We start from the raw sequence: 72,089 nt of genomic DNA on the forward strand, positions 1-72,089 counted from the left end.
GAGAGCTAAAAGGAGTGAGAAGAAAAATTAGGCTGTGCAGCAGGACTGTAAGAAGAATAGGTGGTTGTTTTTCCAGCCATGTCTCAAGAGAGTGGGTCAAAATATTAATTTCTATAAGGCCATCAGGCTACAGAAGTATTACCTTGTTTTAAACTTATCCTCAGTATGTCTCAGAGAAGGGAAGAACTCTAGCTTTGAAGAGGGAAAACTAGAGAAATATTCTCTTTTAAGCATCTCCTCCTACCCTGTTGTACCTCTTTCTCTATCATAAAACTTTTTTCTGGGAAGACCCTGGTTTTGACAACAATCTGCCAGTTTTCCAAGATAAAAGAACCAAATTGCTGAGGGCCGTACTGAAGAGCATTGTGTAAAGCCTGAAAACAATTGTCCACTTTTAAACTGGCCTACGTTTAATTATATGGTTAGAGCTTTTAAGTGAGTGCTGGGATTTGAGATTGAATGAAGCTTGCAATTTCTGTAATAGCTTGGAGAATGTGAGCTTTGTGACCTCCTGTTTATTTAGAATTGATGTTGCATGCCTGATGCTGTCTAACTATATATAGTCTCTCACAGCAGAATACACAATGACACAAAAAGCAGAAGTTGACAGTTTTAGAAAACTTTAAGTCCTTTGCAACTATAGTAAGTATAATGCATGTGCTAATGAGTGTCTAGAGCTTTAATTTCATACTTTGGTTGCTGCAGTAGAGCTGAGTAAGTATTGTTGATGTGATGTGATCTTTGGATGCTGGTCAGCTTTTGCTAAAAAAACCCCATCCAAAATTATTAAGAAGCTGAGCTATTGACTATCCTTTCCCAGTTCTAAAGAGAACCAAAATGAACAGTTGTTTTTCAGATTAATACTAGAATAAGTGGGGTGAAGTTTGCTAAAATTAAATATTTTCTTTTAAAGTAGCCTCCAGTTGTTTGAATTATTTGCATTAGAACAACTTCCTCTGCTGAACCTTTTTATTGCTTTTACTGTCATAGGTGACCGCTGCCTTTAGAGGCTGAACTAATTTATTACTTGAATGCACCAAAGGAATAAGATTCTGGATATTACACAGGCATTGTAGCTTGAGTTTTTGCTACAGAGCTAAATTGTTATGAGAGATTGCTTCTGGTCCCTGGCTAAATATCCTATTCTGTGTAGCAAGGGGGGTTCTGTGCACATTGGGGACCTTTTACTCCCATCTGGAATGGGAGAAGGAGCTTCCAGCAGTTACATAGCAAGAAATAATTAAGTTAAAGAAAGGTTTAGATACTAAAAAATACCACTTTCCATGCTGCTTACATGCATGGATCCCAGATTGAAAGTTACCCAATTTTTTTTTTCCTGCCATCACCAAAACACACAGCAAGAAATGCCTTTCTGTAAAGAACAGAAATAATCTTCCAAACATTCATGAATATTCTCAGTATTGTTTACGTCACTTAGCTGGTGAACAAAAAAATCTGAGAGAAAAAACAACTGGAATTGGAAACTAGATGTAGGACTTCAGCTTTCTCATTGCCTGCTAAGAAGTTCAGCTACTTTCTGGCAAAGAAACTGTGAATTTGTATTTAAAACCACAGCCAACTTAAAATTTTGAAATTTAGGTTATTTGTTAGAGAACAATCTTTCTTGGAGCAAACTTGTGCATGGCAGAGTTCTCTCAGTTAGAAAAAAGTGCTTTAGCAGTTAAGTAATCAACCTTGTTTTGGATGTAGAAGTATTAATTCCAGTAGCATCTTTTGTGACTGGACCACTTGCCAATAAGATGCTCATAAGAAAATCAGTAAGCAAGCAGCAAACTTAAAATTGCAGTTGTTGTTGGTTTGCTGGAAGCAGCAGTGCTACCACTGGAAAAAAATTATCTTCTTGTGCTATATTTATAAAGAGAACAAGTTCAAAATTAGGCCTTCTAGTTTCATGATCTGATCTGTCATTGTCAGGCATAAATTCCCCACTTTTAGTGACAAATGCATAACAAAATGAATGGTACTGGCCGTGTGATTTTTCTTTTTCTGATTTGGAGTTCATTGTCTGTAAGAAAAGTATTTTCTATTTCTGGCTTTTAGAACAAGGAGAAAGTAGTAACTGCATTACATTAATATTGCTAGGATTATCATCAAAGCATCTTTTGACCTTTTTAAAATGGAAGTATTCCTTTTCATGCATAATTCCTGCTGAGGTCAGGGGGCATTTGTCTCATTCCCTTTGCCTTTTAAAACATTTTAAAAATATTATCAGAATTGTTTTCTAGTTTGTAAGACACCTGCAAAGATGGTACTAGATCCTCACTTGAGCTAAGTAGCAGGGAGATAATTTTCAGGAACAGGAAGGATTGCATTTCATTAGCAGGACCTCTGTACTGGTTTGAGTCAGAATTCCTCCACTTGACCTAGAGAGTATCCTATCTAGGAGCCAGCAGCTCTCACAACTCCTGTAACCATAGAGTCAGGGCTTCATTACCTTGAATGACTGTGCAACAATTCAGCTGTGGGGAGATTATACGGTAGAGAAACCTGACTAAGACTTTATTTGTAAGTGTCAGTGGCAGAAGCCCATGTTTTGTATTTGGGCGTGGGATCCTGTAAGCAGCTGAGAGCTGTTTCAGACTAAGTGCTAGAGGATGCACTCCAGAAAGCACAGGATGATATTTTTGCAGTTGAACAACATTCTGTGTCATTTTTGGTGTCTTGAACCAGCAAAGTAAAACATCCTTTCTTACTGTTTGATCTCCTGTTTAAAGCACAAGTAGCACAGCTCACATTTGCCACTGTTAGTTGGGAGATATATGTAGTATTTATCATGACATTGAGTCCTTTTAGAATTTAAAAATTGAAACTGCATTTGGGTCATATTTGCTCTGTGTGGAAGATGCATTGTTACAACATGGTTCAGGTTGAAGTGGGAGCAGAGGGAGCTTGGCTAGGACCACAAGTCTTCATGTGATGGAAGAGAAATACAGAAGGCTTTCTGGTGCTGGGGCCCCAAAGTATTGCATGATGCTGCAGGAGTTCCATTCAGTTCCAGACATCCATCATCAGGCTGGAAATAATGTAATGAGAGCAGCACTTCTTCCTGCACTGTGTATGCTGCTCTATTTTAGAGCAGTCTGAGGAAACATGAGGGAAAAATGATGCTGGATACTGGGAGGCCAGAAAAGTTAAGCAGAATAGGAGGGGAAAAGCAGCAAGGTGAAGTAAAAGCAGCATGTTTGATGCAGGAAGGGCACAACTTAAAATAAATGGAGAATATTTCTACACATGCAGGCATTATATGTTCTTAAACCTTGAGAACTCCACGGGCTGTATTAACCCTATTATTAAGCCATGCACACGTAAAATGTATCAAACATTTGTAGCTTACAGTTAGCATGCTACTAACTTAGCCTGCAGCAAATAAAGTCTTTTCCTCCTTTTTTGAGCTTCATCTCTTGGCTCTGATCAGCACACAGTGCAGCTCCTTTTTTTCTCTTGTTCCTGCTTTTGTCTTCTCATAATCATCTGTGTCCATGTATTTGCCCCTAGAAAACTCTCTCCCTTTCCTCCTGTGCTGCTGCACCTTACAGGGTAAACTTGGTAGCACCTTCCATGGAGATTTCCTCAATCTTTCTAGCAAAGCACAGGGCAAACTCTGTACTGTGACACTGTATGAAATCAGAATGTAGTTGTGAACACAAGTAATGTATGATTTAATGATTTGATTCTAATAGGGGTTCTTCAAAAGCTGTAAATAGGAATTTATTTATTTATTTATTTTACTTAATCCTGTCCTTAATTTTATGTTTAAGGGTTCTAATTTTACAAAACCTATTCCTTAAACTCAGTGTTGCTTTCTTTACCTTCCTGCACAACCAGGATGAACAAATTTGCTCAACCAAACAAATTGAGCAATGCTGGGCATTGCTGAGGTGTTTTTTCCTGAAGGATGTCAGGTATAGTCGGTTACAAGTTGGAATAAATCACTTTGCAGCTTCATCATTTCTCTTTCTTGAATAAACTCAAACCATGGGGAAAAAGCCATTAATCTTTTTGCCTGTGGAGGGGCAGGAAGGGGACGAGTGGGGCCAAGAAATGGATTTTCACAGGGACTATTAAGGCTGCACTGAGGTTGCCTGTAGGGATGTTCTTTCCTGCTTACAAGATGGGGCTGCTTTGTTTAATACACAGTGTGGAAGTGAATGGGAACTGATGAGGAAGAACAGGAATAATTGCTGTTGTCGTACTAAAAGAACTTGGATGACTTTTATTGAATCCTCATGGCTTCTAGTTATAGCAGCATCTTCCAGAAGTTAAATTTTTAATTTCTGAACTATTTCATTTTAATTTTTATCATTTTAGAGCACTCCATCTTAAATGCACTGGTTCAGAAATAATAGCAGGGAAAGAACCAAAAAAGCTGTACATCAGTTACTCAGACTTCTGCAAAAAAAGCCCAAACCAACATACCCTTTTATTTGATGATTTAAACAAGTAAATGAAGTCTTTATTTGCTATTTACTTGCTTTAAATAACTGAATTTATAGTTATTGGATACCTGTGATGGTAGAAATTTGGAATATAACATAAACCAGGGTATGTGTAATACTGATTTCTGACAAATATACCCTAGGAAAGCTTCATTTGATGTGAAGGATGCCCTTTTTGTAAAAATATAGATGTGGAGAAATAATGCATAGAAACAAAGTATTTTTGATAAAATTCCACAAGAGGTTATTATTAGAGCTTGCATTTGTATTGTCTTTATGTGTAATTTACAGACTGTGCCTGTGCTCATCTTGTACTGTGTTCCTGAAGATGTTCTGTCAGTGGTGACAATAATCACTCACTCATCATTCTGCTCAGAGAAGTGTCTAAACATAAGGATGGCAAAATTTCAGTGCCTGCTGTACAATTTCTCTGCCATTGTACTGTTTTGGTAATGGCACAAAAGCAGCAGTCTCTTCTCCAAGTATGCCTTAAGTCAGATCTTTGAGTTCAGTGTTGTCACTTTCTTTGGTGAGAAAGTTGTATGGATTGAAAATTCATGTCAACAAAAATTAACAATTTAGTTGTTATGTGCTATGAGTGTCATGTTTTAGGTATTAATTTAGATGGGTTTTAGAGTGCCCTATAAAAATAATATGATAATATTCGTTGTCTTTGGAATAGAGAGGGTATGCAAGAGGGAAGACAATTGAGCAACATTAATGTAAGTAAAGCAGAAGATTTTTCTTTAAAAGCTTTTTTGGTTCATTTAGTGATACTTCAAGGGATCTCTGGAGAGGTCAGCTGTGTTTTAAATTATTTTATATAAATGGGTTTTTGTATTTAATGTAATAATTAAAACCTGCCCCATGCTCTTTTATTTGTTTCCATTTTAGTATGTAAGCTCTGTGCTTTTTTGAGAAGTAATTCTGACAGGAAAAAAGTACTAAAAAGGAAATGAAGGCTGAAAGTCTGATAGTGGAACCAGTTTATCTTGCTGCTGATCATATTCTTTGACACATCCTTCAAGTATTCCTTTAGAGCAAAGCTGGTATCCTATGGCAAAGAGAATAGTGGTGGCTGTGGAATTGTATGCTGCAGAAGTTTTTCCACAGTGCCACAGCTAACATTTAGAATGAATTTTTTTTCTTTTTTTTTTTTTTTTTTTTTTTTTTTTTTTTTTTTTTTTTGGGGTGGGGGGAAGGGGGCTTCTGCAAAGAATTTTTGCAGCAGAAGTAGGTCAGTACTCTGCATTGCCAGATGGATGCTAAAATAGTACTTGAGGATGTCAGAGGTTGCACTGTGTAATTTATTCACCCTGTTTGGGGAAGCCCTGAATAAGTGATGCCCATTAGGGAACCTCTAGCATTAGCTTTAGTGAACGTGGGTGCTCGTGTTGCATAAAGAATATATCTCTTCATCCAGGAGAAGTGTCACGTGGAAATAAAAAGATATTCTGAGTCATTGCTTACCTCTTAGTCCCATTTGCAATTTCCCATTGGGACTACCTGCTGGTTGAAGAAAGCATTATTCTTAGGACTTGCTCAGCCACTCTCTGCTCTCTGTGGATGTGAGGAGAAGCATATAAGTAAGAATTTTGGATATGCATGATCCACTGCAAAAGAAATATTTTTTTACTTCAAATACTGTTACACATATTTATGTGGTTTAACAGCTAAATCAGTACCTTTTATGCTTGTTCACATTGCCATGGTATTGCTGTGATCAGAAACAAAAGTTCTTACTGATATTTTATTAAAATATTGAATTTTAGTTTGCTTGATATAAAGTTACATGATTAAAGATGACTTTTTCTTTAATCTAACATTCAGGATTAGCTGGTTACAATTTTGACTTTAATACAAATATTTTAGCTTCTGTCAGAACAAAGTTAATGTTTATTTGAATATCAATCAGTATAAGGGGGAATTAATTAAATTCATATCGTTGTAGCACAGGTCATTACTCAGAATCTAAAAGAAGGATTTATATAAACTTACTTGACTTTAATTGTCAGAAAATTAACTGGGAACCTTATTCATCTTGGCCGTATGAATGTTTAGTTAATGGTAGATTTTAAGAAAACAACCACCAACAGTATTTCTGTGTATAAAGGATTTCTGTAAATAAAAAAGGTTACTTCTGTCAATACATCTGAAACTGCAACTTTGTATTATGTATTTCTTCCATCAGAAAGCAGTATTGAGAAAGAACAGCTACATGTATCCTAAGTCAAGTTTTTCAGTTACAATAGAATGCAAAGTTCCTTTGTTCAGTTCTTTTGAAGACTGCTATAATTTCAGTAACTTTTTCAAAATAAAAGTGTTAGGCTTTTAGTGAACTATCATGGCAAATGCCAGGTTTTAATTTTGTGCAGTGTAAGAGCTCTTAGAGCCACATAGCACAGCCCATAGTATGGGATATTTCACTGATATCTGTTCTTTTCAGATTTGCTGTAGGAACATCTGGCTTTTTTATTCAACAGGAAAGAATCCAAAGAGGAGAGAAACAGCTAGACAAATATCTTACTTATGAATTCTGGTTTAATAAATGTGCTTTCTATGGGTGATTCATGGATTTTATGATTACATTAAATTATTTTTCAATAGCTCATGCTTCATTTCATCAAGATTTTCAATCAGTGCCAACTGATTAATTATCATTCTAGTAGTAGCCTTTTGTCTAATAAACAGTCATAATGAGCATGTTCAGTCTTGGCATATATAAATGTCAGTGATGTACTAATAAAATACCTCTTGAATTGGATGCTGGAGATAGTCACGCTTTACAGCTGTTTTTTAGGAGACAAAAAACCAATTTCCTACCCTTTGCTTCATCTTTCTTTTCAAAATAAAGCTGTAGTTGAGCAGTAAGACAGGGTCAAATTTCATCATCCAAGAAGAATTTCATTGTGCCGTAGTGAAATACTGGAAAGTCAATTGTCTTGCTTTGGGGTTTTATGTGACAGTTTGCACAATGCATTCTGAATTATTTTTTTTTTTAGTGTTTTTTCCTCACACTCTTAAGTGTTCATGTACATTCTCACTTTGCCAAAAACAAGATCCCTGCAAACCAAATGGGTAAAACCCTGTAAACTTATGCTAGATTAACATCTAGCCTCTTATGTGTGACATAAGACGATGACGTTAGTGCCCTTTTATGTTTAATTAAAGAATGGCAACACAGAAAGCCTTTCCAAACCAAGGATGGGTATCACCCAATCACAGCTAGATATTGCAGAAATGAGAAAACTGCCTTATGGCTTAAAAACACTCTGGTCTTATATACCTTGGAGCAGATGGTTCATTTAAGTACTGGCAGTGTAGCTTGACTAATTGCTTTAGACCTTCCATTTTTCTGCTTTATTTGGATAAGAAGTGGGCAGCCCTGCCTGTGCAGATATATGAACATATGAATTGTAAATACAAACAGAATATGGAATATTTAATCATATGAAGAGGTTTTCTTGAATTATCACAAAATGTATTAAGGAGAAACAATAATGTTTTTCTGGAACTGAACTGAGGGAACTAGTTACATTTCTAGCCTTGCAGCTGTGTCTTATATACCAAATGCTCCCTGCACTCTTACAATGGATGCTTGTGGAAGAGGAGGGTAGAGATGTAGTGATAATTCCCCAGAAGTTTCTCCCAGCTGCTTATGATTGTGACTTAGAGACTTTCTGCACCAGATTTACCATGCCTGTGTGCTTAACAACTTCTCACAGGTGTTTTTTTTCTCTAATTTGATGGATTTTTAATATGTATTTTTTTTAGAATCTGTAGAATCCTGGGGCAGAATATGCCACTTAACTGTGCATTGTGTGAAAAAACTAAATATTCTTCTTTATTCTGACCATACCAAATTTTTTTGTTTTCTTTCATTTGCAGGGACAAGATCCACTGCCTGTTGCTGCTTCAGACTAGGTAGAGTTTCACAGAGCTTTGTAATTGCCTTCTACAGCTCCCTGTCTTCTATTTAGGTAACTCTATACCATATGCATGTGCCCTTCTATGAACATATATGCATAAACACATGTACATATACATATAGCTGCTCCAGACACAAACTGTTGCCCACCTTTAGATAGTTTTCATGGTTGTCTCTGTACCTTTTTGTATGTCTAGGAAATATGTAGTCTTTTGGAGATGGAGGAAAAAACTTCTCAAGAACTTTGCTACCTAACCAGTTCTTTTTAAAGCTTCCTGCTAAACATTGCTGACTAGATCAAAAGGCTGTAACACTCCTCCTTCCATTGGGAAAATGTATCACCCTTATTCCTGCCCTGCAAAGACTTTCTTATCCTATGACAATTCAGTTTCTGTTAAGAGACTTCAGGGATGGTATGGCAGATTGATTTGAGGGAAGTCATCTCGATTCCTTCTTTACATTTCTCTCTTCCCCATAAGTGGATGTTCACTGACAGTATTTGCTGTGTGGTCAGCAGCATTGTCTCTTCTTTTGACCCCAGCTGGGTTGGCCATGCTGGTGAATTATATTAATGCAGCTGCTGCAATATTATAGTGTATTAAAAATTGAATCTCCATGTGCAAATCTCTCAACATAAAATTATTTTTTCTCTGTTTTACTATAAAACAGGGATGCAGCAAAGGTAAATGCTACTGCCCAGGGAGTTTGGTTGTTGCATTTAGAATGTAGTCTTTGATAGTGGACAATATTATTTCTGGCCATTTAATGTGGTCATAGCCCAGTCTAAAAAGTGTCAGTTTCCTATGGTTGCTGCACAGAGAATTCTGGTTAGAATCGCACCTGACGTATATTTACTTCACAGTTGACATCCTATGATCAAGTTAAAGTCACCTTTTTCATAGATCTGGAGTCACATAAGTTTCTTTGGTCTCTGTGTTGTACTGTTTTATTGTCATGGTGCTGTTTAAAGACTTAAGATCTATCACACAAACAGGATCTTGGTGCATTTACATGTCAAGGCAAGTGAGGATTACTCTCTCTTCCATCACTTGTGTTCCCTGTGCTTTTTTAATGCTAGATCTGTGCTACAGAATTTACAGTGAGAGAAATCAGGTCCAAGATTGTAAAACATTAATTCTGGTGGGAAAAAAAATATTTTTTTTTTGCACAGTTGGTAAGTGAATTACTAGCCTTTTGCTTAGCGAATATATCTGCTTACACAGTGTATCAGTCCCTCACAGCAATCCAAATAGTCTTTCAAAGGCATTTTTTTATGCAGCAGGTTTTTTAGATTTTCAGGTTCTGTGGAAAGATGCAAGTTCTGTCTGTTGCTTAAAAGGAAGCTAATGAGATAATATTATGTGAGGCTTCCTTAGATTGTTTGTTGAATATCTCCTTCTCTTTCTCTGAATGTTGAGCATAAACAAGTTTAAACATAACTGTTACCGTAGTCCTACTTTCCTTTCTTGGTTAAGCAGTGGAATTTTAGCTTGTCTGTTGGTACTGCTGTGCTGAATGGAGTTCAGTGGCAGGAAAACATCAGGGTGCCTCTTGCATGGTATAATACTCAGTACAGGAATTCTTCATATCAGCAGTCTATTCACAGCAACCACAGAAAAGGAAGAACAAATACTTCTGCCTAGAATCTAATAGGGGAAGGAAAGAAGGAAGGAGGAGGAATAAGAATGTGATAATATCTGAAACTTTTTTCAAGGAGCTTTTAGAAGAGCTACTGCTGAGAGGTAGACTATTCAAGATAAACATTTCATTTCAGGGCAAATCACCTTTCACAACAGATAAAAATATTAGGAACTCTGAAATGGATGGTAATGTTGGTTCTTAGATGAATTTCTGCTGTACTCTGTATTTCTTATCACTTTTATATATTGATAAAAATACACTCAGTGTTGGTAGCTGTGAAGCATTTAAGTATGATAAATACACTGCCTAACATCTAATAAGGATGATATCTAGCAGATAATTTCGCAATATTAAAATGTATAACAGGATTATAAAACATGAAGTTACTGTTTTACATGGGACAGTAATAGTATGTCTTAATTGTGGCATGTACATGATCAGAAATGACAAATAAATGCCTGGTGATAAACATTATTCTTAAGCTTTTGAATTCAGTGGCTTTGTCTGAAGACCATATTAGTTGTGTGCCACATTGAAACTGTGTGGTTTGCATCATCTTTTAAGATCTGGGATGCTTGTTTGAGCTTGCATGAATGGTTTTGGGATCCAAATTAGTTTGATGGAAAACTGAAGATGTTCTTTATTACGCATCTCAATCAAGCAGGATGCTGATTATAGTGAAGTATTTTTAAAAATAATAAAGGAGCTGGAAGTAGGAATGAAAAATGTAATGTCATTTTAGTATAAATTGTTGTTAAATGAGTATTCAAAGCTATTGACATAAGCCTAATACACAGCTTATGCTGATAAAAATGCCCTTTACTGAGACTGCACATGATTCTGATGATAAATATCTGCATCTGCTTGGGAATGCCTTTTAGATAGAACCATTCTGGAAGACTTCAGCTGCATGGGCGCATTTATATGCAGACATTTTTAGGGCTGAGCTGGGAAAACAATGTAATGTAAGACTCTGAAAATACTGGGGATCTTGAAGAGTCCTGTCATGTGTCTTTTACAATGTCAAAGGTCTTATTTTTATTTCTAGCTGTTTCTATTAAAGATAACTCTGGTAGCTGTGCCTGTGTTTTGCATGTTATCAACCCAGAATTAAGCTATGTAGTATTGCTACTAAACCTGGGCTACTAGGTGAATACTTAGTTTAAGCACCTTTAATGGTTATTCCTTGTTGCTTTAGAAGTGATTAATTTACGGTGCAAAAGACATTTCCTCTTCCATAAATGTTGTACTTCTTCATGTGCATCATGGTTTTACTGCCTCTGGTAGCTGTATTGTTATAAGTAAAGCAGATATGCAGGTGAGCAGCTATAGATACCATAAATGACAAAAAAAATTTACCTGATACATTCATAAATTATATTGGTACTGGAGAATGGACCACGGGTGTATTTTACCATAAACTAACATTGTCTCACTGGTTTGTAATGAGCTGATTAGTAATGCAAAATAATTGCAGGCAGAATTACTGTTACACTCCTGTGGAAAACAGTGAAATCAATACAAATTCTCCCTCTCAGGATATAGTCAGATTAATTCTTTTTTCTTTTCTATATTAAAATCGTGAAATTCGTTTTCCCTAATTTGTTCCTTCTCAGTTAGAAGGACATTAAACCAGAAAGTAAAGTAGACTTAAATGAAACAATGATACTTCGTGATTTTATGATCTAACTTGTGGACTGTATTACATAAATTCTCATCTCCTTGAAGGTAGTTAAACTCTAAGTTACATCAAGTATGATATACATGTAAAAATTATTATTAAAATGCTGCAATTGCATACTTCTTAGATGTAAACCAGAATTATATCCTCCTAATTAAGCTTTTGCCTTCTGGAGCAGGAATAGGAATAATAATAAAAAAACCTCTGAGGTGCTTAAGAGGCATTTGCTAGACAGAATCAATTGAAAATTGACTTTAAAGTCCTGTCTCAGACACATTTTAATGCATGTCTGAGTGCTTTTAAACCCCATTGACCAGCTTATAAATGATTAAAATACTTTTCTTGTGGCATGAAGAAGTTCTTTCTCTCGTTATGTTCTTTCGACAGTTCACAGTTTGCAAATACCAGGTAACTTTCATGTCAGCTGTGCTGCAATAAACTGAAGAGTAGAGTTTTGCTAATATTAGTGTTTATACATGCAGAGCAGTACTGGCTGATCACCTCAGGTCAAGTGGTGCTTGTGTGGTACATAACCAGCTCAGATATGCAACAGACATAGTTAGAGATTTTACTCCCTCAAATCATTAATGGTCTCTGAAATCACCAACCATAAGAAATGTATCTACCTCCAAATCAATAAAATTCCATATTGGTATAGTGAGAAGGAGGGGGGCAGTACATGCAGAAGACAGATCCACTCTATTCTAAACTTTAGCAAGTTGGAATCAGTGTTACAATCAGAAGAAACAATTCAGTAAAGATTTTGATATTAAGACTGCTTGTCAAGAGCTAGAATGCTTTGTCCAGACATGAGTTATAAGGTAATGAGTTAATTATAAAATAATTTTCATAGTGTTCTAAGCCACCCAGTCATGCTCTCTAGCTATTTAAATCTAATATCTTCCAAGATTTTCTTCCCCAACCATAGTAAGAGTTTTTTCAGTGAGTGATTTTGTTTTCTGTTAACCTGAGGCATAATGGTTTAACTTAAGTGAATAATTTATTTCATTTTTTTTGAACCTTTGTTGCCATTTTATAATTATTTGAGTTCCATTTGAAATGGGAATGTAATTTCAAAGTGTCAGTCAAAAAAACTGTTTTAAGAAACTTAATAGGCGATATTACAGATTGTGTGTACACTAGGGAGAAGACTGAAAAAGCAAGCAACGAGTCAAGAGAGATTTTTCATGTCAATGAATATTAAGAAAGCATAAATTATTTGGTCTGAAAGTTTTGGTACCCATATAGATTTCCCCATTGAATTATGCCAGATGTGGGTAATTTACCTTAAAGGAATCGCTTTGCGAACAGAGATCATTACATTTGCCTCTTATGTTTCTTCACAAAATTGAATCCCTCCCTTGCTGACATGATATGGAGAGCCAGGGGTAGTGTAGATCTCTCTAGTGGTTTGTGTACTGTCTCCTATCACCTTATGGGTGCTGTCCAGGTTATGTTGGGATAGGCGCTAGCAGGGAATTTGGCAAGTAATGTTTGTCTGGAAACAGGCCGTCACAAGACAAATGGGCCCAGTTGTCTTCCTTGGGTGCTTGAATAACTTGATGCCTCATTTGTAGATGTTGGTTGTGTCTGAAACCACACTTAGGATGATTTCCCCTTAGGCTTGGTTCACAGTTACCTTTTATTTACCTAATTTCATTATTTGTTGTCATTGCCCTTCCCTTTCCCTTCTGCTGCAGTTTTCAGGCCAAGTACATTTTATGAAAAATACCATTGTCTATCAGACTATGTGCAAGTCTTAGGGAAAAAAATCAGTTTACAAAAAAAGGAATTAGAGAACAATTCCGTAAACAGTAACTGTAACACTATCACTACCACAGACTGTTAAGAGCTTCATTTATGAGTGCAATTAAGCATATGGATAGCTCAGGTTTTGTCATCGCCCCAGAATGGAACAATGTTTCTGAGGCAGATTCAGTCTAAATCTCAAATAACAAAATTGGTCTAAGATGTAACCCTTTAATATGCTTGGAAATGGAAAGTTGTCAGAGTGATGCTTTGTTTGGCAACATTTGCTGATGAAAGGATGCAATTTAATGCAGCAGGCAGAATGATCACTGGAAAATACACCTGCTTGATGCAGAATGTTAAATGCCTCAAATTTATCAAAAGTAACTGGGTAGGAGCGAGGCAGAGGGAGCAGTGTTCTGCTTTCAGTTAAATTACTTCGAGGAGAAAAGCAACAACAAAAGAGAATAATTTTGTTTACAGGATAAGACAAGACTGTTCAGAAACATTAAAGACAAAAATAATGAATGAAGGAATTACACCAAAATTTCTTCATACTCTGTACATTATAAGACATTTGTTATTACAGGTCCCAAGAGGAATGTGTGGTTCCATCCCCATTTACACCCCTGCAACTGCTTGACAGCTATGGGTAATTTTTGCTTCTGCTTAAAACAGACAAAAATCCAACACTGTTTGAGGAAGAAGGATATAAAGCAATATCATCCACATGCCATCTTCAAATATAACTAAATAAGCAGTTTTCCTACTCATTAACTTAATTTAATGGTTTCTTTTTCTCTGTTTCCAGAGTTTCTGAGCTTTGAATGTGTCTCACGTTGACATTATTGTGGGGGGGGGAGCAGAAGAGGAGTCACTAGGAATAGCATATTTGGTCATAATTTTTCTGTTTTCTCCTTGCTTCTCAGGCAATAATCATATTTAGCAACTTCTGTAACTGTAGACCAGATTGTGTCAGGGAACAAACATCTATGGGGGTGGGTCTCATAAAATGTTGCTGCTTGCTGAAGGAGAAAATGAGTATAATCAGCAATAAGACTGTCAAACAGTGTCATACCCAAAGAGCTGTGGGTTCAGTGGGTACGTTATCATCATTGGATCTCTAAAGGCCCAAGTTCTGTACAATACATTCCCTGATTAGTAACTGCATTTGTGCAATTATCTCATTTCTGCTCTGGTTGCTTTTATTTTTTTCTTGTCATTGGTCTGTTTTCAATTCAAATAGAAAACCATTCTCCTCAAGTTTGCATTTCTGCCAGATACGTATTTGAAAATGGACACATTTTATGTATCAGTTGGACCAGTAAACCAAGTGGGTTTTAAAAAAGCATGCTAGCAGCTTAGTAGTCAATAATTTAATTTGTCATAGGAATTTTGTTTATAAAACTGGAATAAAATAATAATTTTTAAAGAAGGCAGCTTGGTTTCATGTTTCAGAGTATTACTGTTGAAGCCTGGAGGTGATGAAACGCCCCTTATTCCGGTGTGACCACTGATGCATTGAATGCCATTTGAAGTCAGCAGAGCTACAGATGCTTAGGTGCTGGTGAGCTCATTGGAGTAGTTTAGCACATTAATCAGTGGCTAATCACAGTGCCCAGATACACACACACATATTCAGTATGCAGGGATATTTTGAAGTAGTTAAAGGGGAGGTTTTTGCACTTACATATGAGAATTACCTTGCTTTCTTCTTTTGTACAAGTGAAATGCATCTGGCTCTGTGTGGTGAGATTGACGTGTGCTTATGTTTTGATACTTAGGTTATTGCTTATAATTTGGAGCTTTTTCCCCCAAATTTAAAATGTTTGTACTTTTTAGTTTTAAAGTTATTATAGCATTGAAATGTTTCATTGTCAAGGCAACGAATGAAGTTGATCTGTGGCAATAATATGTACAGTTTTGTTTGCATCAATGAAATAATTGCTTGGAATAGAAATGCACTAAAGTGAAAAATAAGGGAAGAACATAATGCTTGTCATTGAATTTGAAAGTCATTACACTTTTTGAAGTACTTCCTTCATGAACCTTGTGAAAACTTGTCTACACAGGGGTTATTTTAGAATAGCTAATTAACAGAGTGTATTCAAAGTAAGATGTGCCAAGTGTGGAACTATTCTAGAGTAGCTTTTAGACTATGGCTCTTCATCCAGCCTCAATCAGAATGAATTCTAAGCTGCAGAGGAGGCAAAAGTTAAAATTAAGTGGGTTTTTCTGTTCTTAATTCAAGATGTCTGAAAGTCAGTTATTTACTTAGTAATTTTTAATTGAACTTAGGAAACTAATTTGCCCTCTGCATTGGCCATGAAAACTGTTGAAACTATAGGCAGGATCTGGTCCTTTCAAAGTTTCAACAAAGCTACTTTCTTCAATTTTAAGGGTCTTGTTAATGGATTTGTGATTGTGCAGAGCTACACTGATCCCCTTCCTCTCTTTGAATAGCCCTGCTCTGCAAGTGGCTGCATTAATAGAACAACTTGAGGGGGAAAAATGCTGCTCGGTTTCTGTAAATTGCAGGATCTGGTATTTAGACAGGGCTAAAGTAAATGAGAAAAAGAAAATAGTAGCTATTCCTCTTTCATGTTTCTTATCTAGCTGAGCTGAATAAAAACGAGGCTTTTCAGTTGTACATGGTGCTGATGAAAAGTGAAATCTCACCATTTTATGTGTGAACATTTTTGCACACCTTCATAGTAGGGATTTTCCCTAATGCCTTTTGCATTAACAGCTGTGACAGGAATTCTGCTTCCAGCAGCTTCAAGTATTTAAATCAATAATAGAAATAATTTAAAAATACTAATCCACTGCTGCTATGTGAACATTCCATGCCTGGCCTACCGACTGTGTATGCAAACAGATAATGGTGGGCATCAATAATTTTTAATGTTGAATTTCTCTGTATCTAAAACTTTGGTAAATAGCTCTCCAGATAATTTTTCAGAGGGCAAAAGTACAGTCAGACACATGGTGTGTAACCATATGCTAACAGAAGTGATTCATTATCATTGATGAAAGGAATTCAACCAGTATGAATTGGCAGTTGATAATTTGACATATGCAGCGAGGCTCTGAATAGGCACAGCATTTCTTGTGTGTGAATTCTTTTCATTATACCAGAGAAATATGGGCAGCTGAAATTAAGTAGGTGTGGCACTGTTGTCAGAAACTGTAGATGGAGTATAGTGATTTCCTCATCTCTAGTAATTAGAAATTAGCGTTAGGATATGATAATTGACTTGAAAATGGGTTTAACTTGAGAGTCGAATGGGGAGCATATAAAAAGGTCGAAAAAATACATCAGCAACACTAAACTTATATCTGGTAGAAACAGTTTATATCTACTACAGGTAGTGGAGACATCAGTTTGCACTTGACTGAGAGCTGGTTTGTTGTAGTAACATCTTAATTTTCAGCATGGATGATAGGTACTCAGAGTAATGAACACTATGGGCTTAGTGGCATTAGATAACTTGAGCTGGAGATTTGCTAGGCACACGTGCATGGTCTAGTAGAGCATACTGGAGGGAGTTTTTCCAAGCCAATAAGCAGGTTGAGTGGAAAAAGCTTGTGCTCTTAGTGTAAATGTGCTGTGTCCCACTGATGTTCTGTGGCAATGTGTGTGGTAGGGCACCAGGGAGGTATAATGTGGGTATGTACTCCAGTAACTTGGGTTTTCTTAGCTGCTTCTGGACATAGAAAGGGAGAGTTTCATGAGCATTAAAATAGCTTTGCCAGTATATTCCTTCACTGGAAATCGAACAAGCAGGCTGTCAGCCAAAATTTCTAAGCCAAGGTGGTGAGTCTTGTTTTGAAAGGAATTTTATGTGAAACTTTCTGAGTTGGCAAAGATAAGTGTAACTACCCCCCTACCCATTTTTAAGTATCTTCACTCCCACCTCTAAAGCTGATTGGTTCTTAGTGGGCTTAATCAGCTGCTCTTTATGCTTCAGTGATGGCTCTGTTAATGTGTAATGTACATAGAGTCTCTGTTCTTCAGGTGAAAGGTGCCATGTAGCCTCCCCCTCCTACGTGCTTTCTGCCTATTATTTATGATTTTAGCTTTGAAAAATAGTTTATTCCCTAATTTGACTTTAAGTGTATTCAGTCCACACTTTGATCTAAAAGATTAAGATGGCTGAGGTTTTAGATGTGGTCTCTAGATGAAGATCACAGGGACTTGACAAGGGCATGGGGAATCAGAAATAATTAGGGAGAATATCAATGTACAGTACAAAAACGTGAGCTTCTCTGCAGCAATCACCTCCCAGTAGGGAAATGAAAATGAATCTAAGTCCATGTATTCCCAGTGAATCTCTGCCATATTAAAACCCTCAATGGGACTTACAAATTTATAATCAGACTTAAACTACAGGGATTTTGAGGCATTAGTTTATCATTCCATCCAAAACACAGTCCAGACTTTTTATCACTGTGAAAAATCATAGCGTTTTCAAATAGACTAGGAAGTAAAGTCATGATTTTTGTACTTATGTACAAAGTATATTTTTGTACTTATGGGAGAAAGCAGGAATCAGTTCCCTTCAAAAGTAAGTCTGTATCATCTGCTTTTTATATCTGTTATCTAGTCATGCATGGCTTTCCTCTGTTCAAGGAATTAGTCAAGCATAAAGTAAGTAGATCACTGACAATTTAAGTTTTTTTCTAAAAAGATCTGTTGTCAGTTGACTGGAGACAATTTATTCTGGGAACTTCTTTTTATTTGTAAGTATGTGAAACCCCACATGGAGTACTGTGTCTAGTTCTGAGACCCCCCAGCAGAAGAAGGACATGGACCTGTTTGAGCAAATCCAGAGGAAGTCTACAAAGACAATCATCAGGCTGGAGCATGTCTCCTGTGAAGACAGGCTGAGAGAGCTGGGGTTGTTCAGCCTGGTGAAGAATAAGGTGACTTGATAGCAGCCTTCCGGTACTTACAGGGGCTACAGAAAAGCTGAAGAGGAACTTTTTACAAGGGCATGGAGTGATAGGACTATTTTAAATGGAAATATTAGATATTAGAAAGATTTAGGAAAGAACATTAGATTAGGAAGAGCTTCTTTACTGTGTGGGTGGTGAGACTGGAACAGGTTGCCCCAAAAAATTGTGGCTGCCCCCTCCCTGGAAGTGTTCAAGGCCAGGTTGGATGTGGCTCAGAGAAACCTGGTCTAGTGGGAGGTGTCTCTGCCCATAGCAGGGTGGTTAGAAGTGGATGATCCTTATGGTCACTTCCAACCCAAGCCATTCTATGATTCTATGTCTAGAAGGCGTCATTGACTTTGAAGTCCACAATTGTATGGAGTTTTTTTGTTTTGTTTTGTTTTCACAAAAATACAAGCTAAATGGAAGAATGTGCTGCATACATTTGTTGTTACTGCAATATCCTATGTTTTCCTTGAAATAGCATCACTGGGAAGACCCTGGAGATAAAATACAGATGACAGAGGAGGAAGATGCTAAGAAAAAGCAGTATTAGTCTGTGGTATTGGTGTTCTGAAGAGCTCTGTGGGTTCCCAGCTGCTTACAGGTGGGCAGAGGCAGCTGAGCAGTGACTGTGCCTGTGTCACTGCTGACCCAGGCTCATTGTGCTGGTACCTGCTATTCCTGAACTGCTCAGACAGGTGTGTGGAACACTTGAACAGTAGAGAGCTAGAGAGCTGGCTTGTAACTACCCCTGTTGGATAAAATATCTAATCACAGCACTGGCATATACATGCATCTTTAAGCATGTTTCAGCAGATCTGCTCATCCCTGCCTTTTCATTTCATATTTTGACAGTGCCTGGGAACACAGAGCTCTAATACTTTGAAACTTCATGCTACTTGCAGAATTCAAACTGTTTCCCTGTTATGTTTTCAGAGCCATGGGAAGATGTTCAGTGACATCACCCAGGATTCCTCCTGGAGTATCTTCAAAACCAGAAGGTCTGGGAAGATACTTCTCCTGAATTTTTATGACTCAGCTTAAATTGGGATTCTGCATTATTCTTCCACTATTCCTGAGCTAACAAGCTTAGCTGACAGTTTAAAACATGTTTTGAATTAGACATCACTGCCTACTTAGACATCACTGTACTGTTAGTAATTCCTCATAAGATGATGCTGTTACCTGTGGACTTCTTGTAGGTCCTGGCTCTGCTAGATGGAAGTTCAGCAATTTGTGCTGGTTTAGGGTATCTTGATGCAAGTTAAGTTGTATTCATCTGCCATGGTTGAACAGTTACTACTGCTAAGTTCCTATTTCTTTCAGAAACAGTAAGATAAAAAAATATCTCCATAAGGGGTTAATTTTGCCTGTCAGCTTCTGTGTAAAAGTAATCTTTGGTTGGTGACTTGAAAGTCATTATAGAGAACAGATATATGGATTTACTCAAGCTGAGGAAGTTGCCTGCAGTTCTTAGGGCAGTACATATGATAGAAAACAAGTAAAATTAAGGAACTGTTTTGAAGGGGTACCTCTATAGTTGTTCTGCCATTTCTTAACATTTTATAAATAAAGTAACCCTAAGGAAAAATTGTGACATACCTGTTCTTCAGATTGGTTCTGCAGTGTTTTAGTATCTGGGTCAACCTACAAAGCTACTGCCGTGTCACAATTGGTATGCATGAGTAGGCTGTTGGTTCATGCTTTGTGTTGTCAGCTAAACCATAAAATTAACAATGATGCTCAGTATCTGCAAACATCTGCATAGCCTTTTAAGAAATTGCCTGTCCAAAGCTATTGAGAATTTGGCTTTTACAGCAAGAGTTTGCACCTCATTGGACCTTCCTCATTCTCAAGGCTCACTTGTTCCTAGAGACCTCTCTCTCTTAGCAGTTAACCTTTGAGTTTGGCTTTTTTGTTGCTGACTTCCTTATTTATTGAAATGTTGTCAAAATATGTTGTTTGAGTGGAGTGTTGCTTAAAACTTGGTGTAAGAAAAATATTTCTCTTGTGGTGTTTTGTTGTTGGGGTTTCTTCAGAAACTCTTGCCTGCTTACTTCATTGTTTTTCCTTCTTTTAGAAAGCTACAAGTATAGCTGTGTCTCCTAAGTAGTGTACATCTTTAATACCTGTATCTTGGTTGGAACTGGGTAATTTGCCCTAGCATGCTGCCCTGTTTTGTATTCTCTATAAACTTTCTATGTATCCAGTCTGAAATACCTGGCCTTTCCTGAAATTCTCTGAAGATGTTTTCTGGTTATATGTTTTGGCAGTTCCTGTCTCACCCAGTCGAATTGTCACCCTTTTAATCTATCAAATAATCTCATTCCCCTTAGCTGGGCAACTAAATCTAGGTAAATATGAATTATGGTTCTCAAGTGCATGCTAAATTATGACATAAATACAAGTGTATCATTAATGACAACCACTTGAACAGTATTTCATAGGTAGTTTCAGTAAAAAATGCATAAATAAAATAGAGCCCGAAATACAAACTTAAGATATTGAATACAACACTTGAAGGTTTTCAGAAGGCTCTGTTTTAATATATACACACAGACAAGAAAGCTGGATTTAATGATGGAAAAGATTCTGCATTTATGTTTGTGTATCAAGATATACACAGCGTATATGATATGTAGAAACATAGACACATACAGGAGAGGATGCAAGTTGCATTATGGAAAAACACTGAAAACAGTGCTGTTATCAGAGCTATCCCCTCCAAAACATTTTCTAGTAGATAGTGAAAAAACTTACTAAGAACTATGTTGTAACTTTATAACTGGTTTAATGGTATAATAACTGGATATTAACTACTAATAATCTGAGTATTTATATTCACATTGTGATTCAAATTTGGTACCCTATTTTACTGTGGGGATTTTTTTCCCATACACTGTTTCTTGGGACTAACAGCTAGCTAGCTCCTTAACACTCTGATTTTATTTGACCTGAATAATATTCATTCATCGGTTTTCTTTTTTAAAGCACAAGTATCTTGCAGCAAGGTTTCAAAATGGATTAACTTCCTAATCTTTCACTCCAGGAGACTTATGTTTGAATCTGTCATAGGTGAGAGTGAAAGTCAATATGTTATTTCAGCAGCCTAGTTGGTAAGGATTCGTAAATAAGATGGTGCTGTGATCCAAGTGCTTCTTTTCAGAAGTTTTGTTATATGTAGTTGTTAAAAAAAAACAACAAAAAAACCTCCCAAAAAACACCAAGATAAATTAAAACATTTTTTTTTTTCACTAGCTATCAAAATAAAAGCATATGTGGGTGTCCCAGGTTGTTTTGAGAGGAAAGATATTCAGACCTTTATATTTCAATCTCAGTTCTGATTTTGTTTCTACATAGAAGGTACCATGTATGGTTTGCTTTTAGATGAAGTGATCAACAGGGTTATGAATAAGCTACAAAGTGTAGAAAATTCATAGAAAGCAGAAGGAATTGGATATTCTAGCATGTTGTGATATATTGCTGTTGGCCATCAGACTGAAATTTAGGGGGTTCATTTCTTTTTTACCAATATGTTCATTGGTAGCCATTAAGAGAATTGTTTATGGAAGTTATGGGTGGGCCAGTGTAGGTGAAAGATGCAAATAAGTCTGTCTGAATTCAAGAATTTGACACTGTTGTAAAAGTCATAGAGGTTATTTTGTTTCTCTGGTGACTCAGTCAAGGAGAATCAGGTAACACATGGGGATGATTCATAGCAGAACCCTTGAAGGACTGAGCTGAGAAAGGGCGTGCTATGAATGCTTCCCATGGGGTCATGGCCTCCCTCAGGTGCACCCACCTGCTCTGACATGGGGTCCAGGAGCTGCAGGAGGGTGACTGCTCCGCTGTAGGCATCCATGGGGTGCAAGGGAGCAACTGCCCACAGTCCTGCCCACAGACTGCCCGCAGTCTTCCCCATGGGCTGCAGGGGAATCTCCGCTTTGGTGCCTGCAGCAGCTTTTCCCCCTCCTTCTTCACTGACCTTGCTGTCTGCAGCTATTTCTCTCACATATTCTCACTCCTCTCTCCCACTGCAGTTGCTGTGTCTGTAGTAGGTTTTCCCCCTTTTAAAATCTGTTAGCACAGAGGCACTGCCACTGTTACTGATTGGCTTTGCCTTGCCCCTCAGTGGGTCCCTTCCGGAGCTGCGTGCAGTTGGGTCTCTCAGTCAGCAGGGAGGCTTCTGGCACCTTCTCACAGAAGCTCCCCCATAGCCCCCTCTATGAAATCATTGCCACGCAGACCCGATACTGACATCACATTGACATCAATGACATCACATTCCGGGTCAGTCTTTGTGAAAGTTCAGCCTTGGATCCCAGGTGTGTGGACAGGACGAGGAGCACCGTGGCAGTGAGGCAGTGGCTGTGCTGAGGTGAGCGCGCCCTGACAGCCCGGTGGTGCCATGGGCCTCAGGGGAGTTGGGTGTGAGTGAGGTGATGGGTCAGGCCAGGGTCACTCAGGGAACCAGGGCAGGAGGTGGCACTGCCAGGCTGTGCCCCTGAGGGGCTCTGCAGAGTACTGTCTGCCCTTGGCAGGTGCTTTTGGCTGCATAATGAGGGTGGGGCCTTTACTCTGTGTGTGGCTGCTGTTTTCATTCTTAGTGAGCCAGTTGGTTGCTGTAATGTCAGAATTATTCATCATTGGGAAGCTGTGGAGGTAAGAGATGTGTTTTGAAATGTTTCATGTTTCATTATAATCAAGTCTTCATAGAGTTTGCTTTGCCAGTCACTGAGCCTTTGCAAAAGTTACTAATTTGTGCAGTTCCCACCCAGAGAGATGCAGCTCTGCTGTGCTGGTGTTGCTTACCTCAGGGAGGTTATCTGGGATGGAGTCAGTGACAAACTCCTTGCTCCCTCCCTTGCCTCACTGTCCTACTGCTTGCAACACTCTTTCTATTGCTTTTGTATGGGGTGATTTTAAGAATGTGATGGTAAGCTAGCTAACACTATCATTGGGGTAAAATGTAAAATAAATTGAGTGTTCTCGATAGGGCTCAATTATTTCATTAGTGTGCTTGCAGGCTCCTGAAGCGCACTTGGCCGTTCAGGCATTAAGTGAGGAAAAGGAGAGTGCTTTCCAAGGTTCCTGCTTGCTTAAAAAAACAAACCAAAGCACACAAAAAACACAACACAAAACCCCCTCTAAACCACAAACAAACATTTTTCCCATTTCTTCAAATCAATAATTAACTTAGCATCATCAGTGCATATACTTATATTTGTTCAGATCACATATCTTTCACTATCATGGCAAGAGAATAGTGCTGAAGTGGGGTAAACAGGAATCATCTAACAGAGCATGAGTGACGTGACAAAGAAGATTTTAAAAAGAAAATGCAGGGAGCATGGAAATTAAACAGCTGCATCTTAAATTATTACTGGAACTGGCCAGTGAGGGCTTGCCATGACATTTGTGAACATTTTTTAATTTTCAAATGCACAGTCTTGAAAGCCTTAATGAGTCATTTTTATCTTGAAGATCAGTGGCCAGTCAACTTTCTTAGTGCTGTATTTTTTTCACTGTTTCCTTTGCTTCTCTCACAGAGAAATTGTAGCTTGTTGTTGACCAAATATATATCTTTCTGAGCAGAGTTCATTAATATGCTCTAACATCCTACTTAAAACTATGAACTGTACCTTGTATTCCTGTGCCAGTTAATCCAGAACAAAGATTAAGTAAGGGTTTTGTATATAAGGGGAAAACTGAATGTGAAATTAAAATGTAAATCAAAAAGTAATTGGCTTTTTGTGTGTAGTTTAGATAAGATTTACTTTTGAAGAATGACTTTGTGTTTTAACACAGCAGGCCAGACACCATGTGGCACACTTGCACTTAATAATGGCAACCAATCTTGGCCATAAATATTGCAAACGATGCCATTTGAATGAGGAGCCCTATGAACCGTAATAAAACCCCCTGTGATTAATTCTAAAACTGCTCTGTTCATATTAGACCTGCAGTGGCCTCCCTGATGAGATCAATACAGCGTGGCAGAGTGATTCTAATAGAAGTGTTATTATCTTTTAATCTTCAGGAGAATGCCAACTTAGAGAATTCTTCAGCATTCTGGGTGCTTATTTACTTGGAGCAACCTTGAAGCAGTTGTTTTCTGAAATGAAGATACATTAGAGTGTTTTCAAGGATTTATCAATAATAAGGCATGATCACTGTGGAGCCAACAGCTAGAAGACACATTTTTATGCTAAGAGTTACAACTGGTCACAGTGACCTTCCCTGTCAGCCTCTGTTCTCTCAGCAGACAAATGCCTTCAGTGAATGAGGAGTAAAGGACAGGACTGGGGTGGGTGGGTCTGTGGCAGAGTGAAGTGGGACAGGAGCAACACATAGAAGTGCTTTTCAGGCAGACAGCAGCATCATCTTCCTAGAGCATAGGCTGCATATATTATGTTTGACTTGGACATATCTCTCTGTGTGCTGCAGGCAGTGCTAACTGGAATGAGAAGTTTGTAACAGATTTTCATTACCAGTGGAAAAGACATTGCATTTAACAATTGTTATAATGAGAAATATCTGGCAAGTCTGAAAATACAATTTGTAGTCAGTTGGAATATCTAAAGAGAATCAAAAGGCAGAATTTTTTTTTTTTATGGTGCTTACTGTATTGTCACATAAACTAACAAGAAAGCTTTCTTTGGAATATATACATATGTAATATAAGTGTGGCAAGATAAGGTTAAGTATCCATTCGATACTTTCAATTTTTTTTTTCAGGCAGGGACATTGTGACCTTGTTACCAGATTAACCTTTAAAATTGTTTTGTATGCCACAAAAGGATATGTTAGTGTCTCAGGTTTTTTTTCCTACCTCATAATGTAATTTGCACCTGTGCAAAAGCAGAAAGATTTCTTTATGATACAAAAATCACCTATACCAAAGATTACAGAAGTTGATACAAATCTTTAGATAGCTCCAGTAGAGTAAGCCCTAAATTACTGTCTGATGTACTGAGCAGGGCATTCTGTTGTGCCTAGTGAAATTAATTTTTCCATTTCTGTTGTCTGTTTTATCAGTTCTTCAGGATTTTTTATTGGGGTTTTTTGGATCCTATTGATATTTTTTCCTGGCTGAACCTTGTTAAAATATGGCTATGTGAAATTGGCTTTTCCCTGGAAGCCATTGTTATTTTTCTTTTACTTACAAAAAAGCAATATGTCTTTAGAAAATATCAGCAAGCCTTTCTTTCACATCTGTCAGTTCTGTTTCATTACTCCTGGGATAATGTATTAGGAGCAAGTTCTCTCCCTCTTCTGCTATTCAACATTTATAAAATCAGAACATTAAACTACTCTAGTGTTATCCAAAAGCCTCATTTACTTCGAATATCTCAATTTCAGAGGTTTTTGTATTTGTTCTGAGCTTATTTGCACAACCCAGCATACAGAATTGATTCTAGATTTATGATGCCTGTGGTTGTATTCTGTGGCTGCAGCACTGGGAATTTTATTTGGCCAGACCTGTAATTGTTGTAGTAAAGGTCTGCACATTTAAATTTTATGTTGTTATATTTTATAGGTAGTTGTTGGAGAAACAACAAAAAATCAAACATAATCTGTGAAGATGATGGGAAGCTAATATAGAGATTGCTTGCTACACCAAAGACTTGGTCACAGCTATGTAGTGAAATGAGGCAACCAGGTGCCACTAATTGCCAGGTAGTGGGCATGAGCTTGTGTCAAGCCCACCTGTGCCTGATTAGGGCCTTTTATTGGCCCCCTGGTCCTGCTCATGCACAGTGGGGGCCCGCCCTAATCAGGCACAGGTGGGCTTGACACAAGCTCACGCCCACTACTTGGCAATTAGTGGCACCTGGTTCCCTCATTACACTACACAGCTAAGTTATGGGATCTCTTTGTGTGCTGTTGGCAGCTGAGACACAATAGGGTCAGGGATGGTGACCATGACAAAGCCCTTTTTGATAGAGTCTGAAGACTGCAACTTCTGTCCGGTGATTCTGTTGGCAGCAGCTGATTCCTGAGAACTGAAACATGGTCATTAGAAAGGTATTTTAAAATTTTATGTTTAAATGATGCTGTTGGGAATTTCTTAAGGTTTTATCCATCTAAGTGATGTGGTTCATAATTATTATCAGATTGCTCTGCCATCTGATGTAGCAATGGAAATTCTGCACAAGTCTGTATCTTCTGTGCTGTGTGGCTGATATGCTGCAGCTCTGCTGAAAGGAAAATGCTGGAAAGAGACTCTTAGAACTTCTGCCCCAGTGTCTTGCTTAATATTTCCCTAGAAACATCTAACAGCAAACAGACAGAACATGGCTAACATTTAGCTAAAGAGTTACAGAATGTATTAATTTTTTATATTGTGTTTTGGTTCTGTCCCCTCCCTGTTGTTGCAAGATCTGTATGCCATCTATTACTGATTCCTCTGAAGAGCTTGTAATTGGAGTTCTTTAAATCAGAGACAATCCTACTGTCTACTTGAACAGTACGTAGAACAGTCTTGAGTGGTGGTGGAAGTTAGTAGTATTTTTATTTTTTTATTTTCATTTGAAGGGCTTTTTTATGTAGAGCACCGTAAAAAAACCAGCTCTTCCTAGTGAAGTGGCATTTTGTGTAAAATTCTGAAGTCTGCTTCTGAAAAGTGTTGTAATACAATATGATATTTTTTATTTGTTCTGTTGAAAAAAAGCAAATTATTTTTACTGGCTGCCTTTAAAATAGTATTGCATAAACTAATTCTTGAAGTTTTATTCACTTTTATTCACCTTTATTCACCGAATTTACCTTCCTAATCTATTTGCCTGTTCCTTACAGACCTTAATACTTTGCTGTATGTGCATGAATCCCTACTGAATCAGACCTGCCTACCTTTCCAAATGGTTCCAAAAACTAACTGTGAAAATGGGGGTTAATTTTATTACAAGATGATTTTGTCAATGACCCTGCTTCTCTGATGCCTTGCATTATTCTCTGTGCCCCTACTGTATGACACTTGAAAACCTGTAGGTTAGGGACAAGGTTCTCAAAACACTTCTCTGCATCATATTTTGTGTTCCTTTCATATCATAGCCTAGTTAGCAGCATCTGTTCCAGTCATGGATACAGCCATTGCTTTAAGAAAGTTATTGTGCTGGAGTTTTATATTCTGGTGAATTAGGGACTAAACTGTATACTGTCACTGAGCAGAACCAGAACAGGATCTGTATTGGTACAACTACTACAGTTAAAGTAGTTAACACTTCTAACAAAATAAATTAGCATTGTAGGAGATATATAAACTATGTCATAATTCTTTCAACAAAATTTCTTTCTGTAGGCACAGATGACTAAACATTGTGGGCAGAATTACATTCTGAACATTGTAGTAATTTTCAAATTGGATATCCCAGTAATTCTGTTGAACTGTAATGAAATAATACATTTTCTGTTGATAAAATCCATGACTACAAAGGCTTCGTAAGATAGTAGATCATAGTTAGAAGTTTAGCAAAGTGATATTTAAGCTTGATAGTAGGTGTGATTTATTTGCTACAGATGGTTTACTCTCCCAGGAAACTTAATAAGAAAGTTTTAAAAGTCTACTTGTGATACTGATGGATTTATCCTACAAAAATGTAGAAATGTCTATTTCAGGAGTCATGTTCTTCATACAAGTGACAGTTTTTAATGTGGTCCTTTTTTTGTTTCCCTTGGATCACATTGCCACTCACGTTTGTCCAGCTTCAAAAGGCAGCTTAGCATCTAAAAAGTGTGTTTGTGTGTGTGTATGTATATATATGTATATTATGTATCTATATAATTTCTTTATCCCCCTTTTGAAGCTCCCTGACAAGAAAGCCTGAAACAGTCATCAAATGAAAAGATGCATGAATATTTATCTGCTAGGGAAGTACACCTTCAAACCTAAAGTGATAATTTATTTTTACTCAGAGGTCCATCCAAGCATATCAAATGATGTGAGGAAATGTTAAGATAAAGCTTCCAGCAACTCTTCTCTGTAAATATGTACTAATTTCTTTCTTACATATCTATTTCTGGGCCAGTAATGTGGCAAATATTTTGGCTTGCAAATAATTATGATGATAGTGGCATTAAAAATGTCTTTTTATGAGACAACTGCAGTGTCATGGACTGTTTAAGCATAAGGATATGCATAAAGGCTGTTATCATGTCTGCATAGCCTAAATAAATGTAAATGTCCTTAACAAAGTGTTAAGGGCTTTTTAGTACCTTAGAACACTTTAAAAAAAAAAATCTTAAAGTGCAGGCAAGAAATCAATTTCACAAATGGTTGATGACAAAAGTAGTAACTTTGGGGGTTTTTTACTGGTTTTGTTTTTTCTTTGTTTTGCTCACATAGATGAAACCATCAAATGGGACATTGAAACTAGTCCAAATTCAAATACATAGAATAGTGCAAAGAGTTTGCCAACAGACCCATAAAAAAATAAATTACTTTTGGCCTATTTATTGACACCAGAATGAGGCATTTTCCTATCAGATCATTTATGGCTGACTACCACTACCAACAACTAGGTGGCCTTTTGACAGTGAGGTGTCCAAAAGCTGTTGCTAGTGAACAGTAAATGTTTTTTGTTTAAACAGAGAAGTGTCAGTGGTAATGTATTACTGCAACCAGCTAAGGGGATGCTAATCCCTGTGCTGGAAATAGATTTGTGTGAATCGAAGCAACTACTCAAGCATTTTAAGCTTATCAGTGATCAGCCAATGACATAAGGAAACTTATAATGGAATTTCATCATGTAGGCAATGCCCACCTGATGCTTATGGACTCGGCCTCAAATCCAAATGTTACTTGGACATTGTAACTGTTTGATCAAGTCCAGAAGGATCCCAGGCGTATATATAAATAGGAGACAATGCAAACTCATTTTGTATAGGAATATTTTATTTGTTTTACTTGTTTATTATAATGTAATCTTATATCAAATTTCTTGAGTCCAGTGGCTTAAACCACAATTCTAAAATCTGGCAGAACTGTCTCATAAATCAGAAATCAGAGTCTGTTTACAGTAAACTTACAGTCCATTTGTTTCCTTTTGCATCAGCATGGCTCCAGATTTCAGAAGGTATTTGCTGACTGCAAAAATAGAGAATATCATAAGTATTTCTTAATCAAATGTGAAAAATAAAAGCAGCAGGGAAATAGCAGAAACCTGTGGCTTCACTGATGCTTATACAAGAACAAAAATCTTTTCTTACAAACCCCTAGATTGAAGTTTGCTTTGATATTTAAAAGAAACAAATGTTTAATAAGATAACACAATATCTTTTTTTCAGGTAATCAAAGGGAATATAGAAACTATGAAACAAGAAAGTTCTAAATGAAATATTAAATTATTCTTCCAATGTGGAGTAGATATTTTCAGTTTGCTATGAAGTAGACGAAAATTTGGGAGATTCACATTGCACAAAGTTCTGTGGAAACCTGAAGCAATAAAGTACATTTCCATGCTATGAAGGAAGTTTTGGCAATGATGAACAAAAACTAAAGCAGAAAACAATGCAAGAAAGAGATGAGTTTGTTAGGTCTCTCTTGAAATGAAAGGGACAGATTTTGAGGGGTTCATGGCACCTTACTCTTCATGCTGTTCTCCTGAGGATTGGAAGTCCCAATTTTAAAATTTGATTTTGACTGGAAAAGAGTTTTAAATAACTAGTCTACAAATGTAGGGGCATGAGATACCCAGATTGAATGCTAAATATTAACTGAGTGTAAAAAAGTAAAGGTTTTATGCTGCTGTATAGCTTGCTTTCCAAAACAATCTGAGGATTCATTCTTTACACATTTTTAATATCATTCAGCACCATAAGGTGAAAGTGAAGTGTGTTCCTTAGCAAATAATTAAGCTTTCTCTTTTTGCTTTTGGCTGGGTGAAATAACCTCTCAGTACCTGAGTACTTGTTAAATATGTGTATATTTTGCTATTTATGAGTCCACAACTCAGCATTTGGACATTCAATGAAGTATAAACTTTGCTATTAAAGCTCCATTGCCCATGGTCTTATTTTATCAGACTTAACCAAGATTGTAGATGGCATTTTGAGTTTTCAGGGTGGTTTGGTTTGATGAGAAGGGGTAAAAGTGCATTAAAACAGTCTACTAATCAACTTTAGTAGCTCATGCCAGGAATCTCTAACTTCTGGCTGAAAGCAGAAAGTATTTAAGTTGGTTTTACTCCAGAATGAATCATACATTCTACAGAAAATCAGAGCAGCTGATTTCTATTACAAAATTGTCACGAGTGCTAGATGAATAGTATTGTCAGGTATATTTCTGTACTAGATGAGACTACTGTTACAAGACACAATAATCTGGATAACTATCTGTTCCTGCAAAAACAGTTTTTAGGTAATTTTTTTCATTGTCTCTGTTCAAATATATATGTTCAGGTAGTGGCAGGTTTGGAAGTGTGAGGGGCAGAGGAATGATTTTTTCATTCATACACAGTTGTGTGCATTTCCTAAGAAAAAAAAGCCAATACTGCTGTATTTGCTTTGTAACTTTTAAAATGCTTTCATACTAAAGCATTTCATACTAAAATGTTTTTCTGGGCCCATTTCTGAAATCCTTTAAGTTGTTTAACAATCTTCTGAATATAAAAAAATCTCTAAAAAATTCCATATATGTATGAAAAATAATAAAAAATTGAGGTTTAGTTATACTCACATTTATTGATCATTTATTTATTTATTGATCATATTTCAAGTATTTTAAAAGCTCTGTAGAGTTAGGTGTTTTAGGCTTTGTTCTTATGAGTAATCCCTTTGAAACTAGTACACTTTTCATAGTTCTAGAATTGGTATTAGAACCTCTTTTAAATTAATTTCTTTTATTTCTAATTGCTTTCTAATTAGTTTTTCTCTATATAGCAGTTCTTAATGTACTTAATAGCAGATGCTAGCTACCAAGCAGACCTGCTCCCAAACACTGCTGTATGCTTAGTGTTGTCAGCTCTACCATGGTCATTAACAATCAGGATAAAAGAAAATCTGTGCTTGATTAGGGAGCTATGAACACACACACCAAGATGAATCTCTTGTAAAGTACCCATTTTAAGGTTACTTGTCCATGGGAGCTCTTCAGATAAAGAAAAAAAACCATAAGAGAATAATTTTTCATGTTCTGAGAGCTATTCATTAGGTTGTCTTACAGAAGTAGGAGAATCAATGCCATGCCACAGTGAAACTTGTGTTTGTAGCCCTTCAGCTCCCTGCATTTTTTAAATTTTTTTTTTTTAAATTCTAATCTGTGTGGTAGGATCTTGATGACAATACTTAAAATACCTTTTTTTTTTTTAGTGAAAATAGAATTTCTTTAACTTGCCCCACTGCCACATCTTATAAACAGATAGGTGCAAGAAAAATACTAAGGAATCATTCATAGCCTGAGCATACAGGAAATATACCACATAGGAGAGTCAGAAAGACTCCATTCCTGTGCTTAAAGCACACTGAAAATCGCTCCCTGCAGGGCATGGAAGGAGTTAGTGAAGGAATGCTGTTAAAACCCAGGCCTTGTGTCTGCTCTGCTGTGCTGCTCTCTGGGAGGCAGTGCATTCTGTGAGTATACAATAGCCTTTCTTTTGAGTGTAAAGATACACAAGATATATTTACCAGAAAGTGTATGAGTTATGTTTTTCTTGGAACCTGAGTTTTAGTTTCCTTATAAGAAGGCTACACTTAGGGGCTATGAAATGAGGCAACCAGGTGCCACTAATTACCAGGTAGTGGCCATGAGCTTGTGTTAAGCTCACCTGTGCCTGATTAGGGGGGCCCCAACTGTGCATGAGCAGGTTTAGGGGGCAATAAAAGGTGAGCTTCCAAACACAAGCTCAGCTCATTCCTGAGCAAACCAGCAGAGAGGTTAGTTGATTCTGGAGCAGTAGCACCAAGCAAGGCTAATCAGCCCTGAAGGCAATGGGCTCAGAGCACCATTTGTGAATTTCTGCTGGAACACCTGTTGGACCTTGGAGTGCCGTCCCCTAAGAGAGGTTCGTCTTGCAACAGGGCTATGCAAAGCTCTCTTTTTTCTTGAAAAGGAATGTGCAATTTAAATTTGTACATAGCTATTGATTTCACTGTGTCAAATGTGGACTGCCCCAGTAGGAAATCTATACTTAAATATGCAATATCAGAGAAAATATATTGTGTGACTTGTCAGAAAACAACATTCTATTACTCATTCTTCAAAAAAATATGAGGGTGGTTTCCTGGCTGAATTGCAGCCACGTTGCACCATATGTTTAGAGAATTCATCTCCCACAGCCTGAGGTGTGAGTGTGGAGCAGAACAGTGTTATGATCAACACCAAAGGTTGTTACGTCCATTTCTGACAGAGGAGTGAAGTTTTTCTGACAAGTCACAAATAGAAGGGGACATCATTATGTGATGCTACAGCTATTAAATCTTTAATAACACTTGTATCCTAAAAAAAAATCAGAAACCTCTCTATATTACTGCTACCTGCAAATAGGTAGATGTATGTTTCTTTCCATGACATAGTTTGATGTTGAGGCAAAAAATTCTGACTTAATTAAAGGCTCACTGAAAGTGTCTTCTGAGATCTTACCATGTTTGTCTGCTATAGATAAGAGTAAACTGTGCTTCAGGGACAGGTTCCAAAACTTTTCTGTGAGAAAATGTAACATGGGCCTTTCCACTTAAACAGAAGACTGTGTCCTATTTTCTTTTAATTAATGATAATTTAAATCCTAAAACATGAGATTTTACTCCTTTCCCAAAAATATTTTTCACATAATCCCACTAGCATGGATTGCTATTACAGAGAGCAATAATGGAGCAGTTACAATAGGCTCTAGGTCTGAAACCCTCTGGACAGTTTCATCACTTTGCAATGGAGCAGGGGTTAGGACTGTGATTTTCTTTTCTAGTTGACTTGGTTAAAATGATGACAGAAATCTGGTGCTTACTAACTCTGAACCATGTCAGGAATAGTTAATGGAAGTCTAGCACAGATTATCACATGCTGATTGTTTCAAAGAAACAGAAGGCTGGGATATCCACAGCACACTGAGACCCAACTGCAGACAGAAGCAGAAAAAACCCCAGGAAAATCCACCCCCCACTTCTAAAATACGGAGTCTATACTTGTAAGCAGGTGACACCTTAAATGGTTTTTTTTAAGGGCTGTGTGAGGTTTTCAAGGAGGAAGGACTCAGGCTAAAGAGAAAGAGGTAGCAGTAAGTTGCTAAAATTAAAGCCAGAAAGATTTGGGGGAAAGTTTGTAGTCTCAGAAGAGTGACCACTGAGCTAATGCCTGGCGGTGGCACTGGTGTCAAGGAAAGCACTGTGAAAGCTTAAAGGCAGCTTCAAAAGTGTTAGTTAAATTTATTTTATTTCAAGTACTGATTTAAACAACGTTTTTGTTGAAACCATTCTAGAAAATTAGTGGTTAAATGTAGTTTAAACTCTTTAGTTTAATAATATTGATATTTATCTAGGTAAAGATGACTGTATGTGGCTCTGGTGTGATCCATTTGCAGCTGGTTTGTGTTATGCAAAAGCATGCTTGTCATTTACAAATCTGATAGGAAAGGTAGGACATTTACTTAAGTAACTTGGTTCACAGTAATTATTGAATATGATATTTTCAGTAATTATTGAATAAAAATTCCTAAAATAGCAGAATATTGAGCATCAGAACCTGTGACCTAGCTGCTCAAGTAACTGCAATGTCAAGTACCTTAAAATTGGGAAATTGTTGGGAGTTGATTATAAATATTATACTCTCTGCACTTATCCTGAGTTATTTAACAAAAAGGAATTGATAAATTTCAATATTACCATTGTCTGATTGTTTTGTTTTTTAAAATAATACTTTGTTACATCCCAAAATAAATTATTTATCTTAAAGAGAGGTATGGGATTTTAAGAGACATCTCAGCTTTTCATGTAATGTTCTTTGGTGATTCCCAGGGCAGCCTGTTTGCTCTAACACAACTAATTCTCTTTCTTGTGAGAATTCAGGGAAATTCAGACTTAAATAAAATAGCTGAAATGTGGTGGTTAGTTCTCAGCACTGGGGAGACCTGTATTCTCTACTGATTCTAATTCTCTCTCCTTATAATGTGAAATGCTAAACCTCTGTGTGTCTCACTATGCATCTGGCTACACTGGATGCACTCCAGATAATGAGGTTTCAGTTTTTTGGTGCTCAGTTGAATGAAATCAGCATTACATTAGGTATTACACTCCTGTAATATGTTTGTTGCCACCAAAAAGTTCAATCCTGAATCTAGTTTAGCCTATTGGAAAATGATTGTGGTTTCAGTGGAAAAGCTTGGTACCTGGACTATTGGAGGATATTTTAAGTATCTACACCTGTACTGTTGTGTTGATTAATATAATGGTGCAGTAAGAACCATACTTTGAATATCTGAAGTTTCATACTTGTATGGCTACTTTTTGGGTTCATCCTTTTCTCAGACAGAAGGAGAGGAAACAACCCTTAATACTGTGCATCTGGATACTTAAAATACTATAATGGAGCCTGGGTATATGAGTTAATAATGAGCTTAATTTTTTGTGAATCTAGTTATATACTACAAGGCTGATTAAGGATCGCTGAAGAAACCCCTGTAAAATTACAGTATTAATTTTTTTCATTTCACAAAATCAAGAGCTCCTGAGATGTACATATGATTTAGTAAGCTCTCTAACTCTCACTTGCCATTCTGGCACAGAAAGTATATTCTGTATGATTATAGAAATATCTCAGCAGAAATAATAAAAAAGTAAAGAAAAGACAAAACCAATATCAGTTTAAAATATACACAATACTAAAGTTAAGATCTATCTTATTGCTCTAACTCTAGAAAAGAGATTTTTAGCAGAAGGAAGATTGCTTATTCCACTAAGCCTTGTAGATATGACTTTTGGGTTTCTGTAGTGTCAGATTTAATATCCTGTGCCATCTACCTGCTGTAACAATCACATCTGTGTTTCAGTAGGGCACAAAGTTCCCCTGCTCACAGGTGAAACTTCCAGCAGCAAACATACACTGTAGTTGAAACTCTACTGAAACTTTAAAAACAGTATTTCTCACTCTTTAGCAAACCTCTTCTTTTCAATATTAAATCCTGGGGTGTCAGTTATAGGGGTACAGAGAAATCTTATTGTGGGAAGGTTGTAAAGAACTTGTCATGAAATTATTTAATGAGGTGGTTGTGGAAATGAGGATGTTGTGGCAGAAGAGAACAGCTTTTTTGCACTACAGAGTCTTCTGTTGTTTTGAATACGATTTTTTAGTATTAAAGGATTAGTAAAACATGAAAACTGACATCAAGGGAGCCTCCCTGTACCAAAAGCTGAACATTTCTGCAGATCCTGGTTTTGAAAGTGCTGCTGGTCTGGATTTGGAAGTCTCTCATCAGCTCCTTGGTATTGAATATTGAGCAAAAGGGCTTCCCAAAGAAGCATTCAGTTGATCTCTGATCTCTCACAATCATGCTGCTAAGTTTAGTGTGTGCTAATAACATTGAGACAGTCACTAGGATTTGGGTCCTCTGCTGGATTTGTAAAATGTAGGTTCTTCCACGCACAGAGCTGACTATATCTACTGAGAAGACAAAAAAGAGGAGAATAAAGTGTAGCTACAGTAATGATCTGAAAATAAGATGCTTTCAATTCTGAGAGGCTTTTTTCTTCTGTTTTTAAGGTGAGGGACATGGAAGAAGGGTGGAACGCTAACAGAGGAGACAAGACAAGCAGAGACAGACAGTAATATAGCAAAGCAATGTGACAAATGCAGAAGGTAAGAGATTTGAAGAAATGTTTATTAGTTTTGTTCCTGGTGGGAGCTGAATTGTGCTGAATTGGTATGGCCTACATACTCTGAAACAAAGGTACTGCCTCATGTACAAGTAGTGCCTAATTTGTTCTCACATCATCACTCAAACTCTGATAGAACCACATTTTGTTATAATAATGAATGCATGATTAATGTTCTTGTTTTGGTCATTAACTAATAATAAAAACATGCTGAAGCAGAGGAGTTTCACTGTTACAGAGATTTGTGTACCTTTCTCTGAGGTCACTGTTAAAAACCAGACGTCAGGGAATATGTATTCATACTACAGGGAGTAGCATCCTAGGCTGTGCTGTTTTAGGCGAATCACATTTTGTCTGTATAAAATATTTTTGCAAAGCAGACCTTTCTCTTTGATTAAATTAGCCCTACTCTTGTCTTATGGAAGCTTTCTGTAGTTCTTGCTTGTGTCAAAGGATCTAGACATTGGATGAGTGTTGCGGAAGTGACAGCAGTGTAGCAGTTATAAATACCAGGTCAACTTGAGTACCAGCAACAAGGTAGGCACATCAGCTAGGTGCTAATTTTTCCCTGTGCTTATTTACCTTGTAATGAAGGTAAATAACTTGCAAATCCTTCGTGTTACTGGTATCCAACCGACTTGTACACTTCTGCAATTCATTAAAGTCAGTTCAGGACCTACACTTAGAGGTCTGTCCTCTCCCAATGGGGGCAGGGCATTTTATGCTGCTAAATCCCAGATGTGTTTGTAATTGTTGCTGCTGTGCATCTCAGTGTGCTGTTATAGAAAGAATGAAAATACAGTGTGGAATGCTTTTTTGAGGTCAGCAGTTTTATTATTTTAGACATTAGTTAGATAATGCTTGTGGCGGCTGACAGGCAATGATAAATAAATTGAAAGCAACTTTTGGTTACTTAGAGTGCATTTTGTTCAACAAGAAATGGTTTTTTTTTTCAGTTTTTTTAAAGGCATTATTGACAGTGAGTTGAATTGTACTTAAAATATTAAACTGAAATATTATAAAACAAAAGTAGTGGAATTATGAAAATAACTTCTGGTATAAGCAGAGGCAGCCTCTTAGAAAGCTCAAGGGCCAAAATTAATTGTGAAAGTAAAATATTAAAAATTTCAGGTTAGCTATTCAGAAACTATGCCCTGGCCTCAGGTGACTTTTAAAAGTGAATGTAAGAGACTGAGGGACGAAGGAAAAGAGCAGGCAGATGAAATTTCAAGAACTGCTTTTGTAGTCAGGGGTTTAAGCAATTTGTAGATAGCCATGTATCCACCTTAGGACTCAGAGCTATGAGATTAAAAGTACTTTGTAAATAAGAAAATGTTTCTTTTAGTACTTCATTTGTACTCTGCTAAACCATTGCTGCTGGAACTCACTGCAATGCTTCCAAATTTTGAGCAGATTCAAATGATCCCCCCTGCCTCGTTGTTGTAGGTTTTTTGTGCCTTCCCATTCTTCTTAAAATCAAACTAAGCCAGGGTGCCTGCAGATAATACTTACTCTGCTTTGCTGATGAATTTATAGCCTCCCACATTACAGCTACTTTTAAATTATGAATAAAATTTTAATTTTATTTTTCTCATTGGGAATGGCAGAGTGCTTCTTACTGGGAGAAAAAAACTGGTGCCTACTGTGACAGGTAACAATTTTCTCTGCATTTTAAGCTAATGGAATAAACTACCTTTGTTTAATGATAAATCAAGCATATTTCTGAATTAAATTAAACCTTAATATACTTAGTGTTATTAGTCAAATAACATACAATTTATATACCATGTATAATTTCTATAGGAACTTATTTTTGCTGCACTGCCTTAAAAAACCCAAACACTCCCCCTCCACCCCCAAGCCCACACCCCAATAAAATCAAGCAAACAATCTTGCAGAAAAAAAATCCTGCAAAAGACATAACCATCCCCTAAAAGCACAACTACAATGCAGGATAGGTTAATGTTGTACAGGCATAATGTAGAGGTGAAATCAGCTATTAAAGGCAAACTTTAATCAAGTGTATTGATCAGTGCCTGTTGGTACTGCCTTTGTAGTTTTGGATAAACCAGTTTGATTCCAGTGCTTTAAGTGATGGTGATGCAGTGAAGTCAGTTGCTGAAATATTACTCATTTCCCACTTTTCTGTTCTTTGGTCAGCTGATTAGGCTAAACACAGTATGCAGTTAAATTTATGAGCAATAATCTTAATTGAAAGCTATATTTAATATATGTTTCAAATGTCCACTTGCTTATTGTCTTCTATCAGAGTCTTGACTTTTTTGAATAGCCAGAGAATTTTATTTTACTCATTTGCTTTCTGCCATAAACGTGCACAAGTGATTTATAAAGCTCAGAATTCCATACCAGCTTTTGACAGTTATTTTTTTGCATACAAGTCCTTCAGTGCATTGGGGAAAATAATTACAGTAAAAAAAAATACAACAGTATTGTTAAAATATGATAATCAGAGTTGCACTGCAGTTTCTGTACAAGGAATTTCTTTATTTTCCCAAAAACTTGCAATAAGAATGGGTATAGTGATGCCATAATAAATTAATTAGAAAATACCTATTTCTTGCCTTCTAACTGAGGTCTCTGACAGAAGATAGCCAGTAGGACTTAGGGGCCATATATTTAATGAGTGAAATACAATTCTTGCTGCAGGGGTGTTATGTTCATTTTGATTTAAATTTATCTGAATATATCTTAAGCAGAGACAAACAGTTGTTGTTAGTAGCAGGCTTAGGGTCACTGATGGCAAAGTGGGCTTAAGCTTGCTATTTTAAAGGTAGATAAAACACTGGCTGTACTCCACAGTATGCATTGGTAAACTGCAGACAACAGTGAAATTTCCCTCTTGCAGCATAAATATGGCATGAAAGTTGATTAACCAGTTTGATGTTGTTATCCAAGCCTGCAATCCATCTGGACGAAAATTATAAAAATGAAAACTGAGTTTTTCAACAGCAAAATAAGTGAAAATAGGTTAAAAAAAGCAAATGTTTACACATTGAAGTTCCTAGGAAGATGACCAGTTGTTTGCTCTTTATGGTGCCTTGTGTAATTTTTTGTGCAGTAACTGTGAACTGTAGAATTGAGATCATTGTTAAAGAAGGCATGTTTGGTGTATCTGAGTGGGCACATATGGTGTGGTAGGATCCTCACTTGTTCTGGGTTTGTATGTGCTTGCTCATCTGAAAGGCTGGGGACCTCCTAACATTCACTTTGAAATTTTAAAACATCTGCATCCTCAGTTTCTTCAATCTGCCATTTGTAATCTTCTCAAATTATGCCTTGTTAATGAGTCAAGGTTGGCATAAACGTTTTCACCTGTTGTGCCAATGTGCTTAAATTTAAAGCTTGGTATTCCAGAGCCTCTGCAGATCAATGTCATGGTATATAAATATTTTAGAAATTTATGGTATTTTTAATATTTTGTAAAAAACAATGTTTGGAGATAAATGCAATGTTCCAAATTCTGGTTTTGAGAATGACTGCATGTTGTGGAGGCAGCAGATCTGTCACCACGAATGAAAGACTGTGGTAAGCTTATACATTATACAAGCATGGAATTAAAGAAGAGCAGTGTCTCTAACAGGAGGCTGTATTAATTACAAAATGGGCTCAGCAGGAACCTTTCCATTGGTTCGGAAATAGTTCTGCTGATTTGATTTATGTTTGCTGCATTGTGATAGCTGTCCCTGCAAGGTTTTATCACTAATCAATAAGGCCACAGCACTCTGTAGAAGCAGAGTAGTTCAGGAAATGCAGGAGCTTGCTTTACGTGACAGATTCAGAGGTGTGTGTGGTAGATAATGTGGGACAGTTCTTGTGTCCTGTGCTGTGTCTTTTCCTCCCAATGAAAGTCTTCTGTTCATTAAGTTTAAGTCTTGCATAAGTCCCCCACTCAGCAGCACAAAATCACTTGGTTTCTAAAGGAATATGCTTTTCTGTTCCCAAATGGTTATTATTTTTGTACTTATCAGCTGCTCCCCACACCCTTCCTTCCCCTTCTTTTAAATAGCATGTCTGCTTTTTTCAATCAGTAAAGTATGCTTAAAGCTTAAATCTAAACTGGGGATGGGGAGTGGGGCAATCTCTGCTCAGCATTGCCTTTACAGCAGCAGGTACTCCATGCTGATTCTTGGCATGGAACCCAAGAGATGTTTCCTATTTTAAATGAGTATCATCTTTTTTTTTTGTTTTTAATAGAATTGTCAGAATTCTAAATCAGTATTAGCAGAATCTGTATTTACTACTGTTTGTTGCTAAACTAGGTGGTAAATAAAGAGCTCTTGTTTTCTCTTAAGGCTTTGAAATGAAACCTTCTTATGGAAGACTTTGAATTAATTGTAGGTATACAATGCTGCAGCACATTAAAACAAAACCTGTGGTAACCAGAGTTGATGGGGAAGTAAAAATTTAAATCAAACCAGCATGAGCCATTATAGAAATTTTAGTTGAATTAGAGGTTGGTCTAAAATATGTAAATGTCTGGTTTTTGCTCTGCCTTGTAAAGTTCTATTGCAAATAAGAATACCTGTATTTAATCAATCCAGCTGTATATTGGCAACATGAAACACTAAGTAATTTTAAAACCATAATGATTGTTAGTGCTGCACTGATGAGTTAGTTAAGTACAGGACCTCACGTGCTTGCAGAGATGGTAGTTCTAACAGCAGGGGCCTGATAAGCATTACAGGTTTCAAGGTCAGGAGCTGTGCATGATGAGACCCAATAACATTTCAAGGCTTACTGTTATTGATTTGTGTTTGCAAGAATAAAATTTTAAATATGTGTAATTTTATTAAGCATGTTAAAAGTAATACTGCTTTTAAGAATGATTAAAAATCAAACTGTTATTTAAAAGAAACTAGGAATTTTTTTTCATCTGTTTATCGAATTAATGCTGATTATCTACTTGGGAAGAGAGCTGGTGAAGAGATCCTCATTTGGGGAACAGGAACGGAGGGTGATTGTAGATGGCCTTATAATTTTCAGGAGGATCGAGAGGTAAAATGATATATCCTAGAGAGAAAGCATTTGCAGATAGGAATTTCTGATTCAAGTCTTAACAAGGAGGCAGCTGATGCTGGCTGTTGTAGACAGAATAATGCCATGTGACTGCAGTGATACAAATTTTATTTCAGGAGCACTTAAGAAGCATATGCTAATTTTTGTAAGGGAGAATGGCTTCAAAACGTCCTTTGAAATTAGAATCTATGCAATTGTTTAAAAAGAACGTGTGATAGCAGCATTTCTTAATTTATATCTTGTCAAGGGCAAATGAGACAATACTTCTGCTCTGTAAAGACAAGATACAGATGGCTGGAAAGAAATTCAAATAAGCAAAGTACTTTAGGTCTGGCTATCATTGCATCCTGTGGCTATCTGCTTTTTGTATCCTTCCCTCTACTGACTTTGAATATATATATTTGAATGTATATCTTGTTGCACAGACCATTTAATCTGCTACAGTGGCTGTCAAATACTAAGGATGTAATGTTCATTTGCAGGATATAAACAAATGCACATCCATTTTGAGATTCAAATGAACAGAGAAGGATTTTGCTGCTTCTTTGTGCAGGAGAAGCTTGTAAGAATTAGTCCTCTAAGATCCTAATTGTTCAGGAGCCAGAATTCAAATAGAAGGACAGCATCTGTTGGTTCAATCCTGCTTTTCTTAGAAGATGCTTGGCACTACAAACACTGCTATTTGCAATTAAATTACTGTCTTTTGAGGGTGATTTGTTCCGCTAATGAAGTTGTATCTCAAGACTGCAACATCAAAAATGTACATAGAGGTCTAGTGGCAGCACGGCAGAAAGTTTTCCTGTCATTTAGGAGTATGAGAAAATACCTTTAAGATTACCTCAGACTGTGAATTCTTACCAGAGAATAAGTTTCTAAAAATTTGAGAAGGAACTGCATGTGTCTCAGCTATCACATCAATATAAGACAAAGAGGAAGGTAAACAACAGGATTGCTTTGGGTTGTATATTGAAGAAAAATGTTTACTGTGGTAACCTGCTAGCAGATAAGAGAATCACATTTGTTATCCAGACTTTCTTATAGCATCTAGTGGCCAGCTGACCACATATCCAGAAGAACTGAATGTTTCTTTAAATTTTATGACCTTCTTTGTTTCTTTAGGATTCCTTCATTTTAATTGGATTTTTCCTGAAGGTGCATGCTTGGGTTGAGGCAGGTTCAGGGCTTCAAATTTGTAGTAGCCTATCAATGAAAGACTGATACTAAAGTAAACTTATTTATTTTATTAATGACTCTGATGGTAGGACATGACATCGGTAGGATATTCCAGTTTTATATTCTGGAATTGTCATTTCTTAAGGGTTTTTTGTGTAGAACTGTTTGTTGGTTTTTTTTTATGAAAGTCCTTATGAGTATAAAAAGTAAAATGTGATTATTTTGTTTTGACTGACAAAACATTTAGGAATGAATGGTAGTGTTCATATTATTGTGTTATCTCTAAATGCCAGACTAGGCTAAGTAGAAACCTTTCAGTCTGGCTCCTCTTTGGCATTGTTTGTTTCCTATTACTTAGTAGTTTCCTTACTCTTAGTAAGGCCACATATCATGATGAGATGTTCTCACCTCCAGGGAGGACACTTGAGGGAGAAATGAGGACATCAGAAAGACTGAACTAACTATTCTGGGAACTTTCTACCTGAGGCCTTCAAATACATAGATTCTCACTTCTGGAGTAGTGGGTTGGCAGGTTAGAATGTTTTACAGTGTTGGTCACAGTCAGAGAAAAGGAAATACCCTTGGAATATGAGCCTAAGGAAGAAATACCCCTTAGCTCTGTAGCAGTTATTCAGCAGTGTATGGTACAAAGCAGACATGGTTTGGGGTTACTTTGTTGGTGTTTCTTACGTCTTGCAGGCAGTCAGTCATATGCATGTTTATCTCCCATTGTAGATCAGAAGACTTAATACAGCTGAAGTTCTGATCTGAGTATTCCAGATTCAGTGCTGGCAGTGTGAAGCAGACTACTGCAAATGAGGCAGTAAATGGGGAACTAAATATTGGGAGCAGATCAGAAAGCATCAAGGAAATAGAGAGCAGCAGAAAAGAAAAAGACTTACGATCTGTTCTCTTGCCCCATTGCCTTCTACCACCCACAGTCCAGCTTACTAGAATTTCTTTACCTTTTGTTACTTTTTCCTTTTTATTATTCTTTATCCCATATTCTGACAAACCCCTGTTTTCTCTCATTTCAGCTCTGCCTTCTGTGGTCTGTTGCTGATCTCTATTTCTCACTTCTCACAGTCAGTGCTTATCGATATTCTGATCCCACCTTCCCACAGCAAGATGTACTTGACATGGCTATTTACAGCAGACTTTCACTTGTGAACATACAAAATTTAATTGTTTTTCTTGTTTGCTATGCTGCCTTTGGAGCAGTACTGCTGTCTGGCTTTTAAGCCTAATGCCACGGTGTGTCTGACAACATAAATGAAAAGGAACGGTATAAAATTTGAGGGGTTTGTTCAAACTATAATATGGATTTGTAAAACTTTGAAGTGTGAGAGGTTTCTTCTATAATTTAAAGTCCTAGGAAATAGTAATATAATTCTGTTTTCCTGCTTTTTAAAAAACTGAGTATGGAGAGAGTTCTGCAGCATAGAGAAAAAACTCAAAATTTCTTCATTAAAAATTCATTGGCAGTATGTTGAGGAGTCAGTAAGCTGCTATTTTCAGGTTCACTTTCCCCACTTTCTTATTTTAACAGAAAGCATGTGAAACGCAGAAAGCAGTGCTGTCTGAACTGTTGACCACAGGTAGAAGTTAAAGCATAACCAGCATGGCTATATTGGACTGTCTAGTTTATGAAGAGCAGGCCTTGAAGCTCCTACTTATATTTTTCTGTTCTTCATTGATGGATTAATTTTTGGTCTCAAATGTGGCTCCTTTCCCTCCCCACTTGTCTGTTTGCTCTTAGGTGGATGCAGGGGCTGTGATCCTGCAATGCTTGGTGCAGCATTGCCACACACATAGGCTTGGAAGGGGCAAAGCTCTTGCCAGCAAGGAGTTCAGACCTGGCTGTTTCAGTTTCAAGAGACCTGTCTACATAGCCTATCTGTCAACATGGGAATTTAGTTAACACAGCATATGCAAGATCTTGGTAACCCATGCTGTAATTATCTAAAAAATTACCGTGTCAATGAGCAGTTTATTGTGTCAGATGATCACTATCTGCAGTAGTCTGTTTGCGGCAATTGAGGCATATCCTAAGATCTGACAACTTTTATTGTGCAATGAATACTGATCCTCTGTAACTGTCCAGTTGTTCATCAGTTTACTTGTTTTTAAAGTTAAATCTATGAATATACATATCCATGAAGTGGAAAAAAAAATTATGCTTCATGTATATGCATCTATAACCTACATATACATGTGTATTTCATCACAAAATCATCACCTTTATTGTGTTCTCATCTTTCATATGTGTATTTTTTCCTGTATGCTTTTTCAGTATTGCAGACTGGATGGTAAGGTGCAGCTGAAAGCAAGGTTTGGGTTTTGCAGTTATCAGTCTCAGCCCTCATGGTTTCGATTGCCCTGTTGTCTCAGCAGGAATGAATAAAAGATCTAATTGGGCCCTTTGCAGAAACCTGCAATTTTATACAAGGTCTTATGGAGAGTGGTAAAAATTTCATTCCCAGGCACTCTGAAAAAATACAAGGATTTGGGTATTGCACATCTGTGTTTTCGTAATTTTGTTTTTCGGTGCTTTTTTGTTTTTTTTTTTTTAATGTACTTTGTGTGGAAGTGTTGCTACAGTAAGAGGCTTGGGGAACTCTCATCTCTCTTTAGAACTGAAGGTAGCAGGTACTAAAAGAGAAAATCTGCAGAAAACTATATGAAGAGTCAAGGTCTCATTTAACTATAAAGAAGAATAATTGTAACCTCTCTTTTTCCAGAAAGGCTGAAAGGAATGTGTGTTTAATTTGGTGTTGTCTGATGGAACAATGATAAGATCTTGATTTTGCCTTTGTAAGTTGCTTATACCACACAAGCATTATTGAAGTTTCTTTTTTAGAAAAACACTGAAATAGAAATGAAAAAGTTTTAAGTGTATGATTCTAACTGTTGCACCTAAGCACTTCCTAACTTAGAAACAGGACCTGTGTATCAAGAATTCAGTATTACCTTTCCCAAAAGTAGAGAACATAGCATATTGCTTTTTCCTCTTCTGTTTCTTCATCTTTTATTTATTGAATGATAAAACTGGGGAATACATATAGATGCTGACCAGTGGGGAGAAAGCAGAAAGATTTGGTCTACCAGAGTTGCTAAATCAATGAGATTTGTATTTTTAGTTGTGTTGTTATTGAGAGGTTGAATGGGTTTTGCCAAGTGTTTGAAGTAGTTTGATACAATTACAGTTCACAACTGAACTTTCTGACCTGCTAATGATTTGAAAATGTTCCCTCCCAAGTTAAAATTTTCTTGGTGCAAATGAGAGTAAACATAAAATATTTCTCTGTTCTGGCTTTGTTTTGTGGTGTTTTGGTTTGGGGCTTTTTTGTTGTTGTTTTTTTTCTGTTTCGATTTGTTTAGTTTTGGTGGGGGGTTTTGTGGTTTTATTTTGTGTGTGTGTTTGTTTAATACATTGTCCTAGTCTCAGCAAAATAATAGCTTAGTGTGAAAATTCAAGTTTTCAAGTCCCAGCTGTAGGAAAAAAAAAGAAATTTTATGGGTTTGGAAAGAATTTATCAGCACATGCTTATCAAGGTCAGTATCAGGACACTGAAGGAAAAAGAAGACTGCAGAGGAGTGTGGTGTGTAACTTTCCAGAATTTGCAGAATAGCTCAGTGACAAGTTCATTATTAGTATGATTTTATGCAATCCTGGAGATGTTCAAGATACTGCAAAATTGAAAATGAGTGAAGTTTGGTCTGGATCTTCCTGGAGTTTTTACTTAGAGTTGTTTTTTTCCTGTGGAGCTGCAGATAGGAATAAGAAGCTGCTGCAAGAGGGAAGGACAAACCTTCATCGCTGTTACTTTGTCCTTAGTTTAGACATATCTGAGGCAATTAAGTTTTAAGAGTTTTTTCTCTTTCTTCAGAAAAGTAATATTTTTTTATATATAAAAGGAGATTTAAAAAAAAAAGAGCACAGTTGCATTGTTGAAAAATAACTTCTAGATAAGGTCTGTTGCCCCTGGTCCTAGTCACAGGTTTTTTGTCAGTATTTGGTGAAAATGCCATGGACAAAGTCATAGGAGAGTCAGGCAAAAGGAAATCAGAGACTTGATCTGAAATGATGTAATGAATTTCAGTGAGAGAATGTTACTGAAGGGCTATGAAGGTTGCAGAATCAGGCTCTTTATTTGATCTTCAGATAAGTTACAGCCATCCTTGTTTAAACAAAGGGTGTAGGAATATTATTTTGGTCGTTTGTACAGTGCTTAATAACATGTTTCTTTTTTATTAGTATTATGTCTGTTAAATAGACTGGAGGCTGTTTCTAAATTAGCTTTTCCTTTTCGTTCTCCTTAACTATGTCTACGTTAATATAACTAGGTCCGTGTTAATATTTGTGGTGCTAGTTTTGCTTTTATTTTACATAAAATTTCTATGGACAAACTCTCAGAATCCCATATGAGACTTTCTGCACGGAGATCACAAGATTGACTCAAGAGCATGAAATAATAAGAGCAGCAAAGACATTGTCATACAAAATTATTGCTTTACAAAATTAATGAGAAGGTCAAGATAAATTTACTTGAAGTGCTTGGAGAATAAATTGATCAAAGAATACCTTAAGTGATGACAATTTTTTTCTCCTTAATATAAAACTCCTTAAAAATGCAAATCCATCACTGCTTTCACAACAAGATTTTTTCTGTACCCTAGGAGGTATGAATTGAATCACCCGTTTGACACAGGGTGCAGATTAGGCAGAAAGTAGCCAGGGAGCTGTGGAAAATTTTGAAGCTAAAATTGGTTTGGAGGACAATATTGCTTTTGCTATTTACAGCTTGTACAGACCCTCTGAGGACAAGTTCCAGGGAATATGAGGGGATGTCTCTGCAGCCAAAGCTTGGATGTTCCTATAGACAGTGTTAAGAGGTTGTTTCTAAAGTACCTTTTGAATTTTCAGCTACTTGCACAATTAAAAAGTCATTGCTTTAGGGAGAAATACAGAATACAATACAGTGTTAGTATTTTCCTTGGAGATGTGGTGTACCTGTCAGAAGGAGTCAAGTTGCATATAAGGATTTATATATGCATATCTTTATTCAGGCCATTTATATTTTTTTTTCTTTAGATAGATCTTTAAGTAAGGGATATTTGAATATTTCTTTTCTTTTTTATTTTTTTACCTGAGCATGACAGGAATGTTTTTACTCTGATGGTGATGTGGCATGTGACACTTCAGAGAAACATTCTTTTTTAGAGGAAGCCTTAGTGGAGGGGCCAACCATTGAAAGAATGAAGTTTACCATTAGAAACCTGGCTTTGGTGTTAAATTATGGAACAGATAAGACTACTTGATAATAAATACATCTTAGTAGCTGTGCTTCTGGGGATTTACAAATGTTGATAGTCAGGCTCATGATAGAACAGAAATAGGAGACTTATGAGCTTCCAGTGCCTCGTTTTCATTAGCTTGTAGTGTTTGTATTATATGGGAAATTCATGAGATGGTGCTACAAACTGAAATATGTGACATTAGAGAGATCCCCATTTGCATTTGCACTCCATATGCACTCTAAAACTGTGCTTGCTGTTATTATGAATTGTGGGCAGCTTTTGAGAATCCTTTTAATGTAGCCAGAAAACTTGATATTATTTGTCACTAATATTCAGAGGATGATGTGAAAAGGAAAGAAGCTTCTTACTACAGAACAGTAAGGATTTGATTTTTGCAAACAGCCTTGATGCACACATGTGTAGTTCTTGTTCATTAACCTTGTTGGGACTACTCTTCTAAGTTAGTAATGTGCTTTGTTTTTTTTTTTTTCATTAAGGATTTGGGGTTGTATGTATGTGTGTGTGGAGATTAAGCATATATATGCAAGTTTTTTTTATTTTTTCATTTTGCTTTGGGGTTTTGTTTGTTTGGTTTTGTTAGGTTTTGGGTTATTTTTTTCTTGGTTTTGTTTGTTTGTTTTTGTGGATCCATACTCTAAAAAAGCAGAAAAATATATTTTTTGTCCATTTTTTAAACAGTTTTTTAAAATAAACTTCTTTCAGTGGAGAACTGCAAGAATTTTCTTACTACCTACTACCTGTTTAGAAGGAGTTAACGTTTAAGCATACGTAGCTAATAAGTAATATTCACACCATCCAGTCAGCATCTAATTCAGTGAATAGTAGGTGGCTGGGAAGGAAGATTTCTGATAAATTCTAAATTGTTTTTATTGTACATCAAGATAAAATAAGCCTTTAATTTTATTTATCTGTCAGTGAAAAGGCAGATAGCAGAAGCCACAGAAAGTCAATAAGCTCACTGATTGAGACATATGCTTAGAATGTTAGACATCCTGATTCTAGTTCCTGCCAGGAAGCATGGTCATGTCATAGCCTAGCTGCTGGGTTGGTTATTTTGAGCTTTTACTTTGGACTAGAAATTTACTTTTAGCCTGAAGAATTTTACAGATAAAAGGTCAAAGTCCCAGTACTTTATAGGTACTATGGTGATTTGCATTAACTGAGGGTCTCCTGCAGATGACTGAAGATCCCTAAGTGAAGAAATGCTCTGGGGGATTGACTCAGATGAAGGTGCCACGTGCCACCTTTTTACCTGCAGATTCTGTTGCAATTTGTAGGGCTCTAAGTTGAACTGTGTAAATATTCCCTGTGTTGGTCACCCACACTGACTTTCAATGTTAGGACTTTCAAATTGGTATTTTCTCTCTGTCATTTCAGGGTTTTTTAGTATGTGGCACACAGCAGAACCACCATGTTAGCAGTAAATATAATTTTTTTCCATGGTGTTTGGTGCTCTAGGGATAGAATGTATTTCAATTGATCTGTGTATGTAATATGTAGGCAAAGAAATTTCCGTTTTGTCCTTGCCTCATGGGTCAAGCAATATTGGCAAGATATTTCTATTTGCAGTCTATAAATACTCCCTAATCTATATGTCCTGTTTGTGTCATTGTGCTTGTGTCACCTTTACTTTTTACCGTGAGTTCATGCATGCTATATATAGTGTTTGCAATGCAGGCACTGGATGTGGATGTGGAATGCTGGATGTGGAAAGTGCAAAGTTATTTTTACATGCTGTGAGCATAGATAGCCATGACTTCTGAAGACTGAGGGTTTTCAACAGAGATTTAAAAAAAAAACCAACAAAACAAAAAAACAGATTTTTACCAGTTGTAATTCAATTTTTAGGGTTTTTTTAAATGCAGGCTTCTACAACTCCTGCAGAATGTTTGTACAGATAATCATCAAACTGGTAAATAACACTATTTCTGGGAGAAATATTTTACTGGTGGTGCAAGGTATCTTTGGTAGCATATCTGTTAATTCTTTTGGTTCTGCTCATTTTATTCATGGCTCTCACCAGTACACTATATTAAAGCTGAAATAGATCTCAGGTAAGAATGTCCAAACCCTACAAGACAATATGGCTCCTGCAGCAGAAAAGCAAATGAATAAAATGTAGACTTTCCCTGAAAGTTTGCAAGGAAGTAAGAAATGATGAGGGAACTTCTTTTCATTCATCTTTGGAATTTTTAAGCAGTTATTTTAGAAATGATTTCTATAATATTTTCAGGATTTCAAGTAACAATTATTGTAGTTTTAACCATAATCACTATTTTTGAGCCTGGAGAAAAGAGGCTCCAGGGAGACCCTACAGCATCCTTGCAGTAACTGAAGGGGCCCTACAGGAAAGCTGGGGAGGGGCTTTTCATGGGAGATTGTAGTGACAGAATGAGGGGTAATGGTTTTAAACAGAAAGAGGTAGATTTAGGTTAGCTATCAGGAAGAAATTATTCAGTAAGACACTGGAAGAGGTTGCCCAGGGAGGTTGTTGATGCCCCATCCCTGGAAGTGTTTAAGGCCAGGTTGGATGAGACCTTGTGCAACCTGATCTAGTGGGAGCTGTCCCTGCCCATGTAGGGGGGTTGGATCTTGATGATATTTAAGGTCCCTTCCTTAATCCCAAACCATTCTTTGATTCTGTGTGCTTCAGGTCATGTTATTAAGTAGCCCAGATGTCCTGTGGGTAACCTGTGGTAGTTGTAAAAGTAACAATTCACTTTTCTAAAAATAAAATCAGAAGAAAAGAGAATAGCCCTTCTTGGAAGTTCTTAAGCTTTGTGAAATTAATAAATTCCATACATTATTGGAAAAGTGAAGGTAATATCATGCAATAGTTGTCTGCAAATTCTGCCTGTTATTTTAGAAATGCCATAGCTTATATGGCTTCTGTTTTGGAATATGGAGTAATTCAAACCTCAAGCTCATATTCTGCAGAAATGCTAGTGTTTTACTTGCCTTTTTTTTCCTGTTATTTTAAATTGGAAAAAAAAAATTAGAAATACTCCTTACACAAGAAAATTTCAATACCACTTTTCTGTAAAAATAGAACACCTTTTCATGCCAACCTCATTGGACTGTTTTCTTTTCATAAGGTTGAAATATTGCTTTTTACTCTTATAAATGTTGACTAATTTCATAATAAATCTCATTATAATGCATAATGTGCCTGACCTCCTAGAGGAGAGGTACTCACAAACTGGGCAGAGGCCATGCTGGGCAGCCAGCCTGCCTGCTTCCCTGCCAGCCTGGCTGCCTGGTAGGCAGCCTTCCAAGCCAATCTGCCAGCCCTCTAGCTAGCCTGCTAGTTTCCATCAGAAGTTTTAGTGGAATAAACATTCCCATCGAATGTTTTGATCCAGAAAATCAGCAGTTTCTGATGGAAAATTGTTCAACAGGAGAGTTTGAGTCGGCTCTATTAAGAACATAAGTCTCTGAAATTGTTAGTCTTGAATAGAAGTGTTGCCAAACAATTGAATGGAATAGTCTTCACTGCCTAGAAGGCTCATTCATTTTGTCTCTGTAATAGCTCTTGGTTTTCTTTTAACACACCCTGGAAAGGAGTAAAAGTTAATTAAAGTGGATATTTTTCTGTGCTTGTGCTCTGTTGCCATTGAAACAAGCGTGGAAAAGTATTCAATGAAACAGAGTTCTGAGTTAGCTGAACTTGAGGGTGTCAGGAAAACAGCTGCATTTTGCGATCTGAATTATCAGCCTGACTAGTTGGGAGGATGAAAAAATGCTGTTAATTTCTTAAAATTAAGAAGTTGTAATGTCATTTCATTGATAGCCCTAACATTTTCAGTTGTAATTTTTATAAAGCTATCACATTTTAATTATTACAATTTTCCTCAGATCTAGATACAGTTCCCGCTGTTAGAATCTTTGTGTTTGGATGAGTGCAAAGAATGTGTCAGTATGAATCAGAAGTATCACTTCTTAAGATACATCCGGACAGATGTGTCAGGTTATATAAAACTCAGTTCCTGAACATTTATTTTTGAAGAGATGGTGTTTTTACAAGTAGTAGCCTTGATTTCCTGTACAAAGTCTATTGCAGCCTGAAGTTATTCCTGTGCATGAGCCCTGCCCTTTGATCCCTTGCAGCCCTACTGGAAGCCTCAAAGCACAAGCAAATGGGTTGTGTTATGAAGAGTGTATTAGATGTGGCCCAAGAGCTGTAAGATCTCAAGTAGCTCTAAGGCACTGGTTGGCAGTCTCAGTTCTGGGGCTGCAATGCAGCATCAGTTTGGTGTTCAGCCTCAAGCAGCAATCCCAGGTATCTTTCTGTTTTCTGCCTGGTATTGCATCAGTCTTCTGCCAACATCTGCCATTGTGGTGCCATCTGTTTTCTAGGAGGGAAAGATCCATTTCTGGTCATTTCTACTGATAACAATGCAAATTTTATATTAAGTGAGAATTCTTTTGTGCAGAGGGAATTTGCTTAAGAATACTTCATAGAATTTTTTAATCTAATTAATAGAACTGATTTAGAAGAGCTGAAGACTCGACACAACAGTATGCTGGATTATGACTGGTGCTTTTGTTGTGACCTTTCCTGTTACAGATCATATTAGGAAAATAGGCCTACAAAGAGCAGAAATAATACTGGAGAGAGAACAAAAGTATACCTGTATGATCTTTGGTTTATACTGTTACAGATACATTTAAATGCTATTCTGAAGTTTTGATCAGGATATCAGCTATGTAAGATCTTATTCCTAAAACTATCTGAGAGCTTTTGGCTGTAGAAAACTGCTTAACAGGCTTCCTTACCATGCCAGAGAACTCTTTTGAGCAAAGAACAATTTTCCTTACAAATTCCTCTTCTTCACAAACTTGGATGCGTTCATTGGGCAGTAGGCAAGATTCCTGACTTCAGAAGGAGAAACCTTCACAAGGAACACGTATTGACATTTCAATTACAGTTTTACTCTCTCAGTGTACCAAACAGCAGATACTCTTTATAAACCTTCTAATGGAAATAAATGTAGCCACTTTATTGTTTCAATGAACTCTTAAAGTGTTGTTGATGAGTAATGTGATGTTTCTACATAGTAATGCCATTGAAAATAACTGGGTTTCTGTATATTTTTGTGAGGATGCATTTATGTGACATTGTTACAATAATTGCAGGTGTGCAGTGTAGGAACACTAGCTAATGGGAAAGCTTAAAGCCTTATTGAGGTAAGAATTAAACCTTTAACAATAATATGCATAAATTAATTGTAAACCAACTTTGTTAGCTGATGTTCAATTGAAATAAAATTAATATTAGAATAATTAAAATCCTATCGTAGAAAGAATTTAACTGAAAGGTAAACTTTGGTTTAGATGTATTTTGCAGTGTTGTACAGAATGGGAGGTATTGTGGAACTCAGTCAATGAATAGTTGTTGAAATACACTTTAGGTCCTTCCTATCTTCAAGCAGGGCTTCTGTATACTGTACAGGGCTTGTGTGCTGATCTAAATACAGTGCACTCATCCAGAGTAGAGAATTATTAGTCTTTAAATTACTTTCCTGCTTTAATCACATGATTTTGAGATCTGTCTTGAAGCTTTCAGTATAGATGTGTGACTTTAGAATACATAAACTGCTGCTGTCCAGCCATTATAGAAAATAACACAAACTTTGCTTTCTGAAACCCTATTTGAATGTGGGTTTGATAAAAAGCATATTACATGCCATTTATGCTAAGTATTATTCAGGAAAAATAAAAATCTTTAAATAAAGTAGCTGCCCACTATCTAAGTATTATTGCTATTTTCAGTGCTTTTTTTTTTTTGTATTATGTGTATGCAGATTTAGATTGCATATCAAAGTAATACTGAGCTTCACACAGCTTTGTAGGAAGCAGCAAGATTATTATTTCTGTTTTATAGTTGACTTTAAAAACTTGCAGACAAAAGAAGCCCATTCCTTCTCTTCTGACCTGATCTTTGGTGTTTTCATACACAATAAGCAATTCTTATGCACATGGCTCTGAGTAATAAATCCAGAGGGAAGACAGGAACATGCTAGGTACCATAAATTCTTCAGAGAAAAAGTTCAAGAAATGAAATTTAAGTCTGAGTTGCTACAAGTTCCACACTGCCCTCAATCTACTTATAACAACATGTCTTGGTAAACTTTAGTTTGCAGCTTTTCTAAGCAGCAGCATCCCTCACACAGTGCAGCTCACCATGATCAAATTTTCTCTCACTGGTGATCCCCCTGCATCATTTCTTCCCCTGTGGATTTTTTCTATTTACACCTCATGGTAACTTTTCCTTTTCCTTCTTCTCAATTGCATTTCTTATCCTATGACTGGTGTGCTGAATTGGCACCAGCAGGCCTTATCAAATCACTGTGTTTAATAAAACAATTATTATTTCCCCCCCCCTAAAGCTCCTCCCAACAAACTTGCTCCAAAAGAAAGCTTTCTTAGACTTGTTAAAGCAAATTTGCAAGGAACACAGGACTGAGTTTGCCTGGTTGGTGGTACCTTGCTAATTAACCTAATTGAAATTACATGTGATTGCTAATGAGACAAAAGCAGACAAGCAAACAAATTATTTCCATTCAATGCAATTTGAAAATAATTAGCAAAAAATAAACATTTAGTTCTTTGACCATATCTGTCATCTAGTAAGCTGTGATGTTCTTTGGCATGTGGGACTTTTCGATATATAGATGGAATGAGAAAATATAACCTTGCAACAATGTAATATGGTCTTTTATAAATTCATTGTAAGCTCAGACAGCACAAGAGTGACAAAAATCTTAACCTCTCTATAGTGACCTGTTGAATAAAAGGCAGAATTTATTGACCACTATTTTAAAAGTCATATTTATCAAAAATATTGAGAAAAATATGTACATTGTTTTGCAAAGATGCCTTTGGTGTCTATAGGAAAAATAACTGTATAGCTACATGTGTTTGAATTTGCCTCTTCTGGAGACATGAGAACTAAATATAGTGAAACTAATGGAATTCACAAACATCAGTTAAAAAAAGCTATGGCATAACACCTGCTTTGCATTTAGAGTTTGCAAACAATTTTCTGTACTATTAAATCATAGGTGTTCAGAGAGGAAAGTTTCTAATTAGCACACTGGAGTTTGAATCATTAGGCAAGTTCTACAGAGAAAATTAGTGTGAGCAAGGACTATAGAACTCAGCTTAAATATCTTTGATTAATTTTGTAGCAGAGGTCAAATACAGGCACTATATGGCAGGAGGCTTTGATAGGAACTAACAAAAATAGATATTTTAAAATTGTCTTTGAAGTTGTCTTTCTATACAGGATGTGAGCTCAGGTAAATGCACTTTACATGTACATAAACTGCTTTAAAAGCACAAAATTACTAATGTCTGCTAAAAGGCATTTCTCATAATCGTCACCAAAACTGAAATTCTCTGCTATATGGGAAATAGCATTCCTCTCTGTTTATCCCAATTGAGCTCATTGTTTGTTAGCATCAATTTTTGGCTATAAAATTTAAGCCTCTCCTGATGTTTATTTTCAAGCAATCAGTTTGAAATCTTAAGAGTGCGAGGGGCAAAAGAGAACCAAACCAAACCACCTTTCACCACAACTTCTGTAGCCTAGGTAGAGAAGTGATTTCTTAACTTGATGGTGTCACCACAATTTTTTTTTTTCCATCTTATTCTGAAGATCTTTTGTCTTCCTGTAGTGTTTACAATATCCCAGGAATGTGGACAACCTAGTATAGCAGCTGAAAGAATAACATCTTTCCTTTATTTTCTTTGTTTCTTTATTTTACTTCTTTTCTACTGTGGAGGTAGGAGTGACTGTACTCAGAATAACTTTGCATCTTTGCTTCGTGCATGTTCTGCACACACAGCTCCCAGGGCAGACCCTTCCTGAGCCCCTCAGCACTCAGCAATGCCAAGGGTCTGGTCTGTACTACAGTTTCCTAAAACTACTCACTGATGATCAAAATGTTACCAGCTATGTCTCTTGCATCACAAGGCAAATGCATTTTGTTACTGGAGCAAAATCAAAACCACTTGAAACTGTTAAGATAAACTAAGCTGTGTGGCTGGTTGCTTGGTTTTTGGTTGTTTGGTTTTTTGTGTTTGTTTGTTTAATAGGCAGTTACTAAAACTGTCAGGTGGATTAGCATGATTTGAAAGCTGAGGTCTCTGTTGGGAGATGTTTGTACCTAGCAACCTGTAGGTAAAGTCATTGCACTGTTGAATTTGTTACCACTGTGCTGTAAAGCAGGTTTTAGTGTATCCAGCTGAGGGCATCATTTGCTCGATCTGTATTTTCCATCTATGCATTTCTTCTGATAGGGCTGTGGTTTTTTTATTAGGAAATAGATTGGAATCCTTAAACACAGGCAGAGTTTATTGTTCACAGTGTTTCAAATAAACTAATGGGACTGTTCCTGAAAGAGCTGTTGAGATGCTCTTGTGCTGTAGGGTCTGTCTGTAGACACTTGTAGGCAAAGTACTTGTCCTTTGCTTGCACAGCAAAACTCCCTTCAAATTCAGTAGGGAAAGGCTCTGCCCACTGAGATCAAGTCTGACATGAAGTATCTCAAGCAAACCTTCTGCCACCTAGGAAATTTCCCACAGCCTTACCGTTGCCTAAAAGGAAAGCTGAGGTCTGTCAGGAATGCATGTGGGGAAAGGCAGTCAGGCAGTTCTCTTCTCTTGTAAGCAAAATCCTGTCACAGTAGAAAACTAAAGTTCTCCTTTCTGGTTACAGCCTTCTGTTTCTGCACTAGACAAAAACCAATGTATTTCTTGGACTGCTTTGGCAACCAGTTCACGACTTACTGTAACAGAAATCAATAATTTATTCAAAAGAATTTATTTCTGCATAAAACTTTTCCAAGTTATTTACCGTAAGTAAAATCAGTAAAAATTTCACTTTCTGAAAGTGGAAGTCAATGTTTGCATCTCGATTTTCTACTCAGCCTGAGCCACCTTTGCCAGTGAAAAGGAGTTACTGAAATATTCATCTGGCTTTTATTCATGGCCCAAACTATACTTGTGAACTCATTAGCTGACACATTACTCTAGACACCAATTTGTTGAGTTCCTTGCAGGATCAGACCTTTTAGATAAATAGTCGTTTTAAAGCAAATAGGTCAATAAATAGTCATCAAGTAAATTCCTTACTTATTATAGGGTTGAATGCACATCTTAGTAGACCTCTGATGAAAGCAGAGACTTTTTACATAAAAACTCACAGAAGGGCAGATGATCATAGTGTCATACCACAGGGAAATTTAGGAGTATTTGTGTGTGGGATTGAACTGAGGTGCTGGATTGGAAGATAACAATGCGAATCAGACCACTGCCATGATGTTGTTCAGGCTGCATTATTTTGTGTTAGTTTAAGTGAGAGGCAGCCTGGCATGTGGCACCAAGGGAGTCAGACCTGGGGTTGAAGAGAGCGTGTACAGAGCATCAAAACAACAGCTAAGCCCTTTTCTCCCCCCTCGAAGACCACATAAGTAAAGAGAGCAGATTGAGTGACTGAATGTTAACAAAACAAAGCCCTTAAAAATAATTGCATTTTTCATATTGTGATTCATTTCAATTTCATGAGTCTCAAAACACCACTTCTCAAGTGATTAATGTTTTCTCCATTGATTGCAACTGTGCTTGAGTGAAGGTCTTTCTTCATAGTTTTAAACAAAGAAATGTTTTAAGGGTCATAAGATTAATGGTCTGATATTAAGGAGCCTTTCCATAGCCATAGCTATACAAGGAAGAAGGTAAATTGTAAAAGCAAGCTATCTCTTTAAGTGATGTAAAATCCAAAAATATAATATACCATTTGACCTAAAACCTATCTCATATGATACTGGTTTAAGTTTTTTTTTTTCCCACTTACTGCCTTGCAATCTTATTAATGTTTTGTCTCCTAGATTTTTCCTCTGCCTTTCATACACCTCTGATTTTTTTGCCTCATCACTGTGCTTGAGTAAACTGAGTATAAGGGGATAATACAGATGTCAGCTGCCAAGAAGTGTGAATGTCTTTCCTTGTTAACGCTGGGGAGTTAGTACTAAAATTTGACTTACATTGTCAATGTGAAATGTAAGAAAATTGTCATTTACAACCAAAAAAACTCAAACTCAAACCACCACCCCAAAACAGCAGCACAGCTGAAGGAAGCCTACAATAATTATCATCCCATGACACACTTCATTGACTGCTTTTTCCTCTGTTGTAACTTCTTTATGTCCACTGTCATCTGAAGTGGGGTAGTCAAGATTAATGTGTGTGGAGATTTGGCTGACTTGGTTAACAGGAGGCCAGACAGCTCCTTCAGGGACTGTTTGTGGAGTGGAACAGTGAATTGCAAGTTGAGAGAATGGGACGTATGTCTCTGCTCAAACAGAGGTTTCCCTTTTGATCACCCACACCTCACTTAAGGCATTCAGTAACTTAGTTTCTGTGTTTTTATCTACTTGCATAATACCTTTGTGAGATAAATAACACCAGTGCTCTGATGATCTGACATAAATTTACATAAATATATCAGGATGTCTTCTACTTCACAGTCTACCTGCTAATGAAGACTGTTACGTATTCATTTATAGTTTTATTTTAAAATGGACAAATAGTCCCTTTAATGTCTCCAACAGAACTCTGCAGATGCCATTGCACTCTGAAGATGATGTTGTCTTCATCAGTGTTCTGAACAGGGCAGCTGGAAGCTGGGAAGGGATCTTAGGGCAGAGGGGCAGCTTGCTTATCTATGCAATACATGTTGCTCTAATATTAGGCCTTAACTTTGTCACTTTTTAAAATTTTTTTTTCTGACTGTAGTCCATGAAAGAATTCAGTTAGCACCAAGGAAGTGCTATTAATTGTATTTGTAATACATCTGACTTAAGTCAGGTGCTTTCCTTTCTTCTGGGCTTGAACCTTGACCAGAAGGCTTCCATCAGGATTTTTTGCTTTCTCAAACTTAACCTTTCTTCATATAATCTACTTCTATTTTAAACCTGCTTTCATGCAAGGGTTACTGCATGGAATAACTCATTTGTCATTTATGAAACAAAGGCTGTGCTTAGACTGACAGCAAAACCACAGAGGGACAGGCAATAGAGTTAAGCTCCTGTGGTCAGGAGCTGCTTCTACCCTAGACAAAAAGTAGTGTGAGAAGAAGAGAATCTGTAAGGAAGGAATCTAGATGTTTTTATAGGTACTTGGATTTTTTAAACAACAACAAAAATAAGTGATCTGGGATGCTGGTTGGCTAAACACTATGAAAGGTGTGATAGAGAGCTGCCTTATCAGCGTTCTTGTGAGGTGCTGAGGAGCAACACTGCAAAATGAGAGTACACATAAAGATTGGTCTGATCAGTTTTGTTTTAGTCATTAAAACCTGTGCTCTCCAAAGTGCCAAAAAATGGCTTTTAACAAAGACAAATATTTTCTGAATACTCTCCCTCTGTAGGGTGCTAGTTAATTCTGGTTTTAATGGAGATTTTTAAGCCTATTATTTGTGTACAAAACTCATTCAGATACTAGAATGTGTTCTACATGTGTTGTTTATTCTTCATTCATTTTATTGAAGAGCATTTCAGATATCAGCTATCGGAAGTCTTTTGCTTTCTTGAAAAGAATAAATGTGTCTAAAATTGTGGAATAAGCATCATCAAGAATAAAAGTATCTTTTTTCCTTCATCAGAATTTTAAAAATCTGAAAACTCAGATTGATGTTTGGACTTTTGTTTTATGCAAAAAATCTGCCTTGGGCTGCAGTACTCAGGAGTCTACTAGATCTCTGGCTGTGTCTTGAATTCAAACAGGGAAAGCTATTGTTTTACTGCAATTAGCAACCACACTCAGCAGAGATGGCAACATGCTGAAAAATTAATTGAGACTTTAACCTTCAAATGAAAAATACATAGGCCTTATAATTTATTATAATCAGCTTACACAGTCATACATGATTTTAGAGATAATTTGAGGTTTTTTTCAGTTTTGCTTCTGTCCAATTACAAATAATAAGCCATTTTTGCACAGGGCACTGGTACATTATATTGATTTCTTGTCTACTATCTTCTTTGAATGGCAGGGTTTTTAAGAATCCTTGTTTCTGTTTGCTAAGTGGATGTGTAACAAGATTAACTGCAAAATCTCTTTGCAGTTTTTAGAACAAAAGCTAATCAGCACTCCCATAAAAGTTTAAATTTTTATATTCTTTAATTTTGTATATTGTTAGCTGCAAGCTGATCCCTAATGTTTATTTTCATCTGTCAGAAGCAATGCCAAAATATATTTTGCTGACTTAAGTTGGCACAATTAATCCTTAGCTGGAACAATCTCTGACAGTTTTTTTGTTTGATTAAAGGATCTAATCCAGCAGTGCATACACCACAACTATTTCCCACCAAAAAGATGTGAACTGATATCTACGTATTTTAAGAGATCTGTTTAAGTAAGATCCATTGACAGAATGTTTTAAGGTGTGTTATGTGTGGAAGGGGCTAAGGAATTATAGAATATTTAAACATGAAAATTTAAGTCTAGTTTATTGGCATTTTCCTAACCCCTTTTTTTCCCCTCCTTTGGATATGTTTGTTGACTTAAGAAAAAAATAATCAAAGCAAACTGAAAGTCAATCCCCTACCAAAAACTAAATTACATTTGTTTTAAGAGATCTTTATCATCTTTGATGTTAATAATTCAATAACATTTGTATGTATGGAATAAGATTGCAAAATAATATATTTATCATTCTTGACCACTGAATCAGGCTATTATAAAAATCCTTAGCATAGCTCTAAAAATTGTCATAGAAACTGCAACATTTTTTCTTTGTATATTCTTTTCTTCATAGAAACAGAGCCATTTTTAAGGGAGAAAACCACAGCTTTTTGAGAACTTGTCCAAACTTTATAAGCTGTTCACACTTGGTATTTTTCTCACAGCTCTGAAGTTTGCATTCTTCATTAGGTTTACTTTTGCTCCGAGATGTTCAGGTGCTTATAATCTCTAAAAAATTAAGCTAAACAGGTGGTGGTCTTCTCATGCTCTCTTTTTATGTACCAGGAGGCATTTTGCAAAATTTTGTGTGTATTTCCTGATTTTCCAAATCTGCATTGTCATTGAAATCAAACTATTTAGGAATGCACTGTTCCTTTCTATTTGTATCCTTTACATGATTTAACCTTGACAGGCTGGAGAGGTGGGTCCATGCCAACGTCATGAAGTTCAGCATGGCCAAGTGGAAGGCTCTGCACCTGAGTTGGTGCAACCCTAGGCACAAATAAAGCCTGGGGGTAGAGTGGATAGAGCAGTCCTAAGGAAAAGGACTTGTGTGTGCTTGCACAGCCCGATTGGTGGCCAACTGTATCGTGGGCTGCATCAAAAGAAGTCTGAGCAGCAGGGTGAGGGAGAGGATTCTGCCCCTCTGGTCCTGTGAGACCCCACCTGGAAGACTGCATAGAAGCTCTGCCCATGTGGAGGAGGTTGTATCTTGATGATCTTTAAGGCCCCTTCCAAGCCAAACCATTCTGTGATTTAACATCATTCTAATGTAAGAGCAAGGTCTCTTCTCTGGGGTTCTGCCATGCTCATTTCTCCTCTTGAATCCTAATGTGTTGGTGTTTACATTGTGCCTAAGAACTCTGCCTGTTGTGCAAACAGTGTTGGCAGTATTGGTACAGTATGGATGTGCAGGCTTTATACATCTTTGAAAAAAAGCATGCAATTTCTGTTATTTTTCTGAGAAATAATTTAAAATTATTTGGAGCTCTATACGTAACAGATTAGGCAGTGGCATATAGGTTAGTAATCTGTGTTTCAAGGTATTTTGCACAACCTCTTTCTGAGTTCAGAACAAGTAAAATGTTATAGTGATTAAACACTTTTTGCTGAATATCCAACACTAAAATGACTTCTTGAATTAACTTCAAATTACACTGTTCCACTCAAGTAGTTGTGAGCCAAGGGCTAAATATTCAGACTGACAGGGTACTGGGAAAACCCCAGTCCTGATTTGAAATTATGCTGTTATGTGCTGAGAAGTTGCATAGATAAAAATTAATTTGGAATTTTTTGCGTCCAATGGATATTCTGTTTTTCTGCTTTTGACTTCACATATACTGGTAAGATTGGCAACATTAATTTGTACTGATTTCATTAGCCTTTTTTCAAATGAAAGAGCACTGTCTTTTTCATATTTGCTAGAGTGATTGGTAACTATAGGGAAATTGTATCAAACAGTAGGTCAATTAATTACTGCATTTTTAAGCTCCCCCTTGTAAAGCAGCGATTAATTTAATTGCATTTTCGTGGGTTTCTTCTCCTAGCCTTATCCATTTGAAATCACTGTAACTCTGTGCAGATAACACTGCTATATTATGTGACAGCTTTTCAGAAGATTGGGGTTTTTTTCCTTAATGAATGCTGGGACCGAGTTTGGTTTTAATTATCTGTGGCACCTTTTTATTATTAACAGAATGAAAGAGAAGATGTGGAATATGTGAAGCGTATGGGGACTACTGACCTTCTAGAAGTGGATATTAAATAGAATGGATCTCAAAGTCCAAGTTTTATATGAGGAGATAAATGCAGTCAAGAAAGAGTGTAGCTCCAAGGGCTCCCACAGTTTTTTTATCTTTTCCTCCTTTAGGTTTCTGTGTTTTAAATTTTCATTCCATATGAGTAAAAGTTATGGTTTGTTCAGTGCAGTTCCCGTGTAAAATGTGTACTTGTTGAACCAGGCAGAATTTACAGCATTCTGGGAATTTGTTGGGCAGGAAGGTACAAGAAGTCATTGCCAAACTTTTATGATTCAGTGTTTTTTGTCCTGAGATGGTACTGTTCCAAATGACATTTCAGTTCCTACATGCACTACTAGACAATTTTAACTGGTTTTAATTTAATGAATAGTTACTGGATGGTAGGTAGGCAGATACAGATGTTTAAGATGATACTGGTGAATTCTGAACATAAACCAGACAGGGAGATCCCAACAGCTCAGTCTTGGATGGGTTAAAATAATTTGCATGAAATAATATCCATCCAGAGAGTTTATGCAGCACATCCAAAGTGTTGACTGAAATGACAGGAAGATTTGGACAAAGTTTGAAGAAAGGGGAGCTAATTTGAGTACTGTTTTGTGTTTAGAGTATTAACTCTAGTAAATGAGCATCTCAAATGATATATCAAAGTATGGTTCAGACTGAAAATGGAATAAATAAGATATTATCCTTTTGTATTACCAAATGTAGGGCACCAAATGTTTGTGTGGTCTGGTATGATCAGTGGTGTAGCTCTTTTGACTACAGTGGAATTATACTTTGGCTGAGCCTGTCCCCGTGACCCTAATCAAACTGAATAAGATGAAAGGTTTGGTTAAAAAGAGCTCAATCTCTGCATAATAAGATCTTTATAAAGTATTATGGGATTAGGCCTTCAAGGAAAGGAAAAAATATAACAGAATTATAATCAGGCACATCATGATATTAATTTCCAGCATTAATTTCATGGAAGAATTTTCATAGGCTCATGATATGGCTAAGGAATGAAGTATAAATGTAAAATGTGATTTCTAGTACAAGGATTTGGATACTTGACTTACCATAGGAGTTGTATTTTCTTGCATCCCCAGTGAATTGCAAATTTTTAGTTGCAGTGAAATCTGTGCAATAGACTGCTCTTGGGCAACTTCATATTTTAAAGGTCAAACTAAATACATTAAGTACAATTGGCTGTATGTTTATTAAAAGGCTGTGATAGCTAAATAAATTATTTCTGCACTGCCTCAGTTGCTAAATAGAGTGCTGCTTTGTTTCCCCCACAGATTAGTGATGTCATGTTGTATGTCCATCTCGGTGAGATTAGCAGTGAATACCCTGTTTTACACTTGATGGATTTGTACTGCTTTAATCCACATGTCAGAGGGTAGAGGTATTTTTCTGAATATGGAGCAGTTAGGGGAGTAACCTAAGGGCAACAAATAGTTTATGCTCTGAATTTATATGCTTCCATTTCTCCCTTTGGTATTATGCATTTATTGGTAGAAATCTCCACAGTAATGTCTTGTTTTTGTTTCTTGGACAGACACAGCTGACACACCAGAGGTTTTTTCCTTGTTTTTGTGCATGGCAGTTTTAAGATACAGCATTATTTGGAACAAATGCTGATTCATTTTGAGAAGTCTCACATAATTAAATCAAGAATTCAGTTTTGATGTCGGTCGGTCGGTCCTTTTGTGATGTCATTGTTCTCTTGTGATGTTGACCTTTTATTTTTTTCACTTGGGAATGCCAAAATAGCAATGAATGATTTTCTGATGACTGATCATCACAGAAGAATGCAGAACAAGCTTCTCTGATGCTTCTTTTCCTTCTAAAGCTGCTGCTAACGTGGCAGGTTTTTACATGAAATACTTCACATTGGTTCTTTTTGTTAGAAAATTTGTGAAGAGAGAAGACCAACCCATCCCCACTTTCCCCCTCAACACATTGTCCCTTCCACTGGAGCACTGCTACTTGTGCTGCCATCAGGCCCTCTTGTATCTGTCCCTTTTGCCAGAGTTGAGCATACATAAAAATTACAGGTGCTCAGATGTCCCAAAGTACTGTTAACTGTGTATTTCTAGTCTCCCTGCTCCTTGGTGCTTTTTATCTTACCATACAAGGGTAGCATTTGGGAAAAAAAGTCTATTTACAATGCATATTTAACTGTCACTCAGTTCTGTGTGTACAATGGGGCTTGATGGAGGGTTTTGCTGTCCTTTAGCTTCTGTGAAGTAACTCCCATGGCTTGTTATCTGTTTGCCAGAAGTGCTTGGGAACTGAAATAAATTCTGCTCAGACCAAACTTCTGGGAACTCAGGATATGGAAAAGAAGAAGGTGACAATGCATACTGATATGCCAGAGAGCAGGGAGGAAGGAAAGGAAAAGAAGAGAAGAATCACAGATAAAGGGAAGCTAATGCAGTAAGATGGTTTTTACTCCCATGCAATAGGACTGGCTTTTGCTAAGAACGTGGGAGGAATGAGCAGTATTTCAAATAGCAGCAATACTGATGGGTCTCCTCTATACTATTTTCATCATTTAATGTCATTTATTGTTATAAACAGCATCTACTACAGGGTTTACTATTAGGGATCAGCCAAGTCCTGTTTTTTGTGGCACATTGGAAAGGGCTCTAGGGGGAGTAAAGCAGCCACTAAGGATGTTTTACCATCATTTCATTCATTTGCAAGCAGACACAGAAGCACTCATGGAGATCTTCTGTTCCATGCCTTAACATCCCTTTTCTTAAAGAAAACTGAGGATTTTCATCTAGTCAGCTGACAGGACTCCATGGACAGTGCAAATGATGTACCCCCAAAAGGCTCTGCCCTTCTTTGATATACAGAGGCAGAGAACACTTGAGGTGGTCTTTTAAGATTTGATGTGAGTGCCCAACACTTTGATTAAGGCAAAAACATGAATGGAAGACATATTAGAGGCAAATAAATACCAATGAATCATGCTAGGTTCAGCCTAGATATAATAGGCCATAACTGGCAATGTCTAGCAGAAGATGTAGGGAGCAGTACTGGATCATGGCTGGGATGAGGCTAGGAATGGCAAGTAATCCATTAAGATGAACTCACAGATGTCATACACTGCTGTTTTAGTGAATGATTAAGTGGATAAATTTGCTTTTATATCAGATGCCTGTGTACTTTAGGTCCAGAACATGGCCAGTTATTTCTAAAGAAGCATTGTGGAACGCACAGGTAAGCTTATGAGCTTCCTTTTTTTTCCCATGATTTACTCATTTTCACTAGAAACACCCTCATGTTCTTGTACCTGGAAAAATCTCCCTTCAAATACCACTGCACCCACTTGACAGAGCTTATGCTGCTGAGAAGTAAAACAGCAACTTAAGTCCCTTTAATGTTGCTAAATCTCCACCTCTGTAGCATTCCTGACTAGTGAGTGGTATTGTAAGACTGGAGCTGCAAGAGCTCTGTTTGCTTACGTGGCCCTGAATGAGTGAACATCAGGGTGAGAGCTGCCAAGTATATAAAATCTATGGCTCTGGGCTGTGTGAGACAGGAGTTGTCTATCTGGCAAGAGACCAGTAAATGTTTTGGGAATGTGTAGGTGAAGGCGCTGGGAAGAGCTAGGTAGCAGCATATGCTAGCACACTAGCAGGCTGTGCAGTTTCAGGCTGTACAGCTGTGGGTGTGATGGGGCACGAGGAAGAATGAATGCATGGGGTGGGTGACTTGGTGGTGTGCTTACCTCCTGATGAGTAATGGCAGAGGTCCCACAGTGTGTTCAAATGAGTGTCTGTCCTACTGTGATTATGGAGTTAGTGGGGTATGGGCTGTGGGGCAGGCAGATCCAGGCACTACTTGGCAGTAGCTGGGCTACCCCGTTGGTTGTCTGAGTTCAGCATGGTCAGGTCAGGAATGTTTATTTCATTGCTGATGCAGATTTACTGACAGAAGCCAGATGGACTTTCAGGATCCTCAAGAGGCAGTGGCATGAAAAAGCTGATGCGCCTGTCTGGAGCTTCAGGAACTCAAATAGGCTGGAAAACAGGCAAAGAGCTGGTGGCATGAGGAGCCCTCAGAGCCCGAGTGCAGACAGGGAAGTGTGTACAGAGATTTGCTGGGGCCATCAGGACCTGGAACTGGCTGTGATTCTAACAGCTGATTGTACTGAACTGCCTCCAGCACAGTCCTGGCCCCTATCAATATTTACTATCTTTAGATGCTCTTGCCAGAACAGTGAGAAGTTTCTTTAAGACACTGATTGTTTTTTACAGTGGTGGTTGCCATGTGTTGGGTATTTTCTGACCACTTGAGGAAGATGCTTTCCAACTCATATGATCATCAAAGATCAGCAAACCAATTAGGGAAAGATATCGATCAGTTTTATGAGTAGCAAATAGGATTGCTTCGTAATTTAAATTTTAGGAGGATTTAAGATTTAATAGGAAGTGTGGAACATGAAATGGAATGGGAAAGGTTTCACTATACCTGCTGACTGGGCACTGGGCAGTGACTGGAAAAATATAAGGGTGAGGGCAATAAGAGGATTATAAGGCTTGAATTACTGAAAATACCTGCCCAAATGCTTAATCCTTGGGCAAATGACTATTCTTATTGTTGTTTTATTGTTTAGAGAAATTGAAATAAGATTTTTTTTTGACACTGAATAAAGGAGATTAAATGGAAATCTTTCTTGATCTTTTCCCGCTCTTTGTATTGAAATATTTTTAATTTAGATATATACCTGAATTTAATTTTGAATTGAAAATTATTTTCAAGGCATTTCAAACATTTGACATTTTTTGAGACCACTCAGTGGAGGCATTTTCTGATGTTTTTTCCCAAGTAGTTTTTGTTGGAAAAAGTATATCTACCCTGCTAATAATCTTAATATTTTGAGACCATTCATGTTAGTTCTTAACATTTTAAAATGTTAAAATTCTGCTCAGTACTTTTAAACTAATATAGATGCTGGTTTTATTTTAGTCCTTTAAGAAGTAACAGCTCAGTAAATAGTATGGGAAGACTGCATTTGAGAAGAGGGAGAAAAGAGATGTAAAGTGGGATCTTTGTAAAAAGAAAAGTTTCTGGAGGATGCTGGCTTTTGAATCCTACTCCTAGCTTAAGCATAAGTGTTGAAAGGCAGCCATGTGTTCCAGTATCTGTTATATGAATTGTTCTTAAGGCTAGCAGTTTTATCCCTGGGTAAGGCTTCCCAGATTTCTTTTAAGCCATCTGTTGAGGAAAGAGAGCATTAGATTGTCAGACATTGTTTTCAAAGCTCAGTAAAATATTATCTATTTAACCCTTGCATTGCTTAATTTGAAAGAGGGCTTTAAGTAAAGTCTATTTATTCTATTATTTTATTTACAAATGGAGAAACAGAGAAGAAATGTTGGGTAACTCCTCTTTTCCTTTAGTGAAACTAAGACTGGTATATGGCAATTCTGAGAGTAAGATCTTATAACTGTAGCAGTGAACGTTCCTTTTGTAAGCAGGAATAACATGTTGCTGTGATAATCTTGATGAAAATAAGTTCTAGATGATAATTCAAGATGCTAATCTTTTCTTCCTTGAGCCAAGGAAGACAATGAGTAGAAAGAATTGTCCTTTCACTTGGTGAGGTAAAGAAAATGAGCTCTAGCTCCTGGGGTAACTATCACTTCCTCTGCTGTATGCCACTTTACCCTTGTGGGTAAAGGATGAGGATTTTTCTCTATCTCCTAGGAGGGTGTTTCTGTCATTATTTTGTTTGCCAAAAGCTCAACCATATTGAGATCAAGTAGTGAATTCAGTCCTTAAGGCACAGGCTTGCTATTGGCTTTATAAGTAACTATCAGTTATTTGCAATGATTTTGTGTCTGAATTGAAGTAATTTTTAGAAAGGATGTAAGGACTTTAAATATAGAATCTTCTTTACAAGATTGGATGTAGGTACTTAGAATAAAGAGTGGGATTTTTAAGACATTTGGGAGGGCCCAACTGATATCATAATACATGGTAAGTAGGTAGCATTATCTAGGGATCAGCCAGGGATTTGCCTAAGGTAGGACTGATTCTTCCTCCAGATGTAACCCTGTGAAGCAGCCCTGCTCCAGTGGAATCCCTTTAGAAAGCCGTAGGAACTTTTTGCATCTCTCTCATTAGTATTGGCAGCCCAAAATTTCAAAAGAATCAAAAAAGATGGCATTGCTTTGCTACTGTTTTGCAGCTATGCTCTTTGAGAAGAGAGTACTCAGAACCCAGTCTCAGGTTGAATTAGGCTGTTTTGTTCCTGGTAGCTGGGAGAAATGCCTAGAAAAGTAGTAGCTCTGGTTTGCATAGCTCTAGCATCATGGAGAGATGAAAAGAGAGTTTATTGCTCAGATCATGTAACTGTGCCCTAGTATGATAGTTTAAATCTAATAAAAGCAAAGTAATTGCTGTCCATCAGTCTATGTGCCCTCATAGAAATTATTTCTGCAGTGTAGCAGTAGACACTTCATTCAGTTGTCAAGAAAGATATACAACTTGGAGAAAGAAGTAGCTGGAATAATTTTAAAATCCCTTGTGACATGTATGGGAGTATATTGGATTGTTCCTTCTCCTAATAGTGTGCCTTTTCTTGAACCTAGCTGTGAATATGAATTTACCAGTAACAGTGTGACAACAGTACTTAGTTTCTGAATCATTTCTTGGGTACTCTCAGGAAAACTCCAAACTGCAGCTGTAGCTTCAGCCAAATTGTGTTAGTATTTAGAAGCACAGAAAGAACAGGAGGTAAATTCTTGTCTGCCAGTTTCCTTGAGCTGTGTGAGGTACAGGGAATCTAATAGCTATGGAGATTAAAACTCATCCTCTCCTCCCAGAAAGGTCTCCCACAGTCACCAAGATGCTAGGGAGGCTTGATTCCTTTCCTAGGAGGACCTGGAAGGCAGGCTGGTATAATAAATGATGACTTGCAGCATTCTTTCTGGCCTGTTGTACAAGAACAGTATGCTGCAGATGTCCTTGGTTCTCATCAGCCATTGCAGAATGCTGCAAATCATCCTTATTTTACTTCATGAATTGTAAAAAAACAAAAACAAAAAATATAATCATACATTTCATAGGTATCTCAGGGCAAGATAGTGAATTTCAAGGTTTTTTTCCATGAATTTAATTTATAGCAAAATCTAGAAAATAGATTCTTATGCAGTTGGAAAAAAATCACTGTAGATATGAAAAGCAATATATTGTCTTCAGTTTGTGCACACAACTCCCTCTGACATCATGGGCAATAGGTGGCCCAAAGAGTAAATATTTAGTGGAAAATGAAAGAAATGAAGGAAAATATGAAGAAAGATGTACTAGGAGAGGCTGACTATTGTCAGGGGTAGAGGTGAATAAAATTATTTTCCAATGACATTTTGTTCTTGGCTCACTTTTTACAGGATTAGCACAGAAAATTACAGCTGCCATCTTCTCTCATGGTTACTACCATCTCTTGTTTTGTGGATGGTTTCTGTTACCTGTTTCATTATAATGGCACATCACTGTCCATTTGCAAGTAGGATTACTTTTTTACAAATGCAAGGAAGAAATCTCCAAAGCAAATTTTATATGTTAAAGCCTTTTTAAAAAAAAAAAAAAAAAAAAAGATAAGAACAAGTGCATAAATCATCATCTAGCTTAACATAGCTGCCAAATTCTTCAAGGGACATGTTTGGTATGTATCATAAGAGCAAATAATTTCCATGTGGAGAAGCTAAATATTACTCTTAAGGTTGTGTGCATCTTCATTTAAAGTTCACTTAAATATTTCTCATGTGTTTGAGGATGTAATCTGGCAACAACTGAGGAAGAAAATGGCAAATAAGATGTACTACCATGAGCATGTTAGAGCCCTGAAAATGTTTGTTACCTTCCATTCAAATTCTGATCCTATGTAATTGATAAAATTCCTACCTAGAATTTTGTGGAACTGGCATTTCTGTGTAGGAACAGATGCACTGTTAAATGCTCATTGACATTAACATGTTCTCATCCCCAAAATGAAAATGAGCCCTGTTTTTAGCCCTCTTTACATGATCTCTTGCAATCTCATGTTCTTAAGTTTATCACATTAAAATTCATTTCTAGAAATCATCTGTTATTTCTGACAGAGGTTGGACAAATAAGAATGTCTGCAAAGGTAAATATAATTTTGCATTCTTCCTTGTTGTAGAGAGGGGAACAAAAAGATCAAAGAAAGTAAATGTTAGCCTTATTTTCTGTGGCAACTCAGATAATTTTTGTATTTTCTTTCCCCTGCCTTTTATCTTTTATAGGAACTATGAGCTTTACATTTCATGCACAGTCATGGAATATAATAACATAATTTTCATGCAAGGACATAGTGTTGCCAGCTGAAAGTAGTTAGCAGTTTGTATTACAAATATATCTTCTAATTTTCTTTCCTATAATTGCAAAGCATTCTGTAATGACATTGAAATAAAATATCTGCATTCTATGAATAGTTACTTACAAAAGAAGCTTTTATTTTGTAGTTCTCAAGCATAATCCAGATAGTGTGTAGATATTAAGAAAAAAAGATCCCTTATCTGTAATGCTTCTGCAGCTTTAAAAAACTTCATTTCATAAAATTGCTGAATGTAGGGGGGTATTCACTATGGAAATACCAATTAAGGAAAATATACATGTCCAAAAACTTAATGGGTTTTAAGGAATCTGAAGTATCTCTAGTATCTACCTCTTATTAGTTAGGTGTATTTAGCAGGTGAAGACTGTAAATGAAGAATTCAGTTAAAAATAAGCCTGCAATAAAATAGAGAAATGTTCAGACCTTTCTGGATGACTTTTCTTGAAGTTGAGTTGTATGTACCTGGCCAGTGGTGTCATTCAGTAGCAGAAACTATACTGGGGTTTGTCTTACAATCTGTTTGCAGTTGAAGGCTTGTCTTCTCCTGCACCTACAGACATAAAAGAAAACAGAGCAAAAGGTGAGCAGCTTTTCATTTATGAATGGAAGCTCTGTTAAAATGTACAATTCAATTAGGGAAGATTAATCTATGAAAACAATGAGGTCAGCAGATGTTAGCAGAGGAGAACTCAGAACCACATCCTCTGCTTAGGCTTCTAAAAGTGTGTTGTTACATTTTCAAATGGATTTCAGTTAAAAAGTAGCAGAAGTGGTGGAAGCATTCAGTTGATTCAGAAATTTTTTATTATTATTATTTTAGTTTTTATTTGGAGTGCCCAAGTGCTAACATAATTACAAAAGGGAACAATAAAATTCTTAATATTCAGTGGCAACATCGATACAAAAATGCAGAAAAAACCAGCAGCTGAGACAGTCTTTAATCAGGGTCTCTTACAAAGTCCCAGAAAAAGACACAAGAGGTCTGATGAGACACAGCTGCACTAATCCTTGTATTAAAAAAATGCAGAAAGAAGGGGATATGTTAATGAAAGACTGATAATGCAAGGCACAACTGGGTGGAGATTTATATATTACAACCACAACAAAGGATCCAGCAACTATGCTCTGATTGTGCAACCACATCCTGCCATGGGTTTTTAAATCCAGCATTGCACAAGCCCACCCAGTTCCTATTAGAAATTTTTGTGAAAGTCTGAGGATGTGACATCCTCATCACACTCTGTGAAAGTGTGAGGGTGTTAGAGCTGACCTGCCTGTGCTTACAGCCATCAGGTCATGAGATTCATCCTACACCTGGGATTGAACTTGATGCCTGTACAACAGTATGCCTGATACAACAGTATGTTGTTCTGAAACACTTTGACCAAAGCAACTGGGCCTTTTTATTACCAAAGGAATTCTTTTGCTGGAGAATGCTCACCCAGCTTTACCCTACATATTCTTCTTTGGATCTTCTGTAATACCCACT

Source organism: Calypte anna, chromosome 11 (genome assembly GCF_003957555.1).
Source record: "Calypte anna isolate BGI_N300 chromosome 11, bCalAnn1_v1.p, whole genome shotgun sequence".
Classification (NCBI taxonomy): domain Eukaryota; kingdom Metazoa; phylum Chordata; class Aves; order Apodiformes; family Trochilidae; genus Calypte; species Calypte anna.